The sequence below is a fragment of the Pinus tabuliformis genome, chromosome 2_2 (assembly GCF_031772625.1).
Source record: "Pinus tabuliformis cultivar Carrire ecotype Pingquan chromosome 2_2, CPIR1, whole genome shotgun sequence".
Taxonomy (NCBI): Eukaryota; Viridiplantae; Streptophyta; class Pinopsida; order Pinales; family Pinaceae; genus Pinus; species Pinus tabuliformis.
The window spans coordinates 78,271,038-78,343,126 of record NC_142300.1 but is presented as its reverse complement, the minus strand read 5'-3'; positions in this window follow the sequence as shown (position 1 = coordinate 78,343,126).

Sequence of the window (72,089 nt, the reverse complement as noted above, 5' to 3'; positions counted from 1 at the left end):
GAGGCTAAATTTTTGATAGTATGGAATGATTATTTGGAAGACGTCAGAGAGGGGCACATTAGATTATTGGATAAAGAAGATGAATTGGTATGGATCATTTCACCTTTTGAAACCTACTCTCCTAAGCTTGGATACATTCATCTTAATATGGTCAATGTAAATGAAGAGCTAAAATGGTGGTGACAAAAAGTTTAGCATTCCAAATGTCCAGCAAAAGCTTGTATTTTCATGTGGTGCATTTTAGAAAATAAATCCCCTACTTGGGATATGATGCAAAGATGGTACAATATTGGTCCAGGGTGGTGTGTGCTCTGTAAAATGAATGGAGAATCGGTTACACACCTTTTCATAAGTTGTCACTCACCTTACTAGTGTGGAATTGTCTCCACTTGGTTCTGAGACAGTCTTGTATTTCAAATGGTGCTTTGGTGGAGGAACCATGGAGGAGTTGGAATTCCTCTCAAACAACAATACCTTTTAAGGCTTTACCCTTAATAATATGTTGGGGTATTTGGTTGGCTCGGAACAAGCCCATCTCTAAAGACACATCTTCCTTCCTTGATTGTGTTTCTACTAAAGGAATAGTTATTTTAGTGAACTATCTTCAATCAAAATAAATTGCTCCTCCTCATTGTATTATTGTATAAGATCCTAATGTGACAAATGTGTGGGCTTATTTCGACAAGGAGTCTCAAGAGGAAACCTGAGCAATGGGGGTGGATTTATCCTTAACCTCTCTGAGAATCACTCTTTTCACATAAAAATGGGCTTTGGCAAGGACACAAACAATCAAGTTCAATTATTGGCTAGTAAATATATGTTTATTTTTGCTAAGAAAATGGATGTGAGAAACTTCAAGTTTATGGTGATTCTTTGTTAGTGATTAATTGAATCAATAGAATGAAACAATGTAGAAATATTTTATTTCAATTTTGGATGAGATTTTGTAGTTAAAACTTTCATTTTACAGTATTTCATGCTCACACATTTACAGGGAGAGGAACTCGCTAGCAAATGGACTCTCCAAAGAAGGTGTAAATCTTGAGCGAGACCTATGGCAGATCTCAGAGAAGCGAGATAACATCTTTTTTAATATTACTACAAGCCTTTTGTTAAAGGAATCAAGCGAGTCAACACTTAATCACAACAATCTACTCTATATTTACATCACTACATAATTATAGTTGGATATATGGTAGTGGAGCACTACATTATTTGAAGAAATTTTTTTGAAGTGAAGCTTTTTCACAAATTTTATAAGTTGTGTAACTTGATATATGTAAGGGCATGCGGGCATAACATAATTTCTTTTTTGGATATTCACTGATGATATTTGAATCAATGGGATCCAATTGAATACACGTAGAGGTGTGTATATGTAGAAATTAATTTTGTATCATTTGCTAATGAAATAAAATTATGTTTTTTTTCGAGGAAAAAATAAATAAATAAATAAAACAAAATAGAAACTAATAAAACATTTTAAAAAGAATAGAATAAATAAGTTTTACAAATTAAAAACAAAAATTAAACTGATTTTAAAAGTCATTGTTATATTTTGAAAAATTACATAAAAATATAGATTATAAAAAAATTATAAAAATTAAATAAATAAATAAATGTCATCATCACTCCCCCTTTACGACCAACAGCCATACATGAACCATGGGAAAAGGACCCAACACAGAAAGAACACATTTTCTTTTCATATTTGTTTTAATACACTTTTTCTATTTTTTCAATTAAATTTTATTTTTATTTTTAAATTTTTGTTTTAATGTTTTTTTTTTTTTAATTAAATATGCTTTATTTTTCAAGGGTGGAAGGAGCAGGGGGACAGGGTAAATTTTTTCCTTCAGAATCAAGAACATAAGTATTCTTAGGGTTTAGGTCGCACTTCCAACAACGTTGATAAAGCATATGCCTTATATCAAGGTTTGAGACAAATCATGAATCAGGGAATTTAGGAGGTGATTGTTTTTTGTGATTCCTTGAATATAATTCATGATTCACATTCAAGATCTCTCCCCCTCAAATACAAATTTAAGTCATATTTTCAAGCAGAGTTAGTAGTTATATCAATCTATCCCTAAGAAGAAATGTCTCCATATACTCATATCAAACAAATCCAAGTCTAATCACATGGCTAATTTGGAGTCAAGGCTCAATCAACGTGAATTTTGGTGGCAAGGCAAAAAGGGGCATGTCCCCCTTCCTTAATGGTTAATCAGGAAACTCATAAATCAAAGCGAAGGAACAATTCCTCATTATTTAATGTAACATTTTGATGCTTTGTAAATTGTGGTTTTTGTTAGGTCAATGTTAGCGAATGTACAAATGGAATATCGTAGCATTTTGTTCAAAATCTTCAAGGTTAAAATTATGCGATTACTCGTTGAAACATACTCCACTCTGACCATGTCAATTGATTTCAACTTGCATATGTGAAACATGTATCTAAATTGAACTTTAGGTGTGTGTCTTTTAATATAATAATGATTCTCGATTCTTGTTAAAATATATATTTTTATTCTTTTTAAAATTTTAATATATTTCTTGAAATTAAAAAACAATTATTTGGAGAACTTAGATAAGTACTCTTGAAAAAATTAAAGTTTGCAGTGAAAAAGCCCTATGTTTGAGCTCTGCCATGGAAATGAACTCGATTTTAACCTTTGCAAGACACTGAATTTGTTTCATCCCGCAACTCAATTACATGGTCTAAGGAGCATAAATACAACATTTTCCCAAACATCAATAGTTCCTCATCTGTTTAGAGTGAACATCGATCAAGAAAAAATAGTAGGGTATTGGTGACTATGTCAGCCGCTAAAGGTCGACAGTTCCTTGTCCATTTAGAGTGAAATATCGAGCAAGAAGTAATAGTAGGGTCTTGGTGACTACGCCAATAAAGGATGTATAATTCGATCAGGATTCATGTGCATCGATGCAAAGAAGCATTGATAAATTGGCAGATGTCATGGAGGAGACGACTAAGGTTCAAGTAGGGGATAACCTAGACGATCTCATCAATGAGTACAATTTGCTTACAAAGGAACATTTGAAGGAACTCAACCTGCCACAAGATCTCATAGATTAGAGGAAATGTCTTTTGCTACAGGGTTCTTCCTACATCCAAACTAAGGTTCTTCCTCTGAACTTTACAGTCTTTGTGAGTCCAATCTCACATTAGATAACCTTTCAGGTCTAAAATAGGCCTCATAAGAAAAATGTACAACCAAAATAAACTTTATAAGAACCAATAAGATTTAAGATGATGATGTCAAATGTGGAGGATGATTCACCATTTTTGGGGTAAAAAGGTAAAACGATTAAAAAATAATAAAACTAGTTATTCAAATTGTTTTTTCAACTTATCTCCCTAAGGTTTTACTCAAATTTTGAGCGGGAGTACTCGTTGGATGCAAAATTTGATTCCTCATCCAAGAAGTACCCATGTTGCATACTTTCAGTGGACCCTACTACATGAAAAATGAGAAATACATGAAAAAAATGTGATTGTAATCACATTTTTTCATGTAGCAAGGGTCACTTGAAAGTATGCAACATGGGTACTTCTTGGATGAGAAATCAAATTTTGCATCCAACGAATGTTCCCGCTTGAAATTTGAGTAAACCAATAGGGAGATAAGTTGAAAATACAAGTTGAAAAAATAGTTTTTTATTTTTTCCCTCCAAAATTTGATGATGTAATCTAATTTTATTTTATTATTTCCAGTATTAGTTTATGATTTCCTTAGGAGACCCATTGTAGACCTCAAATTCCCCTAATGGGGGGTTCCTTCTATATGTAGTTCAAAGCCAAAAATATGGTCTCCTCACTCGCAACGAGAATTTGAGATCATATGGAAATCCCCTCTAACAGTATCCGACTCCTTTATAAAGATAGGCAGCTTCAAGATTTGAAATCCCTCAGCGAGTATGACATAGCCAAGGATGCCTCTATTTATCTAGTCTAAAGATTAAGAGGTGGATCAAAAGGTTGGGGTGCATCTTCCTCCTCTCAAAACAAATCCTTAAGGATGTCATAAAGCTAGGACCTCCACCTGTGAATCCCAAAGATCTCTCAGGGCCATCATTTGTCGTGGATCAGGCAGTAAACTTTCCATCTCTTGAAGTGGATAATCTTGTAACCAACTTTGTTTGCATAGATTATAAACAACCTGTGATTATTTGTCATTTAAATGGATTTTGGCCATCGGTATCTTCTCTTCAAGAATGGGCACATTAGAAATGGTCCTTGAAGACATATATATTTTTGTTCAAAAGGATTTTTTATAGTACTCTACAAAAAATTTAGAGGACTGGTAGAAGGTTTTTTATCAGGAACCCTAGTTTTAGGGTCTTTTTGGCCTCTCATTTCAACCATGGTTTCCTGATTTTAATGCTCTTTCCATCGTGGCTCTAGCCACTCCAGTCTCAGTAACGCTTCCTAGCATGCCCGTACATTTGATATACCATACATCTTAGCCAATGTGGGAAACTGACTATGTTGGTTCCTTGAAATAGACACTAAAAGGCTTGTGAAAGGAATTGTCACATTTGTTCACATATGTGTTGAAGTAGATCTTAGCAATGATTTTTCTGCTAAAATCCTTCTCAAGTGGAGGGGAAGGGTTTATTCGCGGCCAATAGACTATGAAAACACATTTTTCCGCTACAAGAGTTGTCAACATCCCAATCATCTTCAGATATCTTCCCTTTTTCTCAAGGGCCCTATCCCCACCCAAATTCTAAGAAAAAGAGTTGTGGATGGAAAGATCCAAACGATGCAAAAGGATCTAAGAATATTTTAGCTCACAATCAAGACAACATATAGCAACAAAAATGTTAAAATTGGCAACTAGGGTCAAACTCCATGTGGGTTACCTTATTTATGGCAACTGATATTTTTCTTAGATTACTCTCACCGAGAGGTGTAGGATTGATCTAACAATCATCCAATTCCGACATGTATTCATGGAGATATGAATTTATTTGTATTCTTGATAATTTGTCAAGGTTGGCCAGCGAGCAAAACAATGTTTTACACCCCCAGCTTATCCGCAACGTGGCATATAAAAGGAGGAGACCTTGTCACATAAACTCACTGATCTCATCATCTCATTCTTCTCTCTCCTAGCTTGATTGGGTATGCCTAGGAGGAGCAAGTCTCTCACACATGGGAAGAAGGAGGATACAGATCTAGTTAAGGCAATGTTGACTTAGGTTGACCGAGGTGAAGGTGGAAAGTTTTGGCAGCGTTGACCAGCGTGGAGCATCCTTTGACTGTGATTTGGGTTGGGCAGCCTCCCCTAAGCTAGATGCATTTCTGAACAGCAATTTAGACCTCTATTTGACCACACTTTGACTAGTGTTGACTGTCAAAGGTTGACTGCAGACCTATCCTAGCATTGACTATAGTTTGACCAATATTTCAGATTGTTTTGGGCTGCCTATTCTTGATGTTGAAGGCCGAGATGACTAAATTTTACTTGAGATTCTGACCTCTTTGACCATACTTGACTTTGTTGATTAGGGTTTTTTTATAGTTGTCATAAAATTACAGATTTGTGTAATTGTACTATTTCTCTCTCTCTCTCTGCTGAATTATTGAAGAATATAAGAAGAATTGATCAAGTGTTTCCCTGCATTGGGGTTCATCCATAAATGGTGCCACATATTGTGTCCTCTTGTCTTGGCTTGTCTTCTATTGTTTATATTTATGTTTTATCTGCATTTTACTATCATGCTGATGTGATTGAAATTCTAGAAATTGATTTTGGGCTAATAAGAAAATTTGAATTAAATTTCTCTTAAGCATAGAACATACCATAATTTAACATGGTATCAGAGCTGAGGTGAAGAAAAAGCCCAAGCAATAGTGAAAGAGAAATCACCGAAGATAGTTGGAAAAGACAAAAGGCTTCATGGGTTCCTCATCCCACTTCCTAGCCAAAGACAAGCTCCGTGAGAAGTCTGACTATCACGGATTGAAGATGTCCCTTGATCTGACATTGGAAGAACAAGAGGTGTTGGACTATGTGAGGGGTAAAATCCTGAAGCCTCCATCAAATGCATTGGCTGCTACAAAGAAAAAGTACACTAAGGGTGAAATCAAAGCGAAGAAGATTATCTGAGATTTAATTGACAAGCATCTGGTGGCCTACATTTCTGAGTTGAACACCTCCAAGGAGATCTACGATAAATTGGTAAGCTTGTTTAAAGTTAGTGATGCAAATCAAGTTTCGTTCCTAAAAATAAGTTGAAGGATATTAAGAAGGGAAAGGACGAGGATATCCAATCCTACTTCTTAAGGATCACTCATATCAAGAATGATCTTCTATCAATGATCTGATAATGAGATATAAGACAATTAATAACATATTACAGACTCATGTGCATGGATTTGCCTATGTTATTTTATGCAATGGATCGATAAGATTGAGAAATACACAGACAATGAAGCAGTAAAGAATCATAACAGACAACACACATAAACACAACAAATTTCATAAGGAGTTCACCCAATACTCCTGGGCTACATCTCTTGGTCCAGCCTTCAGTGGTGACCTCTCTATTATGTCTTCAGAACAAAGTTTTACAATAGTGTGAGCTCAACTTGAGTCTCAACACACAACAAATACAACAGCAAGAGTTTGCTTGAACCTCTCAAGCTTCTCTGAGTACACAGACTCTCTCAATCACTCTCTGTCTCTGTCTTGCTCTTTGTCTTGGCACTTGCCTGCAATACTACTCCCTCTGTTTGCTCTTTGTCTGTGGCTTTAAAGCCAATCTGGGCTGCCTGTTCGTTTCTCCTTCTCCGCTTTCTATCTCCTAGCCTCTGTCCACTCGAATCCCTCTTCTAGCATTACACAATCATTGCATAACGCATAAAGGGGAGGTGGCCACCTATTCTGCAACGTAAGAGTGCATCAAGCCTTTGGAACCCCTGAACCAGCTGCTTCCTGTTAACATAGAGAAATGCTTTCAAACTGTGAAAATTCGCGAAAATCATTGTTCATCCGGACTTCAAAAGTCCTTAAATCTGGTCTATTCTCCCATCGAGTCGTCCTCAATCATTGTCGCAAGTAGCTTCGGCCTTGTTCTAAGGCTTCCCTTTGTATTTTTGAAATACGTTTAAAACATTGAAAATAACGTAAAAATGGCTTCCTCTGAACTTGAAACAATATACATTTTCATTCTCAAACCTCTTCGGGTCCGGGTTTTATCGCATCAGTGTTTTCCCTTTGTATTTTGTTAAATAACGAAATATATGAAAATATATATAAAAAAAATGCTATTTGGCAGATCTCAAATCCTTTACAATAGTGTTTATATTCCCATCAGGTCTGGTTAATCGCATCGCATATATGTATATATATGTATATATATATATATATATATATATATATATATATATATATATATATATATATATATATATATCCCACTCCTCTGTGAAGCTCCGATGTGATATCGCGATGCGATTGATCGCAATCGCATATCACGATAACCCCGAGCCGTTTGGTGAGCGCTCTGTTGTGTTGGCTGATTACGATTCTGTGATGCAATGAGGGATGTCGATCTGCACACTTGATCGACGGTCCTCGTTCACTCCACCTATCGCCATCGTAACTCATATATGATATGTGTCGATATCCTCCATTTACCTATGCCGATTGCGATTTGTCGATCAGATCTGTAACGCTGATCGACCAGATCTGATGGCTGCTGCGCATTCATTGTTCAAGCCTCTGATGCTCTGTTTTTCACTATTTTCTTTATGTTTTCATTTCCCGATAGTGTTTTTCCATCTTTTGGAGGGTTTTCTCTTGCGATTATTTTGATCTTTTAAATGATTTTTAAAGACTTAGAGAGTTCTTGGATCCATTTTGGATCACGCCTTCCCACTGAAAAAGGATTTTGGACCACCAAAAGTTGATTTTCAAGCATCGATCAAGTGAGGATATAGCTCCCTCACTTGCCTAATTTCCATCCATTTTTCACTACTGGGTTTTGAACCTTTGAGTCCAATTCTTAGGTACTCAACATCCCCTCTGCATGTAGTCCTCACCTTCTTGTCCAGAACTGTATCTTCCTGCAACTCATTGAGATATTCGGGCAACAGATCATCAATAGAAGGAAATTGACTTTGCTCTTCAGAATCATCAAATAATGAAGGTTCAAACAGTCTTAAATTTTCTGCATTTACCACTGAATAGATATGCATGTAAGCTGGAAAATCGAGGCAGAAAGCATTCTCACCAATTTTCTCAAGTATCTTGAAAGGCCCATACCTTATTGGCTTCAGTTTCTTTCCTTCACCTTTCATTCTGTCTTTGCTGATATACAGCCAGACTTGACCACCAACTTGGAAGCTATGCTCCATCTGATGCTTATCATGCCTTGCCTTATACTTGGCTTGGCTCTTTTCCAGCTGTTCCTACACTGCCTAGTGAACTTGGATCTGTTCAATGAACCTGGTTGCTTTGTCCACATCGCTGTGTCCATTAACCTCTATGTCTTTTTCAAAGACAAAATCCAAGGGAGACCTTGGTATAAAACCAAAACAGGTCTCAAAAGGAGATCTTTGTGTAGAATAATGTTTAGCATGATCATAAGCATGTTGCACATAACATAAATGTTTATCCCAAATCTTGGGATGCTTGCTGCAATAACCCCTGAGCAACTGGATCATTGTCCTGTTGACTACCTTTGTTTGGCCATCTATTTGTGGATGAAAGGTTGTGCTCTTCTTCAGCCTGGTGTCCATCAATTCCCATAGACTTGACCAAAACTTCCCAACGAATGGGGAATCCCGATCAGATACTATGGAAGTGGGTAACCCAAAATGCACCCAGACATGCTGAAAGAACAATTTTGTTGTTTGTTCAGCTGTAATCTATTTGTTACAAGGTATTAAAATACACATTTTGTTGAACCTATCCACAATAACATACAAATATTCATGACCTTTTCTAGATTTTGGCAAACCCCCAACAAAATCCATGGAAATACTTTCCCAAGGATGAGAAGGAACTGGAAGTGGAGTGTACAAGCCTAGTTTTCTATTATTGGGCTTGCTTTTAGCACACATGGTACACCCTTTAATATATCTAGAAACTGTTTCATGCATTTTTTGCCAATAGCAAAATCATTGCAGTTGTGCAACTGTTTTACTTACACCAAAATTACCTGATATCAGAGAAGTATGTGCTTCCCTAATTATGTTAACTCTTTCAGTTTTTGGAATGTATAGCTTTCCCAAATGATACAAGAGTTGGTCCTTAACATAATAGTCCAATTCTTCTATTTTTTTGCCATGACATAAAGTTGCATATACATCTTTAAAATCTATATCTTGAGCATATGGTTCAATGTAGCTTTCATGCATTACCGAGTTATGCTTAAGTATAGTAGATGCATTTATAATTGGTCTAGACAACATAACCACAACTTTATTGTGTATGCCTTTCTTATATCTAATGACTAGATGAAACTGTTGTAGAAAACCCATCCACCTATAGTGTCTTTATTGCTGCAATTTAGTTTGTGAGTGCAAATACTGAAGTGGCTGATGATCAGTATGTATAACTGTTTCTTTTCCCATTAAGTAATGTTTCCACTTCTTTACACTTTGTACTAATGCATACAATTCTTTATCATAGGTGGGATAATTAACTACTGCAGAATTAAATGTCTCAGAATGGTAGCATATGGGTTTACCATGTTGCATCAACACTACTCCCATGGCATAGTCACTGGCATCTGTTTCGATCTCAAATGGTCTTTGAAGATCTGGCAATGCTAGTACTGGTGTTGTACTAATTTTTTCTTTCAAGGTGTCGAAGGCTTTTTGCTGTTTGCCTCCCCACTAAAACACCTTGTTCAATCCTGTTAAAGCATGTAAAGGCGCTGAAATGAAGGAAAAGTTAGAAATAAAGTTTCTCTAATACTGTGTTGCTCCTAGGAAGCTTCTGACTTCTATAGCAGATTTGGGTTTAGGCCAGTTTACAATGACTTCAACCTTAGAGGGATCTATCTTCAATTCACCACCCCCTACTATATGACCCAAATAATTCAAAGATGTTTTTCCAAATTCACACTTAATAATTTAACATAGAGATTTTCTTTTTTCAAAACATCTTGAGTCTTCTTTACATGCTTCAAATGTTCTTCCCACGTTTTACTGAAAACAAGAATGTCATCCACATATACAATTACAAAATTTTCAATAAAAGGCCTAAGTACATCATTCATAACTCTCATGAAAGTGGTAGGAGCATTAGTTAAGCCAAAAGGCATAACTAGCCATTCATACAGCCCTTTCTTTGTTTTGAAAGTAGTCTTCCATGCATCTTTTTCTGCTACTCTGACCTGATGGTAACCACTACGCAAGTCCAACTTGGAAAAGTAAACAACTTCTTTCAACTGATCCAATAGATCATCAATGCGAGGAAGGGGATAACGATTCTTGATCGTTATTTTATTCAGTGCTCGGTAATCAATGAACATCCTCCACGAACCATCTTTCTTCCTCACCAACACGATTGGATATCCACATGGTGATGTGCTTGGACTTATGAACCCTTTCTCGAGCAACTCTTGTACCTGCTTCTTGATCTCTGCATTCTCTAAAGTGGAAAACCTGTACATTCTGAAGTTAGGCAATGGAGCATCTTGCTGCAAATTAACATCATGTACAATTTCCCTTTTGGGTGGCAGAGCTTTAGGTTCTTGAAATAGGATATCATATTCTGAAACAACTTTTTCTAAATCATCTTGTTGTTTAGCATCACAACCTTCAAATACATTGGTTTTATCAGAGATATTTTCCTTTACATCCGTTAGTAAAAATTGCATGCATGAATTTACAATTCTTTTCATCTGCCCTGAGTTTATGAGAGTATAATTATTCTTGATTTTATGAGCTCTTACAATATATTCTATTCCATCTTTAACGAGTTGATACTTATTTTCAGCTATATGGAAAATGGCTTTTTTATCATACAAGTAAGGAATTCCTAAAACAATTCCACATATATCCAAGGGAATGATATCTAACTCTAACCTCATCTAAAAATGCTAACCCAAAAGAAAACCTAAGTTTACATTGTCTAGTCACTTGTATATTTTCTTTATCACATACCCAACCTAATGGATATGGCTTCTTGTGAGGTGTGGTTAGTAGTCCCAATTTCCTTACAATTGCTTTAGAAATCAAGTTTACTTGTGAGCCACTATCAAATAAAGTATCAATCTTTTGATGCTTGGAAATAACTCTAATATGAAAAAGCTCATGTCTTTTCCTCTCATTTTCTTCACTATCAATAGTTTGTGCAGAATTACTAGTAGATGCTTCAGAATTTTTACCTTTTATACCTGTAGTTGTGATTGTTGTTTCATCACCTGAGTTTGACCCCAAATATTTTTGTATAGCTGCAGTAGTCTTCTTCATCTTGCCATCGAACTTCTTGGGTTTCAGCTCTGGATGCAAAGACCCGCAATGTTCATCATCATGTCCATCCTTCTTGCAGTGAGTGCATGAAGGTTTGACCTTCTGTATAGCATTGGCCTTCCTCTCTTTCCATTTCTGCTTCCTCTTTTCCTTATTCTTGCTTGCAGTGGGTTTTGATGATCCCCCAATCTCTGGGTTCAAATTCTTGCCTCTAGCCTCTAGATGTGTAGCTTGAACAGATACCTCATCTATGCTAGTAGGGTTAAACATGAGAATGGTGCCTCAAATAACTATGACAACCACCTATATACTTCAGCAAAGTTTCAAGTGAGTCTAAAGAAATGCCTAGAATCAAAGCTCTTTTTCTAAATTCTTGGGTATAGCTTTGTACACTTTTCCCTTTTAATTGGCAAAGAGTTTTCCAACTCATCATAGCTTGCTGCATATAAGCTAGTGGATAGAACTATTTTTTAATGGCAGAAACAAATTCACTCCAGACAGAAAGAATTTTACCATGCTTCTTCAAGTCAGCTTGTGTCCTGCCTTCCCACCATACCAAGGCAGTTCCTCCAAGGCGTAGGCTAGCCAGCTGAATTTTACTCCTGTCTGAATCAATATTTTGCACCCTGCAATACACATCAATCTGTCTAATCCAGTTATCTAGCTTCTTTGCATTTAATTCTCCATCATATATTGGCAAATCAAATTTAACATCTAATTTAATCAAAGATGTTTTCTTCTTTTTATTTTCAGGGCTATCAGGAGGTGTGGATAGAGGAGCCTCTTTTCCTTTCCCTTTGCCTTCAGAATGGCCATCTAGAAGAGATTCCTTTGTTCCTTTGTCTTGTCTAGAGGTTGAATAATCTTCACCTCTACCCTTCTTAAATTCTCGATACATCTCTTCTACCATGGCTCTCATGGTCATGAAACTATCCATGAACTGAGAGTCTGATTCCAAGGGATTTTCTTCTGCCATTTTCCTCATAGGATAGACTATTCCTATTTTTGGGTTAGCTTCAACCAGTTCTTCTTCTCCTAATTTGATCTTTGACCTAGTTATCATTCATCAATCCAGCACAAGCTTGTCTAACCTCAGCAACCTAAAGCTCTAATACCACTTGATCTGATAATGAGATCTAAGACAATTAATAAGGTATTACAGACTCATGTGCATGGATTTTTCTATGTTATTTTATGCAATGGATCAATAAGATTGTGAAATACACAAACAATGAAGCAGTAAAGAAGCATAATAGAAAACACACATAAACACAACAAATTTAGTAAGGAGTTTACCCTATACTCCTGGGCTACATCTCCTGGTCCAGCCTTCAGTGGTGACCTCTCTATTATGTCTTCATAATAGGGTTTTACAATAGTGTGAGCTCAACTTGAGTCTCAACACACAATAGATACAACAATAACAGTTTGGTTGAACCTCTCAAGCTTCTCTGAGTACACAAACTCTCTCAATCACTCTCTGTCTTGGCACTTGCCTGCAATACTGCTCCCTCTGTTTGCTCTATGTCTATGGCTTTAAAGCCAATCTGGGCTCCTTGTTCGTTTCTCCTTCTCGACTTTCTGTCTCTTGGCCTCTGCCCACTCGAATCCCTCTTCTAGCGTTACACAATCATTGCATAACGCATAAAGGGGAGGTTGCCACCTATTCTGCAACGTAAGAGTGCCTCGGGCCTTTGGAACCCATGAACCAGCCGCTTCCTATTAACACAGAGAAATGCTTTCAAATTGTGAAAATCTGCCAAAATCACTGTTCATCTGAACTTCAAAAGTCCTTAAATTTGGTCTATTCTCCTATCGGGTCCATCCTCAATCGCTGTCGCAAGTTGCTTTGGCCTTGTTCCAAGGCTTCCCTTTGTATTTTGGAAATACATTTAAAACATTGAAAATAACATAAAAATGGCTTCCTCCGGACTTGAAACAATATACATTTTCATTCCCAAACCTCTTCGGGTCCGAGTTTTATTGCATCGACGTTTTCCCTTTGTATTTCGTTAAATAATGAAATATATGAAAATATATAAAAAATGTTATTTGGCAGATCTCAAATCCTTTACAATAGTGTTTATATTCCCATCGGGTCTGGTTAATCGCATCGCATATATATATATATATATATATATATATATATATATATATATATATATATATATATATATATATATATATATATCCTGCTCCTCTGTGAAGCTCCAATGCGATTGATCGCAATCGCATATCGCGATAGCCCCAAGCCATTTGGTGAGCGCTCTGTTGTGTTGGCCGATTATGATTTTGCGATGCAACGTGGGCCGTCGATCTATGCACTTGATCGATGGTCCTCGTTGACTCTTTCGATCGCCATTGCAACTCATATATGATATGCGTTGATATCCTCTGTCTGCCTGTGTTGATTGCGATTTGCCGATCAGATCTAGACCGTTGATCAGCCAGATCTAACGGCTGTTGTGCATTCATTGTTCAAGCCTCCACTGCTCTGTTTTTCACTATTTTCTCTATGTTTTCGTTTCCCGATAATGTTTTTCCGTCTTTTGGAGGGTTTTCTCTTGCGATTATTTTGATATTTTAAATGATTTTTGAAGACTTAGAGAGTTCTTGGATCCATTTTGGATCAATCAATTGGAGAATTCATTCCTGACAGGGAACTAACTATCACTACCCTTAGAAGGCTCCCATCTGAATGTCATATATTTAGAACCACTCTTATCAATAATGTTCAAATTCTAGGGTTTGAAGAATTGATGTCAAGATGCATTCAAGAAGAGACGAGGATGGTGGAGCAAGAAATGCCTTCAAATAGAGGCAACCCCACTGCTTTCTCCTCTCATGCCAAAAGGAGAAATAATTCTGGGTCTAAAGGTCATTCCAAAGGAAATCCAAAATCAAAGGGTGGAAGGAAAGGAGGATGCTTTTTTTGCAACAAATTTGGCCACTATGAGAGGGAGTGTCCAAATAGAAAGGACACATCACATGATGATGATCAAATCACTCTAAGGGAAAATTCAATAACAATCAAAGGAATGGCATGTTCAATGGAAAAGGAAATAGGAATGTGAGAAATCAAAGGAAATGGTCAACCCTCCAATAAAGAAAGGAACTCTAGGTATGAGTCAAATGTTGTTAACAATATGCAAGATGAGTATTATCTTATATCGGCCCTCTCCACTACCTCTCCTCCAAACTCGTTGGGAAATGGGCTTATTGATAGTGGTGCCTCAAGGCATTTTACTGGTTACAAGGAAGCTCTCTCTAATTTGATAGAGAAGGAGACAAGCTTGGAGATTATTCGCGGAGACAATGCCACCTATCTCGTAAAGGATGTAGGGAATGTTACCATTCAATTGAATTAGGGTAACATGATCCATTTGCAAGAAATCTTATATGTATTTGATCTCAAGAAGAAACTAGTTTCCATTTTGGAAATGGAAGACAAAGGCTACAAGGTGGAATTCATCAATGGAAAGGCACATGTTTGGAAAAATAATTTTAAAGATGCTTTTACTCTTGGGTTCTGAGTTGACTCTTTTTATCAAGTTGGAGGAAGTCCATTAGGGGCCATGTCTTGCGACACATCTCTTCAATCTAAACTATGGCACTAGAGATTTTCCCACCTTCATTACAAGGCTCTACCCGATGTGAGACAGATGGTGACAGGGATGCCCGAGTTCAAAGTAGAGCATGAAGGTGTATGTCTGGGATGTGGCGAGGGAAAGCTTAAAAGGGGACCATTCCCCTTAAGAAATAGCAAGACCTTTGATATTTTGCAGTTGGTTCACTCCGACATATCAAGTATGATGCTCGTAAACTCTTTAGGAGGATATCTATATTATCTCACTTTTACATATGATTATTCTCATAGGACTGGGATCTACTTCTTGAAAAATAAGGATGAAGTGTTCACCTAGTTCCGTCACTTCAAATCCTTGATTGAAAATCAAACCGAGAAGAGAATCAAGATATTAAGGACTGATAATGGGACTGAGTATGAATCCAATGAGTTCCGTGACTTTTGCAAAGAAGCTGGCATTAAGAGGGAGACCACAACACCATACACTCCTGAGCAGAATGGTGTGGTTGAAAGGAAGAATCGTACGATTGTGGAAGTTATTCATGCCATGCTCCATGATCAAAGGTTTCCGAAATTTCTCTGGGCCAAAGCCGCGAATATTGTCGTATATGTTCAAAACTGATGCCCTCATCAAGCATTGGATTCCAAGACTCCCGAAGAAATGCTCACTGGTAAAAAACCTGATGTCTCTCATTTTAGAATTTTTGGAAGTCTCGTATACTTTCATGTGACGAAAGAGAAGAGAAGCAAATTGGGTGCATCTGGAAAGAAATGAATCTTTGTGTGCTATATCGAAAATACTAAGGGTTATAGAATTTATGTGGTTGGTCAAAGGAAAGTTGAGATAAGTCATGTTGTTACCTTTGACAAAGATATGGATCTTAGTAAGGTTGACAATCTTCCTATTCCAAGGAAGGATAAAGAAGTTGACACCAGGAAACAAGATGAAAAAGAAGATGAAATGAAGTTGGATGTTGAAGAACCTATGGATCCTATTGATCCTCCTCCTCAAGAGCCCTCCTCCCCTAGGAAGAGACCCTGATGGCTTACAGAGACTCTTGAAGATTCCAAGAGACATATTGCACCGAGAGGGACTTTCCGTGAAAGCAAGAAGCTGACCAGGTATCAGGGATACTTGACCATTATGAGCACCATCATTCAAAATGAGTTGTTCAAAGAAGTCGTGAAGCATCAAGTATGGAAGGATGCAATGAATGAAGAATAAAAGTCCATCATAAAGAATGATTTCTAGGATGCGCTCCCTAGACCCTAGGACAAATCATTTGTCACCTTGAAATGGCTTTACAAAATCAAGCATGGAGCTTATGGGAGTGCTGAAAAGTACAAGGCTCGCTTTGTTGCTCAAGGTTTCTCTCAAAAGGAAGGTGTGGATTATGATGATATATTTGCACCTATTTCCCAATGCACCACCATCCGCTCGATCATAGCCCTTGCTACTTCGCAAGGATGGAACCTACATCAGATGGATGTCAAGACTGCATTCTTGCATGTTTCGATTAAAGAGGAAGTCTATGTGGAACAATCCGAGGGGTTTGAGATTCATAATCGGGAATCTCATGTATGTAGGTTAAAGAAAGCTCTCTATGGGCTAATGCAGACACCTCGAGCTTGGTATGAGAGGATCGATAGCTATTTGATGAAGCTGGAATTCACTAGCAGTGAAGCCGATCCAAACCTATACTTTAAGGTTGAAGATGATAAGCCTCTCATACTAGTGTTGTATGTTGATGACCTTTTTCTGATAGGTGTAGACCCTATCATTCACAAATGTAAGAGGTAGTTGGCTTCCAAATTTGAGATGAAGGACCTAGACTAATGCACTACTTCCTAGGGTTGGAGGTCTAGAAAAATCTAGGTGAAATTTTCCTATCTTAAGGAAAATATGTGGTGAAGATATTGGAAAGATTTGGTATGGTGGATTGCAAGCCCGTGACTACCCGATGGAGCTTAACTTCAAGAATTTATGTGGTAGTGTGGCCAGACCTGTATTGGGAAATTCTTCTGAGTATTGTCAACTCATAGGAACATTGATGTTCTTGGTGAACTCCCATCCGGATATATGTTTTGCAGTCAACACGTTGAGCCAATTTATGGTTGAGCCTCATCATTCACATTGGATTGGTGCAAAGAATCTTCTGAGATATCTTCGGGGCACAATCACTCATGCATTGAGATACATTGTCGTAGATGTGAGGCTGCATGGTTATTTTGATGTAGATTGGGCAGGCAGTGTGGTGGATTGCAAGAGCACTTTTGGGTGTTGTTTCTCTTTGGGTTCTGCCTTGATATCCCGGATGATCAGGAAGTAGAAGTCAGTGGCTTTAATCACCACTGTTTCCGAATACATTTCTGCAAGTATGGCCTCCTGTGAAGTTGTCTGGTTGAGAAAGCTCTTTGGTAAGTTGTTTGGACATATGTTGGATATTACCGTGATCCTCTGCGACAACCAGAGTGGGATTCGTTTATCAGAGAATCATGTATTTCATGATCGCTCTAAGCACATTGATATCAAGTACCACTTTATCGAGGATATGGTACAATGAGGAGAAATAAGGCTCCATCATATTGGGACTGATGAGCAGTTCGTCGACATTCTGACGAAGACCCCGAGAAAGGTCAAATTCTTGACTTTCCGAGAACGACTAGGAGTAGTGGAGAGCCCCTCTTATGAGGGTCCTATATGATATATACTTTGAGCTATAGGAGCTCCGAGAGGCTTGGGGTACTTCTTGGAGCGATAAGCAACCATAGGGTGAGTGATTCAACGTTCCCCTAGAGGTTTGTTTTGTACAAGGTGAGTGGTTCATCCTTCCCTATGATACCCCATGGCAACATGTAGGCAGGATGAGTGGTTCATCCTCCTCCTACTGAGACATCGCACCCATGCAATATGGGACTCATGGGAAGTACCTCTCATCTGGCCAATGAGTATGGAAATGACGATAAGGGCCATAGTAGTACTGATGGATGCATCGTGTAAGTACTGTACTCCCTATGCTAGGATGATATTGATCTGGGATCAATTGGAACTGACTTCGGGTCAGCAAGAGTGGTATGAGACACTCTCTTTATTTGGAACTGATTTTGGATCAATAAGAGTGGTATGACACACTCTCTTTATCTGGAACTGACTTCGGGTCAGTAAGAGTGCTATGAGACACTCTCTTTTATCTGAGACTGACTTCGGTTCAATAGAGAATGGTATGATACATTCTCGATCACTTCTTCTTCTTCATAGTTCAACAAAGTAGAGAAGTGCATTGATGGCAGAGATAGTACCGACAGACAAATGGATTAGCAGATGGAGTTCTCCCTAGTTGAGAGGGAGTGTTAAAATTGGAAACTAGGGCCAAACTCCATGTGGGTCACCTTATTTATGGCAGCTGATATTTTTCTTAGGTTCCTCTCACTAAGAGGTGTAGGATTGATCTAATGATCATCCGATTCCGACATGTATTCATGGAGATATGAATTTATTTATATTCTTGACAATTTTTCAAGGTCGTCCAGCAAAAAAAACAGTGTTTTACACCCCCAGCTTATCCTCAACGTGTCATATAAAAGGAGGAGACCTTGTAGCATAAACTCACTCATCTCATCATCTCATTCTTCTCTCTCCTAACTTGATTGTGTATGCGTAGGAGGAGTAGGTCTCTCACACATGGGAAGAAGGAGGACGCAGATCTGGTTAGGGCAACGTTGACTTGGGTTGACCAAGGTTCAGGTGGACAGTTGTGCAGCGTTGACTAACGTGGAGCATCCTTTGACTGCGGTTTGGGTTTCGTAGCCTCTCCTAGGCTAGCCGCATTTCTAAGCAGCAATTCAGAGCTTTGTTTGACCACACTTTGACTAGCGTTGAATATCAAAGGTTGACCGCAGACCTGTCCGAGTGTTGACTACAGTTTGACCAATATTTCGGACTGTTTTGGGCTACCTATTCTTGTTGTTGAAGGCCAAGTTGACTGAGGTTAACTTGAGGCAATTCTGACCTGTTTGACTAGCCTTGACTTTGTTGGTTAGGGTTTTGTTGTAACTGTCACAAAATTACATATTTGTGTAATTGTACTATCTCTCTCTTTGTTGAATTATTGAAGAATATAAGAAGAATTGATCAAGGGTTTCCCCACATTGGGCTTTGTCCCTGGCTGGTGCCACATATTGTGTCCTCTTGTCTTGGCCAGTCTTCTACTGTTTATATTTATGTTCTATCTGCATTTTACTATCACACTGATGTGATTGCTATTCTGGAAATTGATACTGAGCTAATAAGAAAATTTGAAGTAAATTGCTCTTAATAATAGAACATACCATAATTTAATAAGAAAACACCTACCACCAAATCAACGCCTTCAAACTCATCTCAGCCACATGGAGGGTCATCTCATCCCTCAACTGAGGAGGCCCATCCTTCAGCTGAAAATGAATGAGACTCAACCATGATTTTGGCTTTGTCAATGAGTGGGCACAAAAGTATCCACGAATCAAATCACTTGGATAGTAATAAGGAAACAACAAATATTACAGGAACCTCTAGCAATGGAATTGTTTCAAATAAATGTCGTCATTGTCTCCCCTACATTTGTTCCTAATAACTCTTCAAAATTTATTGAAGTGTGCAAGAGAAAAGGGAAAAAAATAAAAAACCATGATCAATCTAGGAATCAAAGACGGGGACTATATTAAATGTATTATCTTGTATTGTGTTGATCTGTGATGGATTGAATGATGTAATTTGCTATATTGAGGTAATACAAATCAAATCACCAAAAAATAATAATTAATATATTTCTAAAAAAAATATTTTTTAACTTTTTTTTATTATATATATTTTTAACTTTTTAACTTATTCGTTTCTTCTCCCTTAAATTTTTATTTTTTATTTTTTATTATATTTATTTTTTTATTTTTATCTTTTTGTTTTTATGTTTTTATAAATTTATTTATATTTTCAAAAAAAATTAAGTTTATCTATATATATATATATATAACTTTTTTTAATTATTTTGATTTTTTTTCTTTTTTCTTTTTTTTTGTGTGTGTGTGTGTGTATGGTTTTTTAAATAATTTTTTAAAATTCAAGTTTTTTAACCATTTCTATAATTTCTTTGTTTTACTCATTTTTATTAATTTAAAACAAATGGCTAAGAAAACACAATTTTTAACTATTTAATTTGTTTATAAAAAAATATAATTTTTTTTAAAATAAAAAATAAATAAATAAATAAAATAAAATTAACTTCTCATTATTTTTGTAGATATCTCTTATAGATTCAAACTGCTAATTGTAATGAACTTAAACAATAAACTTGAATCTACTCTACTCATCAGCGGAAACAATTAAACGATTATGAAATCACAAAGCATACAAGAGAAAGAATTCAATCAACACATTACACAATGATTTCCTTGAGAAAGCCACAACTAAAAAACCCCGCTATTTGTATATTGCATTAGTAAAAAAATGTGAGAAGATTACAATGTTTTCTTAGGTCCGAGCAACCTCTTCACTATCTCTATCTGTCTCACAACTTCTTAGACAAGCCCAGGCCAATACTTAACCAAATTTTGGCTTTCCCAAGTCCCTATTTCGTTGTGTTGTGTCCTTGGGAATTAGCCCCCTATTAATTAGGGAAATTCCTTAATATGAATTGTGCAATCTTCATAGGCCTTCCTCTGATTGCATGCACCACCAGTATAATTCAGATGATTATACCACTGATAGTACATTGTCCCTGAACTCCAATCTCAACTGGGTAACCCTCAAATCTGACATGCATGAGTTATTTATGAGTGAATCATCAATTAACTGGTTGAACACATGAAGAAACACCCGACTGTCTGACCTCCTACTAGTTCCTCCATCAGTTGGAACTAGTTTAACTGACTTTAATTCAGTTAAACTGAATTAATTAATTACAAATCAAAATAAACTCAACAAGGGCTCCTATAATGTAGGAGACACTCTATATGACTCTAATTAGACCCTAAACTCGAATTAACTAAGCCAACTAAGTCAAATTAACTTAGTTAACTCGTACAAGTTGTCTTGTGATGTGGAATTACAATTTTATTCCTAATTTAATTCAAAGAAAAAATTAAATTAGGATTTTCTTGTTGCATTTTCAACACTCCCTCTCAACAAGAAAGGGATTATTGGATACCCCATTCCTGCCTCTATGGAACTCGAATTTTCCTCTTGACGGTGCCTTAGTCAAGATGTTTGCATCATGTTCCTCTGTAGGAATGTACTCCAGTAACATGATTCTCCTCTGCACACAATCTCGTAGATGGTGATACCAGATGTTGATATGCTTGGACCGATCATGAAAAACTAGATTCTCGGAGAGTTTGATACAACTCTGATTATCACAGTAAATCATTGTAGGCTCCATCTGCTGAAAAAATAACCCAACAAGGATATTCCTCGTCCATATAGCCTCACAAGTTACTTGACTAGCAGCCATGTACTATGCTTCCGTCGAATTGAGTGCAACTTATCTCTGCGTAATGTTGTACCAAGAAACTATTGTTGACCCAATACTAAAGATTCCCCCTGATGTGCTCTTCCTGTTAGATGGACTCCCTACCCAATCTGCATCTGTGAATCCTTGCAGCTTCACTGTCTTTGTCCATTTGTACGAAAGACCAAACTAAGTGGTGCCTATGAGGTATCTCAACATATGTTTAACTTCCTTCCAATGGATTTTGATATGCTTAACCATTGCTTGACTAAGTCAGTTAACTGCAAAACATATGTTCGGTAGTGTGTTCACCAAATACACAAGTGAACCCACAAGCTGCCTGTAAATAGTAGCCTCCACTACTTCACCTGGAGTAGCATCTTCCTTCCTCCAATTGCCTACTAGAGGAGTCTCCATGGGTTTTTTTCTCTCCATCTGGAAATTATTCAGTATCTTGTTGGCATACTTGCCCTTAGAGACAAACAGTTCCTCATCTCCTTGTCATAATTCCATACCAAGGAAATAATGCATAAGCCCCATGTCCTTCATCTCGAATTCTCTTGCAATATCACCTTTACAATATTTTACCAATTTCTCATCACCTATTAGAATTAAATCATTGACATATAATAATATAATCAACAATTTACCTTCAACCACAATATGGTAAAGGTTTGCACCTCCTTCACTTTTGGTGAAGCCCAACCTAGTGAAATAGTTGTCAATCCTGGTGTATCAAGCACGGGGTTCTTGTTTCAATCCATGCAGGGCTTGATTGAGTTTGTACACATGTGACTCTCTATTAAAGGTCTCAAATCCTTTTGGTTTCTCAATGTACACCTCTTCCTCAATCACTCCATTGAGGAATGTTGTCTTCACATCCATCTAATGTATCTTCCATCCGATTTATGTTGAAAGTGCTAGAATAGATCTGATAGAAGAGTACCTTGCTACTGGAGAAACTATCTCCTCGTAATCAATTATCTCCACCGGAGAGAACCCTCTGGCCACAAATTTGGCCTTGTGTTTCTCCACACCCCCATATGTTACTTTCTTTACCTTGTAAAGCCATATGGAACTCACCACTAACTTGTCTACTAGTCTTGGGACCACTTCCTAAACATTTTTTTTTAATAATGGATTCATACTCCTCTAAAATGGCATCAACTCATACTGGTTGTTTCACTGCTTCCTCGAATGAGGATGGCTCAATCTCTACACTCTCGCTCATTAGAACTTCGACTTGGTAGCTTCACACTAGAATTCTAGCCTTGTAGCTTCACTTTAGAAACTTGACCCTGCAACTTCGGCCCCCCTACAACTAGCAACTTCATAGAAACCCTAGGTAGCTTCTTTCGAGTGGATAGAAAATATGTATTCCCAAGAGATTTTTCTTCACCTTTTACTTATTCTTCTTTTCTTCACCCTCCCAACTCTTCTTTATTCTCTGATATTGTAGATCAAACTTGTGATGACGTGATACTCAAAATGAGTTGAATTCCTCTTATTTATAGCCTTCTTGAGGCCAACTTCATCTTGACTGGGTTGAATTTGTCTTGGAGGAAAAAATGGTTTTTCTTGACTCAAAATAAATATTTCATTTTTTTACAATGAGTCCAAATGGGAGTATAATAAATGAAAAAAATCCTAGAAGACCCTAGAAGCATGAAGAACATGCTTTGGTCTAGACTTGAGCATGGAACCCATGCTTTGATAAATAAATAAAAATTCTTTTTCTTTTTCTTTTTATACAAAATATGCAGTGTCATGTTTTATAAATGTCATTATGAAGAGTGAATCTAGTTACATTCTCCAACACTCCCTCTTAACTAGGGAGGTATTCATAATCCCAACATATGGTACAAGGAATCTCAAACTTGAAATATTCTCATAAGAAGAGGCAGATTGATAAGCCATATTTAAAGCATCTTTACTACAACTAGCATTGTCAGCAAGGCCTTAACTTGACAAGCTCAACTTATATGAGAGAATCATGCTGGGAGGATTTACGTGAGATACCACAGTACCTCTAAAGGACAAAGCCCATTCATATGTTTGCTAGTTATGTCCTTTTAGGACTATTCTTATATTGGATTGTCAATCCTCAAAGAATATCAGTCCTCTTCGACTACTCTTGTCTCGGATGTCCTACCTCATCCTCAAATAGCATCGGTCTATAGGCTCACTTCTATCGTGGATTTTATAATCCTCAAGAAGCTTCAATCTCAAATGCTTATCCAATCCTTCATACCCCATTATTTCTTTATGGCCTTCACTAATACTTATGGTTGTTAGTCTTGGTCTAGTGCATGACACATAAAGAGAAGAATATATTGTCCATCATCACTCCCTCTCAATTAAGGAAGAGATGCGTACCAAACCAAGCTTGCTTCTCAAGTACTAAAGCATATTTTTTGGCTATGCTTTTGTTATAATATCATCCACCTATTCATCTGTAGGAATATAGCATAGCTTCACGACCCTATCTTGTACCAGACTTTTGATATAGTGGTACTTATTATTTATATGCTTTTTCCTAGCATGAAACACTAGGTCCTCTTTCAACTTTATGCAAATTTTATTGTCACCACGTATTCGTGTAGGGTGAAGTCATCCTTCAAATAAATTTGATAGCATCTTTCTGAGCCAAACAACTTCCCTACAAACTTCACTTTCATCCACATACTCATCTTTAGCAGTACTCAACGCAATAGTATCCTGATTCTTTCTTGTCCACGAGATCATGGAGGATCCCAAACTAAAGCATCCACCTGTAGTGCTTCTTCCATCTATCTCACTACCACCTCAAGCATAATTTGCATATCCTATGAGTTGGATTTCATTACCAGCAAATCGAATGCAGTGATGTATGGTCCCACACAGATATCTAAATATGTGGTTGGCTATTATCTAATGGTCATGCCTTGGCTCCATCTAAAATTGAATGAGGACATTTACTACAAAACAAATGTCAGGTCTAGTATTCACCAGATACATCAAGGAGCCAATCAATTGTCTATAGAAAGAAGGATGCACCAAACTAAAATCTGAACTCCTCAACTTCTTTAGATTAGTAATTATGGGAGTTTCCATTGGCTTGCTATCCATCATTCCAAATTTCTATAGAATCTTGATCGCATATTTTCCTTGACCAAGATATATTTCACCAGGTTTCTGCCAAACTTATAGTCCCAAAGAGTAATTCATAATCCCAAGATCCTTCATGTCAAATTTGGTTGTTAACTAATTATTGCATTCATGAATTTGATGTTCCACACCTATAACAAGTAGATTATCCACATATAATAGAATTATTACTAGTTCATCCTTGACCAATTTCATATAGAGGTTAGTGTATGCAATACTCTTAGAAAATACCATGTCTCATTAGGTATGCATCCATCATAGCATACCATGCTCTAGGTGCTTGTTTTAAGCCATATAGAGCCTTCTTTAATCTACAGACATGTGTCTCCTTCTGATTAACTTCAAATCCTTGAGGTTGGTCTATTTAAACACCTTCATCAATTGTCACATTCATAATAGTTGTTTTAACATCCATTTGATGTTCCATCCCATAGTAGCAGCCAAAGAAACATGTGATATAATCATTGTATATCTAGTCGTAGGAGCAAAGGTTTCTTCGTAATCGATGCCTTCTTTCTGTGAGAAACCCTCCAAATAAAAATCTAGTTTTGTACTTACCATTGCTCCCATCCACAACATGCTTTATCTTATATATCCATTTTGAAGTGACTATAGATTTGTCACTTGGTTTAGGAACAATTCCCTTAACATAATTCTTCATAATTAATTGGTATTATTCTTGCATTGCATTCCTCCACTCTTGATGTTTAGTTGCATCTTCATAGGAGGAGGGTTCAACTTCAATGAGTTTAGTCATATAGGTTGCATAACCAGAATACCTCTTTGGTCTTTTACTTTCTCTAAAGGTTCCTTTTGTTGTGTGTCCTTCTGCTTCTTGTAGAGTTGTCCTCAACCAAGCAGGCCTCTTATGAATTTCAGAAGCAATTACCTGTTGCACAGGTTCACTAGGACCTTCAACATATTCTTGAGTTGATGTAAGATCTTGACCATTGTTGTCCCTTGAGATATCCTCAAAAATGGGTATCTCTTCTTCATCAGAATCAACTAGAATATCCTTGGATCTCTTGTAAGCCACATTTTCATCAAAGATGACATCCCGACTTACTTCAATATGATGATCCTCTTTAATGTAGATTTTGTATGCCTTAGATGAAGCACTAGAGCCAACAAAGATGCCCTTCATATTGGTTAGATCCAACTTCTTCTTCTTTTGCTTTGGAATGTGTATATAAACAAGACACCCGAATATTCAAAGATGGTCCACACTAGGCATATTTCCTATAAATGCTTCTTCCAGAGTCATTTTGTTGAGAATATTATGAGGACTTCGAATATGAAAGTATACAATTGTTACACATGCTTCTCCCCATGATAATTGAGGGATATCTTGATCATGTAGCATGTTCGTGACATATTCTTCAATTGTTATGTTCTTTCTTTCAGCCACACCATTATGGTCAATATTATAAGGAACAATTAGCTCCCTATTAATTCTTGCTTTCTTGCAAAATTTTATGAGCTCCTTGGAGGTATATTCTCCACCATTTTCAGATCGTAGGGTCTTTATCTTCCTTTCTACTATATTTTCTACTTCATTCTTGAATTCTTGAAACTTCTTGAATACCTCATATCTGTTCCTGAGGAGGTAAAGCCATGTTTTCCTTGATAAATAATTGATGAATGTTACATAATAAATATGATCTCCAAGAGACTTTACTGCCATAGGACCACACACATTAGAGTGTATGAGATCCAAGATTTCCTTTGATCTGGTGTCACTTCTTCCAAAGGGCTCCTTTACATTCTTGCCTAGAAAGAAATCCCTTATAGATTCCTTCATGTTCTTCATTTAATTCAGGGATGCTATAGACGATTTGATTTAGAGATGGAAAAACTTTGTAGTGAAGGTTTCCATGCCATCTATGCCATACTTCAGAAGGGCTCACATCTAAGTGAACTAGGGCTTGAGGGAGAGGAGTAAGTAACCTATACAAAGTTCCCTCATGAATCTGAATTATCCTTGCATGATCAATACTAGAGTCCTTTCCCCAAACCAAAACATTTCCATCAACAAAACCGCTATCACCTTTATCTTCTAGACAAGATATAGAAAGTAATTTTTTCTACAAACCTGGAACATATAGAATATTGTTGAGATGAATGCTCCCACCGATATCTAGCACCAATGAGGTATATCCAATTCCCTTCACTAGATAGAAATTCTTGTCTCCAAGTTCGATTGAATGAGAAGATATTCCTTTTGATAGAGTCTGGATTTGACTGCATTTACTTGTTGTATTTCTGGAAGCTCCACTGTCTATAGCCCATACATTATCATCCTTAAAAGTGCCAGAGAGAGCAGAGAAGAAAATTCCATCCATCACTTCTTCTGTTAGCTTGGAGATGACCTTCAAGATGCTTTATTTGATAGTCACAATGAGGTTCCCAAGAAACTTGAAACCCTTCTTCATAATCATTGCCATTGAGAGAGTGTCAACTAAGATGTGATCTTTAGTCTTTGTCTTGCACCATAGCTCTGAAACCATGTTGTAAAATCAAGAATATTGTATGTTATGATTGACTTTCCTTTCTTGATAATTACTTGTGAAGTTAGTTGGCCTTTTATTACTTATTTTAGTTATTATTCATCAAGCAATTACCAAAACAATGAAGATCAAAAAGAGACAAAGTACACAAGATATAAGCTCCAAGCTCGGGAAAAACCCCTCCAAGGGGAAACCCAGAAAGAATACTTCTCTTCTTATAGAATATGTTAAAAATGAGACTTCCAAACCCTAAAGAGCAAAACCCAGAATCCTCTCAAGCACCAAGTCATCCCACCAGGAAGATCTCTTCAAAGTAGCTTCAGAATTTTGACTTAGTAGCTTCAAACTAGAATTTCGGCCCTAAAACTCTGGCCCCCCTGCAATTGGTAGCTTCTTTCGTGTGGATAGAAAATAAATATTCACAAGAGATATTTCTTCACCTTCGACTCATTCTTCTTTTCTTCATCCTCCTAGCTCTTCTTTCTTCTTTGCGATTGCAGATTGAATTTGTGATGATGTGATACTCTAAATGAGTCGAAATCCTCTTGTTTATAGCGTTCTTAACGGGTTGAATAACCATCCTAAGGCCAACTTCATATTGATTGGGCCAACTTGGTCTTGGAGGAAAAAATGGTTTTTCTGAACTCAAAACTTCTTTTGTTACAATGAGTTTAAATGGGACTATAATACATGACAAAAATCCTAGAAGATCCTAAGCATGAAGAACAAGCTTTGATCTAAACTTGAGCATGAATCCCATGCTTTGATAAATAAATAAAAAATCTTTTTATTTTTCTTTTTATACAAAATATGTAATATCATGTTTTATAAAGGTCATTATCAAGACTTAATCTAGTTAGATTCTCCAACACTCCCACTTAACTAGGGAGGTATTCATAATCCCATCATATGGTACAAGGAATCTAAAACTTGAAGTATTTTCATAAGAAGAGTCGGATTGATAAGCCATCTTTCAAGCATCTTTATTACAACCAATATTTTCAACAAGGCATTAATTTGACAATCTCAAGTTATATGAGATCAGGTTGGGAGGTTTTATGTGAGCTACCATACTACCTCTAAAGGCACACACCCCATCTGGATGTTCACCACATATGTTGTTTTAGGACTATTATTATCTTGAATTTCCAATCCTCAAAGAATATCAATCCTCTTCGACTACTCTTGTCTTGTATGCCCTACGTCATCCTCAAAGAGCATCAATATATAGGCTCACTTATATCTTGGATTTTATAATCCTCAAGAAGTTTCAATCTCGGATGCTTATCCAATCCTACAGACCCCATTCTTTCTTTATGGCCTTCACAAAGACTTACAGTTGTTAGTCTTGGTCTAATGCATGACACATAAAGAGAAGAATATAATGTCCAACATCACTCCCTCTTAATCAAAGAAGAGATATCTACCAAATTAGGCTTGCTTCTCATGTACTCAAGCTTCTTGTTTGGTAATGCTTTTGTCAAAATATCAACTAGTTGTTCATCTATAGGAATATATTGTAGCTTCATGACCCCACCTCATACCAGACTTCTAATGTAGTGGTACTTATTATTTATATGCTTTTTCCTAGCATGAAACATTGGGTCTTATGTCAACTTTACGTATCTTTCGTTATCACAACGTATACATGTAGGGCTAAGTGGTCCTTCAAATAAATTTGATAGCAACTTTATGAAGCAAACATCTTCCCTACAAAGTTCACTTGCAGCCATGTACTTAGCTTCAACACTACTCAAAGCAACAGTGTCTTGCTTCTTGCTAATCCATGAGATCATGGAGGATCCCAAACTAAAGCGTCCGCCTATGGTTCTTCTTCCATTTGTCTCAATGCCACCCCAATAAGAATATGTATATCTTATGCCCTATATTTCATTACCATCATATCGAAGGCAGTGGTGTATGGTCCCATGTAGAAATATCAAGATGTGTTTGGATACTATCCAATGGTAATGCCTTGGCTCCATCTGAAATTGACTGAGGACATTTATTGTAAAAAAATGTCAGGTCTATTATTTACCAAATACATCAAGGAGCCAATCAATTTTCTATAGCAAGAACGATCTACGGGACTAGAATCTGAACTCATCAAATTATTTAGATTAGTAATCATGGGAGTTTTCAATGGATTTCTATCCATCATGGCAAATTTCTATAGAATCTTGATCATATATTTTCCTTGACCAATATATATTTCACCTGGTTTCTACCAAACTTCTAGTCCCAAGTAGTAATGCATAATCCCAATATCCTTCATGTCAAATTTGGTTGTTAACTGCTTCTTGCATTCCTGAATTCGATTTTCCACACCTATGACAAGTAGATCATCCACATATAATAAAATTGTGATTGGTTCAAGTCCTTGACCACTTTGTTATAAAGGTTAGGGTCTGCAGTACTCTTGGCAAATCCAAGTTTCAATAGGTGTGCATCCATCTTAGCATATCATGCTCTAGGCGTTTGTTTTAAGTCATATAAATCCTTCTTTAATATTCAGACATGTGTCTCCTTCTGATTGACTTCAAATCCTTGATTTTGTTCGACGTAAACCTCTTCATCAATGGTCCCATTCAGAAAAGTTGTTTTAACATCCATTTTATGGATGTTATATCCCATAGTAGCAGCCAAAGAAACAAGTGATCTAATTGTTGCATATCTAGTTGTAGAAGCAAAGGATAGTTGATGCCTTCTTTTTGAGAGAAGCCTCTAGCTACAAATCTATCTTTATACTTATCAATGCTCACATCCACAACATGCTTTATCTTGTTAATTTTCCATTTCTTTATGATATTTCAATTAATTTAGCCCAATTCACTTCTTCAATAAGAAATTAACAATTAATATTTCCAATTCAATTAGGTAGCTGAAGTTATAACATTAAATGCAATGACAATAGGAGACAATCAACACATCAACAAGAGATGTTGATTTGGTCAAACATCAAGGGGAAACCCCTAAAGGGGGGAACCCTTTGAAATTATTCTTCTATTAGATTTTCATAAAATGTTCAGCGGAGAGTGCAATGAGCCCAAATCCATAAATAATAATAAAATTCAAAGTTTTGACTTGTCAATAATTCAACCAACCAATATCCAAAATATGAGCCAATAGTCAAATCTGGCCAACTATCATAAAGTCTGTAAATTTGAAAGTCAACAGCATTCAACATGCCCTAACCAATCCCAACTCAATGGTCAAATATTTCCATCAAGAACTCGGTCAACAATCCTCCAACTCGGCCTAAAATGTTTGTCAAAGTCATCCCAAAACAGTCAAAGAAAGTCCATCCAAACTCAGTCAAATCAGAGATAATCTTTGCGATCAAAGTCCGCAATTTATCCTTACGTTCATCACAAGTCAAAGTATCTAGAGATTCTTAGTTTTTGTGCCAACAAACTCGACATGCTAAAAGATATTCCAAGAGTTTGAACTCAAAACCAGCTCCAAAAAAGGTGGTCGACATTGGTCAAAGTGAAAATGAACTTCAGAATTTTGGCCTCCTGAAAATGTCCTTCCTTCTACTCGCACATGTGAAGAGAAACCCCTGCAATTTCAAATGTATCTAACCACATAGAGAATATAATATATGTGATGATTGATGTCCAAATGAGCTTGAGGCAACCTTAATATATAAGAATTGGATGAGGGCTAATTATCCTGCTAATTATCCTCTACGCCAACTTGATCAAATATATCATTGTGGAATTTAATCCAACGATTGGAATTTGTCACTGAGCTGCCAAATTAACACTCCTTCGCAGCTAGGGAGAAAATCCAACTACATCATTTGATCATCACAAGTATCATGCCTCATCTCTACTCAACTCTATCTGTTAAATCCTTCTCAAGTGAAGAAGGTCCTTTGGGACACTCTCACCTCATTTCTATGACAATGGGAAAGGTCCTACGGAACACTCTCACCCCAATTCATCTCATAGGGGAGCATTCGGCTTCCACCCTATATCAAGCAATAGGTGAGACACAACTTACCAAGAAAGGATCACAACCATCCCATTATGTAATCAATGGGTAAGATACTATTTTCTATATAAGAGGTGAGGATCACATCCATCCTATTGCCTACCTATATTCCTAGCAATGGCCCTCAAGTGTCATTTTGTAGAACACCTGCATCATAATCCAAGCTTGGGTGATATACCTAGCTTACCAAAGGTAAGGATCGCACACCTCTAAGACTCCTCAACCCGTTGGCCAGAGAGGGAGGGACAATCCTAACAAGCTCGTCTTGTGGATATAATGCCAACTAGGGTATACTCTGCTAGACCAAGATAGGGGGAGATAACTGACTTGTGAAAACAAACAAGGATCACACACACCCCATGGGTGAAAATCTGGGAGATACCCGACATACTGCGAGAGCAGGGATCACGCACACCTATTTTCTAGATTTTTCTCAACCCCAGGAGCCCTCAACGCTCCATTCCCACCTTGGGAGCTCAACCAAGGAGGAAGAGAAATTCTTAGTGTTCTTGATCAGTGAAGCTCCTTATCTGTAGGGGTCACATCCATCAGTCTAAGCTACTCTCTAATGACCAAGAACTTCCATTTCAGAAAAGCCTTGGTGAGAATATCAGTTACCTGCTCATTTGTTGATATGTGATATAATCTAACGGCTCCTCTCTACACCGTGTCTTGAATGTAATGATATATTATCTCTATGTTCTTGGATTTGTCATGAAATATGGGATTATTTCCAATCGGATCCCACTCTTATTGTTGCAATATATCATTATAGTGTCTAGGACCTTCTCAAAAAGCTCTCCAAAGATCTTTCTCAACCAAACTACCTCAGAACTAGCCATGTTAGTGGTAATATACTTTTCCTCAACGTTACTCAAAGATACGGACTTTTGTTTCTTGCTCGTCCAAGATATCATGGTGGATCCAAGTCCGAAACACTATCTTGAAGTCCTCTTCTATCAACAACATTTCTTGCTCAATCAACATCAGTATATCCATGAAGTCGAACATCTCCGAAAGAATATATCAAATCAAGGGTAATCGTCCCATGCAAGTATCTCAAAATGTGTTTGGCAACAATCCAATGTGCATGGAGAGGCTCAGTCATAAATTGACTCAACGAGATCACTGCATATCATATGTCCGGATGGGTGTTCACAAATAACAACAAAGCCCCAATCAACTATTTATTCTCGGATGGATTCACCAAATCGGGTCCTACAACTTCCATACATAGTTTCTTGAAATTCATTTCCATTAATGTGGGCAAGGACTTTAATTTTGTCATTCCAAACATCTTCAAAAACTTCACAATATATTTTCCCTAAGAAAGGAAAATATTACCAGGCCTTTGCCACACCTCAAGTCCTAGGAAGTAGTGCATGAGTCCAAGGTCCTTCATCTTGAATTCAAAGGAAAACTCCCTCTTACACTTGAATATCAAGGGCTCACTACCTGTCAAAAATAGATCGTCAACATATAAAATTAAATTCAAGGGCATACATTGGATCACCTTGAAGCATAGGTTGGGATCGGTGCTACTTCTTTTCAATCCAAGATTCACCAGGTAAATATCTATACAGGTGTACCATGCTCTAGGGGCTTGCTTCAAGCCATACAATGCCTTCTTCAACCTTTGAACATGTTTCTTTTGGTCCTCCACTTCAAATACCTATGGCTTCTCAATGTAAACTTCTTCCTATAACATGCCATGAACAAATAACGTCTTCACATCCATCTGATGAAGGGTCCATGCTTGACTTGCAGTAAGGGAAACTATCGAATGAATGGTGATGTATCGGGCCACAGGAGAAAATATATCATCATAATCTTCTCCCTCTTTCTGGGAGAATCCTCTTGCCACGAACCTTGCCTTATATTTCTCAATACTTCCATTGACTCCATGCTTGCTATTGAATAGCCATTTTTAAGTCACAATTTGCTTCCCCTTAGGTCTCGGCACAACATCCCATACATCATTCTTCTTAATTGATTCGTATTATTTGGCCATAGCATCCTTCCAGACTTGTTCTTTCACGGCTTCTTCAAAGATGTGAGGCTCAACTTGAATCATATTGCTCATCACTACAACATATCCTTGGTACCCATATGACTTCTTACTTTCTCTAAAAATCCCTCTAGCGAGAATTTGTCTCTCAACTTCATGTCATGTATCACGAAGCCAAAGTGGCCTTTTCCTAGTAGGGGGGTCACACATAGGAGGATCCAAGGGGTCCATGGGCTCCATGGGATCATCAACAATGTCTCTCTTAGATTCAAGCACAAAAGGACCTTCTAAAATATCCATATCATCACTTTCCTTCTCATGAGGAGGAGGCAAGGAAGATCCCTTGATTTCCCAAGAGCAACATCTTCATCGAAGGTTACATCCCTACTAATTTCACCCTCGCTTTCACAAGGAATATATATTCTAAATGCTTTGGAATCTTCACAAAATTCAACAAACGTAAATTTTCTTGTAGTGGCTTCCAGCTTGTTTCTTTTGTCTTTCAACACATGGAAATAAATGGGGCATCCAAATATCTATAGATGACCAATGTTGGGCTTGATACATGTGAATAATTATTCAGGAGTCTTGTTGTCCAATGCTTGATGATGTACCCTCTTTTGAACATATACCATTGTATTTTTTGCTTCACCCTAAAGGAACTTCGACAAATTTTGATCATGGAGCATGGCTCAGACAAACTCTATAATAGACCTGTTCTTTCTCTCAACCACTCCATTTTTTTCGAGATTATAGGGAAAAATCGTCTCCTTCTTGATGCCTTCCTTATTTCAAAAATATATGAATTCATTTGAAATGTACTCTCCACCATTTCCAGACCTGAAGGTCTTAATTTTCTTCCATGTTTTATTTTTGACCAAAGCTTTGAAGTCCATGAAAAAATCAAAGGCCTCATCCTTATGCTTCAAATAATATATCTGTATCTTCCTTGATAAATCATCAATGAAGGTAATGTAGTAGAGATGGTCACCAAGAGAATGTACGGGCATCGGTCCACATATGTCAGAATGAATGAGTTGGAGGATGTCATTAGTCTTGTTCTTGCTAGAGGGGAATGGTCCCCTTGTCTTCTTTCCACTGGCACATCCTAGACATACTCCATCATGTTGGGATTGAACATCAAGAATCCCAGAGACCAACTTCTTCAACTTTGGAAGAGATTCATAGTGGATATGAGCCAATCTTCGGTGCCACAACTCACTTTGATGATTAGTATCATGGACCATTGCTAGAAGGGGTCTTCCAGTGACTCTATAGAGTCCTTCAAATCTAGATCCCAATGTGAAAGCATCTCTCATAGGGGATCCCACAGGCCAAGTAAGTACTTTTCCCTTGATGAAGGTGACTCTCATTCCTTTTTCCTCCAAAGCAAATATAAATGCCAAATTCTTCTTCAATCTTGGCACGTACATCATATATGAAGCAAAACATATTCCCGAGAGTCCAAATGAAATTTAACATTACCAAAGCCCTTAACGGGATGAGTGGAGTTATCTCCAAGAATAATATTCAAATTGGACTCCCTCTCTACCAAATTAGAGAGAACCTCCTTATAACCATATAAATGATGAGAGGCCCCACTATCAACCAAACTATCCCAAGTATCCGAGGGAGAGGAACTAGAAAGTGCAGAAATAAGTATATTTTCAGATTTCTTAGTAGTAGCATTACTTTCAAACCTCGTACTTTTTTACTTCTTTTGAGGACGGTGGTCATCATTGTGATCATTCAAAGCATCGCTTCTTCTTCTTTCATCTCTTCCATTATGATCGTTCCTTCAATCATCTCCTCTTATTCGATTGTTATGGCGGACAAATCATTCTTGTAGACATGAACGATCTCCATATATTCAAAGAAAAATACAAAAAAAAACAAACAAGTAACTGTAAACTTTCCTTAGTCTATAACTTAAATATGATATACAAAATTCTCAAGAACCTCTTACATTTCTACGAAATGCCTGTAGATGTCCCCTGATGCTTTCAAAATCCCTTCCTTCTTGTTTCAAAAGGAGATATGCATAGACAAAACCAAACAAGGAATAAAACCATAACATAGATAAAGGTTGAAACACAATATATAGGGAATTTGCAACATAGCATATATCATAGCATGAATTCAATACTCGATTACAAACAATTCAAAATATCAAGGAGTTTTGTAATGAGCATCATAACAAGCGCAAATAGGAAAGAAATAGTTGCTTATATTAATCTTGAATAAAAAGGAGAGATTCAACCTTAGCCTTGATGTTTCAAACCTCCTTATAATACTCTCCAAACCTCCCTTAAGTGACAAGCTTCCAGTATCAATTTGACAACATAAGTTTACATTCCAAAGTCCTCCTTTACGCTTTGGTCTATGTTGAATTTATAAGCCAAAAGGAGAAGGTTTGAGATCCTCTTCTCAATGGATGAGATCCATAAATAGATGGATTAGGGTTCCACAAAGAGAGGAAGTTTGATCCATGAACTAAGGGATGATGCCGAAGTAGGTAAGGGCTCGAGGCCTTTTAGTTGAGAAATATTCCCCCAAAACAACTTCTACAAATTGCTTTTTATTTTTACCTATGTTAGAGGCTTTCACAAATTTTGGTGGAGAACAAATTACAGGATTGCATAGGCCACAATGATCATAAGTATGTTTGTGCAAGTATTGACTAGGAAAAGTGCGCAAGTGCTTGAAAATAGGTTTTTAAGCAATGTAAACCAAGATTCTTGTTGTCTTTGGGATTGTTTTGCTTCCAACATTGTAGAGAGATGCTTTGGAACACTTCATCGTATAGCGATATATCTGGATTGGTAATTATTTGGCTAATGGTGAAAAAATGAAGTGTAATAGATTTTCCCCCTAAAGTGCAAAGTCAAAAAAGGTGTTTAAGGACCAAAGTGCTTTATCATGCAAAAGTTTGAATTATAGACCAATTGGTTGGAGACCTGAAACAAACAATCAAGGATTAAAATACAATATCTTCATATAATCTTCACTGAGATAGGCATTCCCATACTCATAATACAAGTATCTCAAAGGACAAGTATGGAAATGTACGAAGATCCATGTCAATACTAGACACATTATGGACGCAGCCATCAAATATGGACCTATATTTACAATCATGAATATTTAAAACTCCATGCACCTAAATGGATGAAACTAGATCCAAGGTCTTGGTCTCCATCTTTATCGATCCTTAGTAGGAACCTGACCATGCAAGCGAATGTCTCAAAGTCGAACATGGTAGAAACCAAAGTCGAACATGATTACTAGTCAATGATGTGAACCGTTAATAGGTGCGAGAGAAACCACCAACAATGATAATGGTTCTCAAGGTACCCCAGTACAATATATGGAGTGTGAATAGATGTCTTGAAGTCTAACACTCATAGAATCATTCAATCAAAGGTTAATGATGAGAACCTTTCATCAATGGCAAGAAACCTACCATTAAGGCATGCAGGCTCCAAGGTACTAAATAAGGTTTCTAGACCAACCTCCTAGATAATGAGATGAAGTCGATAGGAAGTGATCCGTCACAGGAGGGCCTACGACATGAAACTCATGTTAAGTTTTGAAGAACAAATTTTCGTGGTAATTTAGTATTGACTCAGGGATGACCAACGTGATTGAAGGCTATGATTTGCAAGGTAATTTTGGCTAAGGTTGGACTTCTCTTGAACATATTAGCGACACAACATTTTGACTTAGCAGCATTTGTCTCAGAATAAGACCAAAAATTAGGTTGAAGACTTTCAATGAGGTACGATCAATTGAGAAGAGACAAATGGATTTCCCAACCTAGACACGAAGGTGACAAAGTTTCATGTTCAAGAGTGACATACTTCCTTTTCACAACATAAGAATAAATGATTCTTTCTTATTTTCCCCCACCATTACTGGGAAGTACCTCTTTATTTTTATGCAAGCTTGAGGAGGATAACATATGCTTGTCTTGTAAGTTCATCCTTCAGATGAATCCTTCGGAGTATTTTTAACGAACCCTAGGAAGGAGTGGTTCAGTCTCATTATTATTGACGAGTCTTGCACTAGTTACATTTTATAGGTCCATCGAAGGGGTAACTCGATGTCATTTTCCTATTTAAAGAGTTTAAAAAGACACAAAAAGGAAACTCATACATTTTTTCCAATGTAAAGTTTTAGCAAGTCCAGAGAAAGTAAAACTCGAAGTTTTTCATATTTAGGGAGTCAGGAGAAAAACATATGTAAACTCCAAAATGTCATTTTTCATAAATTTAGTCTCTCAAGCCCGGAAAAGGGTAAAATAATGCAACGGAGAACTCTTTTGACAATGATTAGTCAAAGTATACATTTTTCATAAATAATCTATGTGGTTTGTAAGAGGGGTAAACTTATACTAGGTAGACTTTTTTCATTTACTTTAACGATTTCGAAATAAACAAGTATACTCGACAATATTTTCATATTTTGAGAATGAGAAAAGAGCTTACAGATAACTCTAGGATTCTTTTTTGTAAGTTTAAGGAGCTTGAAAAAAGTGATAAACGCATACTCGTCACCAAAATGATTTGTTTTCACAAATAAACCTGTAAATTACACATTTAATCTCAAAATTATCATAACTTGCTCGAAAAATAATAAAAACATTAAAATATTTTGAAATTTAAAAGCTATAGGAAAAAAATATTATTTTAATAGGCCTATTTTGCTCATAAAAAGTCAAAAAGTAAAAAATTCTTTACCATTTTGTTTTTTACCATTTTAGAGCTCTTGAGAGTGCATTTTTACCCAAATCTTCAGCAGTAGATTGTGATCAAACTGGTGGACCATTTTGAGTGTCGTCTTCTCTAGGTAAGAGATCATTTCTTTTTCTCATCATTCACAGTTTTTATTTTGCATTTTAATGGTGATTTTTTAATTTTTTAGTGTAGTCACCAAATTGTTAAGGTTGACAAATCATTCTTGCAGACAAGAATGATCTCCCTAGATTCAAAGACAAATCTAAAAACAAACAAACAAGTAACTGTAAATTTTCCTTAGTATATAACTAAAATATGATATATAAAATGGCAAGAACCCCTTACCTTTCGACAAAATGTTTGCAGATGTCCCTTGATGCTTTCAAAAACTCTTCCTTGTTGTTTCAAGAGAATATCTGCATAGACAGAACTAAATAAGGAATAAAAGCATAACATAGATAAAGATTGAAACAAAATATATATGGAATTTGAAACATATCATATATCATAGAATGAATCCAATATTCGATTACAAACTATGCAAAAGATTAAGGAGATTTGCAATGAGCATCATAACAAGTGAAAATAGAAAAGAAACAATTGCTTGTATTAATCTTGAATAAAAAGGAGAGATTCAACCCTAGCCTTGATGTTTCAAACCTCCTTCCAATACTCTTCAATCCTCCCTTAAGTGACAAGCTTCCAACCTCAATTCGACAACATAAGTTTACGTTCCAAATTTCTCATTTACCCTCTAGTCTATGTTGAATTTATAGGCTAAAAGGAGGAGGTTTGAGATCCTCTTCTCAAGGGATAAGATCCATAAAGATAATGATTAGGGTTCCATAAAGAGAGGGAGTTTGATCCATGAACCAAGGGATGAGGCCCAAGTAGGTAGGGGCTCGAGGCATTTAATTGAGAAATATTCCCCCAACAAAGCTTCTAGAAATTGATTTTTATTTTTACCTATGTTAAGAGGCATTCACACATTTTGGTGGAGAACAGAGTGCAAGCCACAATGATCATAACTGTGTTTACTCAAGTATTGACTAGGTAAAGTGTGCAAATGCTTGAAAATAGGTTTTTAATCAATGTAACCCAAGATTCATGTTGTCTTTGGGATTGTTTTTCTTTCAAAATTATAGGGGGGTGCTTTGGAAAACTTCATCATATAGTGATAGATCCGGATTGGTGGTCATTTGTCTAATGGTGAAAAAATGACGTGTAACAAGCACAACATGAAGCAAAATAGATTCCCTAGAGTCCAAATGAAATTTAATAGAACCAAAGCCCTAAATGTGATGAATGGAGTTGTCTCCAAGAATAATCTTCAAATTGGGCTCCCTCTCTACCAAATTAGAGAGAACCTCCTTATAACCAGAGAAATGATGAGAGTCCCCACTATCAACTAACCAACTATTCCAAGTATCTAAGGGGGCGGAACTAGAAAGTGCGTAAATAAGGATATGTTCATATTGACTAGTAGCAGCATTACTTTCATACTTGGTATTTCTTAACTTCTTTTGAGGACGGTGGTCATCATTGTGATCATTCAAAGCATCTCCTCTTCTTCTTTCATCTCTTCCATTATGATCATTGATCATCTCCTCTTCTTTGATTATTAAATATGTTATGGTTGCTTCTAGTGTTGAATCATGGAGCATTGTTCTTCTCAAAGCAATCTCGAACATAGTGACCTTTCTTGCGATAATTGTAGCATTCAATACGCAATGATTCCTTTTCTCTTCCATTCCTCCTATTAGAATTTCGAGGAGCATGCTTCTTTGAACTTGATGAACCTCATTTTCCATTATTTTTCTTGTTATGAGCAATGAAAGCAGTGGGTTGTCCTTCTTCATGTTTATGTGTCCTACCTGTTGAGATCATCCTTGATTCTTCTTGAGTGATTTTTCCAACAAACTCATCAAGTGACGGGAAATTATTGTTATTCCTTATAGTGGTAATGAAGGTTTCCCAAATAGGAGGGATACCTCCAAGAGTTACCAACACCAAATCCCTATCAGACATTGTTTACCCAACTCTTTGCAATTGATCGTCAAGATGAGATATCCTCATGTTATATGATTGCACAGATTCTCCTTTATTCATTTTCATATATTTGAATTGAGATGATTTTATTCAAATTGTTGACTTCATACATGTCAGCCAACTTATCATAAATATCCTTAGACTTCTTCAAATTTCCAACATGGGCAAGTAAATGATATTGTAAACCATCAACTATAATTTTATTTGCTTTTAAATCACCTTTCTTATACTTGTACTTGGTAGCAGCGGAAGCATTTTCTGGAAGCTCGGGAACTTTTACTTGTATGTACTCCAAGACATCATTGTCATCTGATATGATTTCCAAACTAATCTTCCAAGAAGCAAATTTTGATGAGTCACTTAGCTTCTCATTTTCCTTGAACTAAGAGGTAGACATCCTGACTTGATTAAATAGGCTCCTTCAACAATTTCAAATATGATTTCTTCAACTCTTGTCTCCTTTGAGCTTGTCCTTCACCTTAGCTCCGGTACCATGTTAATTTTATATTTCTCTATGTTATTTCAATTACTTTAGCCAAATTCACTTCTTCAATAAGCAATTAACAATTAATATTTCCAATTCGATTCAGTAACTAAAAACAGAACAATAAATGCAATGACAATAGGAGATAATCAACACATCAACAAGAGACAGTGATTTTTTCAAAGACCAAGGGAAAACCCCATGTTATAGACATATTTGGACACTTCAACCCCAATCATATATGTCGATAAACCAAGGGCTCGTCAACCCGTAAAAGTGTTGTTTTATACCCTAAAGGATCATGGTCAATTGATTACATCATTTCCCAGAAGTTCCACCTGAAAAACCACTCAGAACTAGCCAAAACTGGACCATACTGACTGCTCCACTGTCAAGGTGTAATGCATACTGGCTCCTACACTAGCCAGGTGTGATGCATACTAAAGAGGCCTTCTGTAGGGTGTTATGAGTGAGAATGGACAAATGGCTGAGACAGTTTGCTAAGTGGATGCTCATGGAATCTTCTAGAAACTTCTCTTATTACACTTTCCACTCTGAATTCGCCCAAGGATGAGTAAGAGATCAATGAAATCTCCAAGTGGAACTAAGAAATATGAGTGGAATGACACTAATAAAAAACCCAGAGTTGACTCACACCCTTGCAAGACATCTATAAATGGATCCCTCATCTGAGAGATCTAGAGGCTGGAATTTGGTAATTTGTAAGGAAGTGCTGATGGTATGTCTTTGAGAAGAGGCATTGTATTGTTGGGTGATCTTGCTTTTCATGAGTTGAAGAGGGCTTTGATGCTGGATCAGACAGCTGGGTTGTATATATCCCTTCTATTTTAATAAATTTCTTTGAGTTTTCCACCATACAATCGTGTACTCGTGAATCTTGTTATTTGTGAATGCAATTGTATGTTCAATGTATTTCTGATTCTGAATTTTTTATGATATTATAGATCGAGATGCTTTGATGGTGTTTTTTTACTTTGTCTCTACAGGTATTCTCTAAGCGGGACTGGTAGGAGAGGATTTGCAAGCTCTATCAAAGGGGGAGAGAAATCAAGCAAGGATTGAAGCGGAAGATCCAGGTTGGTCCCTTTACTTCTCTCTTATCTATCATACATAAACGAAATCGCAAATTGCTTTGATTGTTTGTTTCTAAGATAGCTACCAATCTTAGTGGGACTAACAGATCGAAAAGACACTAGTTTTCATGGAAACAAAATGGCAACTCCACTGGGGAGCGAATAGTTTGCTTGTTTGTTATTTTTGTTTTCTTTATAAACTATAGACGGAGCCTGAAGTTAGCTAGATAGCCTTCAAACTGCTCTTTCTATGTAATTGCAAAGTAGATGAATGCTTCTTCAGTCAATCTCCGGGTTAGTTTATGAACTGAACATCTGAATTACAAGCATCCTAAACGCCCTTGTGGTAGCTCAATAACATCCCAAGATCATACTCTTGTACTTTTCTTTTTACTGTCCATCATAGCTTAGCTTAAATCACTGAACTAAGCTGCAAATTTGAGCAAAAACCCACCTCAATTTTGCTCCCTGGCCCATCACACTATCTATCACTAGAAGCTAGTATGCATCGCACCTCCTGTGTGTAGCAAGTGACATGCATCCCTGTTTCTGTGAAGCACAAGTGCAATGACTGAGTAGTCCTATTTCTCTCCTTTAAATTTGGGGTTTTTTTGTCTTTGTTTTCAGCTATATTCAGTTGTTTTGCTACTTACGATTAGTATCTCATTGTTGAAGCCTCCTTCCTTTAAATTGCTTAGCCTCCATTGATTAGGATTAGTAGATGTTTTTATGTATTTTTCTATCATTTACGATCCTTAGTCAAAAAGTTGCTTAAATCGAACTGTTGTTTTGGTGCGAAAGCGTCGTAGCTGTCGTTTTGTGTCAAAAAAAATAGAAGTGTCGCAAAGTCTTCCTTCTCTAGATAGTCGATTGAACTTTTTGTCATGTATTTGATTTGAATTGTTAATATTTGAAGTGTCGAAAGCATCTTTCTATTCGAAATCGAAAAGTGTCGTTAAGTCTTCCTTTCATTTTGAAAAGAAATTGTCAAAATTTCGCTTTGAAGAAAATATTTCATATCTATACTCAGTTTTCCTTTTTTGGCATTCCTCACATTAAAGGGAATGGAAAACAAATACATGCATTTGCATTTGCATTTAGACTATGTGCGAAAATTGATTTAGGAAAAGTGCATTTAGTGTGTGCTCTTTGCTCTCTGTTTGAAAGAATCGTAATCTTCTTTCCTTAGTAGCTAGGATTTTCATTGTTAAAAATAAACAACGATTGTTTATCATTTTAGATTGCATATTTAGGAATTTTACATCTAAATCACGCGGTGAACCTTGAAAGAAAAACTTCTAAACAAGATCAACTCTAAAATAAATCTCAATGAACTTAACAATGCTTTGAAACCTAACGCAACATATCTAGAGGTCTAGGCTAGAGACGTGTTCCGGCGTCGTAAAATCTAGTAACTATAATTTTCATTGAAGGTTGGGTGATTCCTCCTCTTTGATACAACAAGTGCTAGCATGGACTTGAACTCCCCATACCGTCGATTATATATTGGGAGACCACAATAGGCTTACATCCTTTATCCATAAGAAGCCATGTTTGCCGCCCTATCGATTGCAATGCACTGAACACAACATTCGAGAAGATTGACTGCTGTACATAAGTCCTTGGTAATTTCTCCTTAATTTACCACCAAGGTGTATATTGCAGTTTTTCAATTGGTTTGGTAATCCCTCTGTCTATATTTCCAAAGTAGTCACTTTCGTTCCTTTTTGACTCCTTAAAAGAAAAGGTCCATCTGAGCACTTGTCACTTCAGGCTCATTAAAAATCGAAGGCGACTAGAGTCATCTTTACCTTTTTCTCGACTCTTAAAAATTGAAAAGGCAAAGTTGTGTCAAAGCATCATTAAAATTTATTTAATTCGGAATAACATCCCTGTTCCTCTGTTGATCTTAGGTTGAGATAATGGAGTCCACCAATCAAAGAATCCCTCTTGAGGGGAATCCTAGTCCATTCTCTTCTTGGGGAGATATTGGTGCTCCGTATATGGCTACATTTTCCCTTCCATGAATCACAATTGGCCTGCCAGTATGGCTATTCTCAACCTCTGTCGTTCAAAATACCGTGATTCCTCAGCAATAGAATTAGCAACCAGTTGATACTGAAGTTGACCCTTCACCTTCTACTTCGTTTGTTTCTCCCTCCCTTTCTTCCTCTTCGCTTGGTGAAAATAACGATGCTAGTAACCAAGTAGCTGAGAAGAAGAAGAAAGGGAAGGAGAAGAAGAAGAATTCAGTTAAGCAAGGGGGCAACCATGCAGCATCTGGAGAAAATCCGCACACCGCACTTTCCAAACCCAGATCTCCATGCATAATTTGCAAAGGAAACCATTTTCATCAATATTGTCCTTGAATTCTATGGATCTTGAGAGAATGGTCTCCCCGTTCACACCGTTCGGTGTGATCAACCTTTGTCGATCATGTTGACAGCACACCAACAACTAGTGAAAATGAAGTCAACAAACAGAAAGGAAAGGTCAGATTTCCATATAGTTATGTGAAGGTAATCATGCCCTTCACCGTTGTCCCTTTTTGGACGAAGCCAAAAGAGTCTTGGATAACCATCTTGCTTCGCCGCAGTGACTTCCACCTGGATACAAGAAACTCTCACCAAGTCCTTTACTAGTTGAAAATCTGACTGACATAACTCAATCATTGGTCGAAATGCCTATCACTGAGAGGGAACCTTCTGAGTCCATACCGGACCAAAGTCAACAGGTCGAGATGGCAGTCGACCTAGTCTTGCCATCAGAAGTTCCACCTTCAGATGATACAATTTCCAAAGAGAATGAGAACGACATCGTTCAAATTCTTTTTGTTAATACAGAGTCTGATGAACTTGGGAGCAATCTACTCGTTCTTTTGTAACAGGAGTAAAACTCCCCAGTTCAACGGGTTCATTCAACCATTTATCCGAAACCCCCTCCAATCAGTCTAGTCGTTTCCTTTGATTGGAATCAACTAGCAAGACCCCGCCTTCCATCTATTACCATTCTGGATCATAGTAAAAGTTTACAAAATGATCGTGTCTGGCACTATCATAAATGAAGGGGCTTCAGTGAGTATCCTTTCCTCAACTGCTTGGAAAGCGCTTGGTTAACCATCGCTTACGCCTATTACACAGAATTTTTCAGGCTTTAACAAAGGAACCAGTCGACCGTTAGGGATCCTTCCGAAGTTGCCGATAACTTTGAAAAGGAAAACCATTCACTTGAACGTGATGATAGTCCAAGGGCCATTAGATTACAATCTACTCCTTGGACGTGACTATATATATAGCATGGAAGCTATTGTTTCCACACTTTTTCGAGTGATGTGTTTCCCACATAAAGGCCAAATGGTATAGCTTATCAACCAACTTTGATTTCCTAGTTCAAACACAGCTCAAAGTCAAACATCATCCCTAAATGGTCTCTTTGCATCGAGAATGTGTCTTCAACCTTCATTCCATCCACTTGATTGTGGCGAGTATTCCAGTAACGAAGTTTAGGGGGCATGCACCCTGGTCTGCTTTGGCAGAAAAACCGAGCTGAAAAAATAGGTTTCCTTGTAGGTTATGTGATTGGTCCGAAACACCATTTCCTTGTAGGTAATGTGATTGGTCTTTAACACCATTTGCTTGTAGGTTATGTGATTGGTCTGAAACACCATTTCCTTGTAGGTTATGTGATTGGTCCAAAACACCATTTCCTTGTAGGTTATGTGATTGGAAGTGCCGACCCACACCATTCACTTTTGTCCACTTCGTGGACGAAGCCAGCAAGTGTTTTTTCTAACCGCTGACGAAACCATCCTACCATATGAATTTCCCTGTAAGTTAAGTGATCGATCTGACACACCAATCACCTTTGTCTAGTTGGCAAAGCTAAGGAGTAAGTGTTTTGTCTAAACATTGACTAAAACCATCCTACTTAACCACAGTGATTTCCATATGGTTACTGGAAACTCTCCTTTTCTCGATGCCTGGGGGCATGCAAACCTTTTTATGCAAGAAAAAAATGACCAATTTCATTTCTTAGCTTTTTAGCTTTTTAGTGTCAACTTCTTAGGTTAGGTGATTGGTCTGATCCACCATTCACCTTTGTCTGCAGTGCGCGGACGAAGCAAAGGAAGTGTTTTGTCTAGATGGAAGACAAAACCATCCTACCTAACCTCAGTAGTTCCTTAGCTTTTTAGTGTTTTAGCTTTGTAGTTTGGTCGTTTCTAGCCTACATAAAAAGAAAATGTGCATATGTTATTGTAGAGTTCAAGCTCACTAAAAAATGAACCTACCAATGAGAGAAATCTTTAGTTACTGGAATGAGCAATGTTTCCACAAGGTTCAAGGTCGTTAAAAAATAAACCTGCCACCGAGCATATGTTCCCCCAGAGTTCAAGCTCATTAAAAAATGAACCCACCTTTGGTAAATAACCTTTGTGATTGCCATTCTATCTGCCTTTCGAACCTTGGTTGTGTTATTTCCATCACCTCCATCTGTTTGGCCGATCATACGCTTCCACTTGATTGTTTACCATTTTGAGGAACAACTGCGATGAGTGGTCCTGTTAGCCGACCTCTTCACACCACCATGTTTTGATAAGTTCCAAGATTACCCAGATTTAGTTCCAAGATTACCCGGAACCCTTTTGCTACCCTAAATGCCACTCGTTCCTCAAAAAATGAGTCTACTTTAAACTCTTTTCGGACTTGCTAAATATGAAAATATTGTCAAGCAATTGGCCTCTCCAGCTCGTTAAAGTGATTGGAAGTGCCATCCCTCCTGTATTTTAATATTTTTGGACCTGAGGGATTATCCCACCAAAAAGATCGAGTGCTTGTCTTTTTCGGCTCCCTAAAGTGATCGGAAAAGTCATCCCTTTGTATTATTTTAATCTTTTTTGGACTTAAGGGATTATGATACGAAAAGGAACTATTGGAGTTTCCTTTTCATCCCTTTTTCCAAGTCTCTAAATATGAAAAGGACTGAGTTATCCTTGTCGTTAAACTCATTAAAACAATAGCGACAAACTTATCCATCTGGACAAGAACAAGTTTCATTGTCACTAGGCTCGCTAAAACATAGCGACGGGTTTGCTCAAAGGGAAAATTATAGAACAAGCACATGTTATCCTCCTCAAGCTTGACAAAAATAAAGAGGTACTTGTCAGCAATGACTGGGGAAAAAGGGAAGAAAACTTTAAGAATTTTATTGGTAGCAGGTCGCTCTTGAACATGACACTTTCACTCCATCGCCATGATTGAGTCGGGTTGGGTTATTCCATTCACCGATCATATCACCATTGGTCCTTTGTACCATCCATATTTTGGGGTTAATGCTACTAATCCATCTCAATGTCGTTGATATGCTCAAGAGAAGTCATTCAGAGAATTCGCCATCCAGTTAATACCTCATCCATTGCAATACCTTAACCCTCCATTTTTCATGACAGCCATTCCTGAACCTTGTATCATCAGATCGTTTTCACCTCCAGAAAATAATTTGCTTCGTTTCGTGTGGTAGATGTGGGATACATCAAGGCCCTCCTACGACGAATCACTTCTTGTCGACATCAGCTCATTATCCAAGAAGTTGACTTAGAAACAACCCTTTCAGTACTTTGAAGCTTGCATGCCTCAATGGCAAGTTTCTCACTTCCAGCGACAGGTTTGCATCAATGGCCTTCGACCGAAAGATTTTGCGTGGTGTTCAACATCGGATCATATATTCACACCACGTGAATTGTACTGTAGTTCCTTGAGGGTCATTATCATTATCAGTGATTCCTCTCACGCCTGTTAATAGCTTGCATCATTGGTTGGTAATTAGGCGATGTCTTTCCATGTTCGACTTCAGAACATCTTTTCACATGGATCAACTTGTACATCAAGCGAAGATTGAATGAGTTTGAAGACCCTGGATCTAGTTTCATCCATCCAGGCTGTGATATATACAAGAATATAAAGACATCAAATGTACATGAAAATGAATTTATAAAATTGAGTATGGGAATGCCCGTCTCAGCTAGATCATGAAAATAATATGATGATGATGTATTTTATTGTATCTTATACAGGTCACCTTCCAATTCGAATACCTCGGATCCTCATGATAAAGCATTTCGCTCGACATCAAAAGATTTACAACCTCATGCTTTAGGGGGAAACTGTTATAGACATATTTGGGCACTTCAACCCCAATCATATATGTCGATAAACAAAGGGCTCTTCAACCCCTAAAAGTTTTGTTTTATACCCTAAAGTATCATGGTCAACTGATTACATCACTTCCTAGAAGTTCCACCTGAAAAACCACTCATAACTGGCCAAAACTGGACCATACTAACTACTTCACTGTCAAGGTGCAATGCATATTGAAGAGGCCCTCTATAGGGTGTGATGAGCGAAAATGGACAAATGGCTGAGACAGTTTGCTAAGTGGATGCTCATAGAATCTTCTAGAAACTTCTCTTATGACACTTGCCTCTCTAAATTCGCCTAGGGATGAGTAAGAGATCAATGAAATCTCCAAGTGGAACCAAGAACTATGAGTGGAATGACACTAATCAAAAACCCAGAGCTGACTCACACCCTTACAAGACATCTATAAGTGGATCCCTCATCTGAGAGATCTAGAGGCTGGAATTTGGTAATTTGTAAGGAAGTGCTGATAGTATGTCTTTGAGAAGAGGCATTGTATTGTTGGGTGATCTTGCTTTTCATGAGGTGAAGAGGGCTTTGATGCTGGGAGGATGATACTAGATCAGACAGCTGGGTTGTAATTCTCCCTTTATTTTAATAAAGTTATTTGAGTTTTCCTCCATACAATCGTGTATTTGTGAATATTGTTATTTGTGAATGCAATTGTATGTTTAATGTATTTCTGATTCTGCATTATTTATGATATTATAAATCGAGATGCTTTGATGGTGTTTTGTTACTTTGTCTCTACAGGTATTCTCTAAGCGGGACTAATAGGAGAGGAGTTGCAAGCTCTATCAAAGGGGGAGAGAAATCAAGCAAGGAGTCAAGTGAAAGATCCAGGTTGGTCCCTTTGCTTCTCTCTTATCTATCATACATAAAGGAAATCACAAATTGCTTTGATTGTTTGTTTATAAGATAGCTACCAATCTTAGTGGGACTAACAGATCGAAAAGACACTAGTTTTCCCGGAAACAAAATGGCGACTCCACTGGGGAGTGAATAGTTTGTTTGCTTGTTATTGTTGTTTGCTTTATAAACTATAGATGAAGCCTAAAGTTAGCCAGATAGCCTTCAAACTGCTCTTGCTATGCAATTGCAAAGTAGATGAATGCTGCTTCAATCAATCTCCGGGTTAGTTTATGAACTGAACATCTGACTTACAAGCATTCTAAATGCCCTTGTCATAGCTAAATAACCTCCCAAGATCATACCCATGTACTTTGCTTTTTACTATCCATCATAGCTCAGCTTAAATCACTGAACTCAGCTACAAATTTGAGAAAAAACCCACCTCAGTTTCGCTCCCTAGCCCATCGCACTATCTATCACTAGAAGCCAGTATGCATCACACCTCCCGTGTGTACTAGGTGAGATGCATCCCTGTTTCTATGATGCACAGGTGCGATGACTGAGTAATCCTATTTCTTTCCTTGAAATTTGGGTTTTTTGTCTTTGTTTTCAGCTCTATTCAGTTGTTTTGCTGCTTATGATAAGTATCTCATTGCTGAAGCTTCCTTCCTTTAAATTGTTCAGCCTCCATTGATTAGGATTAGTAAATGCTTTTATGTATTTTTCTATCATTTACGATCCTTAGTCAAAAATTTCTTAAATCGAACGGTTGTTTTGGTGCGAAAGTGTCGTAGCTGTCGTTTTGTGTCAAAAAAAAAGAGAAGTGTTGTAAAGTCTTCCTTCTCTAGATAATCGATTGAAATTTTTGTTGTGTATTTGACTTGAATTGTTAATATTTGAAGTGTCGAAAGCATCTTTCTATTCGAAATCGAAAATTGTCATTAAGTCTTCCTTTCATTTTGAAAAGAAATTGTCAAAAATGTCGCTTTGAAGAAAATATTTCAAATCTATACTCAGTTTTCCTTTTTTGACATTCCTCACATTAAAGGGAACGAAAAACAATACATGCATTTGTAGTTGCATTTAGACTGTGTGCGAAAAATGATTTAGGAAAATTGCATTTAGTGTGTGCTCTTTGCTCTCTGTTTGAAAGAATCATAATCTTCTTTCCTTAGTAGCTAGGATTTTCATTGCTAAAAATAAACAACGATTGTTTATCATTTTAGATTGCATATTTAGGAATTTTACATCTACATCACGTGGTGAACCTTGAAAGACAAACTTCTAAACAAGATCAACTCTAAAATAAATCTCAATGAACTTAACAATGCTTTAGAACCTAACGCAACATATCTAGAGGTCTAGGCTAGAGACGTGTTATGGCATCGTAAAATCTAGTAACTATTGTTTTTATCGAAGGTTGGGTGATTCCTTCTCTTTGATACAAAAAGTGCTAGCATGGACTTGAGCTCCCCGTACCGTCAAGTATATATTGGGAGACCACAATAGGCTTACATCCTTTATCCATAGGAAGCCGTGTCTGCCGCCCTATCGATCGCAATGCACTGAACACAACATTCAGGAAGATTGATTGTTGTACATAAGTCCTTGGTAATTTCTCCTTAATTTACCACCAAGGTGTATATTGCAGTTTTGCGATTGGTTTGGTAATCCCTCTGTCTAGATTTCCAAAGTAGTCACTTTCGTTCCTTTTCGACTCCTTAAAATAAAAGGTCCATCTGAGCACTTATCACTTCAGGCTCATTAAAAATCGAAGGTGACTAGAGTCATCTTTACCTTTTTCTTGACTCTTAAAAATTGAAAAAGAAAAGTTGTGTCAAAGCATCATTAAAATTTATTTAATTCGGAATAACATCCATGTTCCTCCGTTGATCTTAGGTTGAGATAATGGAGTCCACCAATCAAAGAATCCCTCTTGAGGGGAATCCTAGTCCATTCTCTTCTTGGGGAGATATTGGTGCTCCGTATATGGCTACATTGTCCCTTCCAAGAATCACAATTAGCCTGCCAGTATGGCTATTCTCAACCTCTGTCGTTCAAAATACCGTGATTCCTCAGCAATCAAATCAGCAACCAGTTGATACTGAAGTTGACCCTTCACCTTCTACTTCGTTTGTTTCTCCCTCCCTTTCTTCCTCTTCGCTTGGTGAAAATAGCAATGCTAGTAACCAAGTAGTTGAGAAGAAGAAGAAAGGGAAGGAGAAGAAGAAGAAGTCAGTTAAGCAAGGGGGCAACCACACAGCATCTGGAGAAAATCCACACACCGCACTTCCCAAACCCAGATCTCCATGCATAATTTGCAAAGGAAACCATTTTCATCGAGATTGTCCTTGCATTCCATGGACCTTGAGAGAATGGTCTCCCCGTTCACACCATTCGATGTCATCAACCTCTGTCGATCATGTTGACAGCACACCATCAACTAGTGAAAATGAAGTCAACAGACAGAAAGGAAAGGTCATATTTCCATGTAGGTTATGTGAAGGTAATCATGCCCTTCACCATTGTCCCTTTTTGGATGAAGCCAAAAGAGTCTTGGATAACTGTCCTGCTTCGCCGCAGCGACTTCCACCTAGATACAAGAAACTCTCACCAAGTCCTTTACTAGTTGAAAATCTGACTGACATAACTCAATCATCGGTCGAAATGCCTATCGTTGAGAGTGAACCTTCTGAGTCCATACCGGACCAAAGTCAACAGGTCGAGATGGCAGTCGACCCAGTCTTTCCATCAGAAGGTCCACCTTCAGATGATACAATTTCTAAAGAGAATGAGAACGACATCATTCAAATTAATTTTGTTAATACAGAGTCTGATGAACTTTGGAGCAATCCACCCGTTCTTTTACAGCAGGAGGAAAACTCCCTAGTTCAACGAGTTCATTCAACCATTTATCCGGTACCCCCTCCAAGTAGTCTAGTCATTTCCTTCGATTGGAATCAACTAGAAAGACCCCACCTTCCATCTAATGTACCATTCTGGATCATAGTACAAGTTTAAAAAATGATCATGTCTGGCACTATCATAAATGAAGGGGCTTCAGTGAGTATCCTTTCCTCAATTGCTTGGAAAGCACTTGGTTCACCATCGCTTATGCCTGTTACACAGAATTTGTCAGGCTTTAACAAAGGAACCAGTCGACCATTAGGGATCCTTCCGAAGTTGCCGATAACTTTGAAAAGGAAAACCGTTCACTTGAACGTGATGGTAGTCCAAGGGCCATTAGATTACAATCTACTCCTTGTACGTGACTATATATATAGCATAGAAGCTATTGTTTCCACACTCTTTCGAGTGATGTGTTTCCCACATGAAGGCCAAATGGTACAACTTATCGACAAACTTTCATTTCCCAGTTCAAACACAACTCAAAGTCAAACATCATCCCTAAATGGTCTATTTGCATCGAGAATGTCTCTTCAACCTTCATTCCATCCACTTGATTGTGGCAAGTAGTCCGGTGAATGTAACGAAGTTTAGGGGGCATGCACCCTGGTCTGCTTTGGCAGACAAACCGAGCTGAAAAAATAGATTTCCTTGTAGGTTATGTGATTGGTCCGAAACACCATTTCCTTGTAGGTAATGTGATTGGTTTGAAACACCATTTCCTTGTAGGTTATGTGATTGGTCTGAAACACCATTTCCTTGTAGGTTATGTGATTGGTCCGAAACACCATTTCCTTGTAGGTTATGTGATTGGAAGTGCCGACCCACACCATTCACTTTTGTCCACTCTGTGGATGAAGCCAGGAAGTGTTTTGTCTAACCGCTGATGAAACCATCCTACCATATGAATTTCCCTGTAAGTTAAGTGATCGATCTGACACACCAATCACCTTTGTCTAGTTGGCAAAGCCAAGGAGTAAGTGTTTTGTCTAAACACTGACTAAAACCATCCTGCTTAACCACAGTGATTTCCATATGGTTACTGGAAACTCTCCTTTTCTCGATGCTTGGGGGCATGCAAACCTTTTTATGCAAGCGAAAAAAGACCAATTTCATTTCTTAGCTTTTTATATTTTTTAGCTTTTTAGCTTTTTAGTGTCAACTTCTTAGGTTAGGTGATTGGTCTGATCCACCATTCACCTTTGTCTGCAGCGCGCGGATGAAGCAAACGAAGTGTTTTTTCTAGACAGAAGACAAAACCATCCTACCTAACCTTAGTAGTTCCTTAGCTTTTTAGTGTTTTAGCTTTGTAGTTTGGTCGTTTCTAGCCTACATAAAAAAAATGATCATATGTTATTGTAGAGTTCAAGCTCACTAAAAAATGAACCTACCAATGAGAGACATCTTTAGCTACTGGAATGAGCAATTTTTTCGCAAGGTTCAAGCTCGTTAAAAAATAAACCCGCCACCGAGCATATGTTCCCCCATAGTTCAAGCTCATTAAAAAATGAACCCACCTTCGGTAAATAACCATTGTGATTGCCATTCTATCTACCTTCCGAACCTTGGTTGTGTTCTTTCCATCACCTCCATCTGTTTGGCCGATCATACGCTTCCACTTGATTGTTTACCATTTTGAGGAAAAACTGCGATGAGTGGTATTGTTAGTTGACCTCTTCACACCACCATGTTTTGAGAAGTTCCAAGATTACCTGGAACTAGTTGCAAGATTATCCGGAACTCGTTTGCTACCCTAAATGCCACTCGTACCTCAAAAAAAGGGTCTACTTTAAACTCTTTTCGGACTCACTAAATACGAAAATATTGTCGATCAATTGGCCTCTCCAACTCATTAAAGTGATTGGAAGTGCCATCCCTCCTGTATTTTAATCTTTTTGGACCTGAGGGATTATCCCACAAAAAAGATTGAGCGCTTGTCTTTTTCGGCTCGCTAAAGTGATCGGAAAATTCATCCCTTTTGTATTATTTTAATCTTTTTTGGACTTAAGGGATTACGATACAAAAAGGAACTGCTGGAGTTTCCTTTTCATCCCTTTTTCAAACTCTCTAAATATGAAAAGGACCAAGTTATCCTTTTCGTTAAACTCATTAAAACAATAGCAACAAACTTATCCATCTAGACAAGAAGAAGTTTCACTATCGCTAGGCTCGCTAAAACATAGCGATAGGTTTGCTCGAAGGGCAAATTATAGAACAAGCACATGTTATCCTCCTCAAGCTTGACAAAATTAAAGAGGTACTAGTCAGCAATGACTGGGGAAAAAGGGAAGAAAAATTTAAGAATTTTATTGGTAGCAGGTCGCTCTTGAACATGACACTTTCACTCCATCGCCATGATTAAGTTATTCCATTCACCGGTCATATCACCATTGGTCCTCCGTACCATCCATATTTTGGGGTTAACACTACCAATCCATCTCAATGTCGCTGATATGTTCAAGAGAAGTCATTCAAAGAATTTGTCGTCTAGTTAATACCTCATCCACTGCAATACCTTCACCCTCCATTTTTCATGACAGCCATTCCTGAACCTTGTATCATCAGATCGTTTTCACCTCCAGAAAATCATTTGCTTCGTTTCATGTGGTAGATGTGGGATACATCAAGGCCCTCCTACGACGAGTCACTTCTTGTCGACATCAGATCATTATCCAAGAATTTGACTTAGAAACAACCCTTTTAGTACTTTGAAGCTTGCATGCCTCAATGGCAAGCTTCTCACTTCCAACGATAGGTTTACATCAATGGCCTTCGATCAAAATATTTTGCGTGGTGTTCGACATCAGATCATATATTCACACCACATGAATTGTATTGTAGTACCTTTAGGGCCATTATCATTATCGGTGATTCCTCTCGTGCCTGTTAATAGCTTGCATCATTGGCTGGTAATCAGGCGATGTCTTTCCATGTTCGACTTCAGAACATCTTTTCACATGGATCAACTTGTACATCGGGCGAAGATTGAACGAGTTTGAAGACCCCAGATCTAGTTTCATCCATCCGGGCTGCGATATATACAGGAATATGAAGACATCAAATGTACACAGAAGCTGCACAGATGATCATCCAAGCTAAGGGATGATGACTCTACATACAAATAATCACCAGTCTGCAACAACAAACGATTATCTATCCTATGTACATGAAAATGAATTTATAAAACTGAGCATGGGAATGCCCGTCTCAGCTAGATCATGAAAATAATATGATGATGATGTATTGTATTGTATCTTATATAGGTCACCTTCCAGTTCAAATACCTCGGATCCTGATGATAAAGCATTTCGCCCAACATCAAAAGATTTACGACCTCATGCTTTAGGGGGGAAATGTTATAGACATATTTGGGCACTTCAACCCCAATCATATATGTCGATAAACCAAGGTCTCTTCAACCCCTAAAAGTGTTGTTTTATACCCTAAAGGATCATGGTCAACTGATTACATCATTTCCCAGAAGTTCCACCTGAAAAACCACTCAGAACTGGCCAAAAATGGACCATACTGATTGCTCCACTGTCAAGGTGCGATGCATACTGAAGAGGCCTTTTGTAGGGTACGATGAGCGAGAATGGACAAATGGCTGAGAAAGTTTGCTAAGTGGATGCTTATGGAATCTTCTAGAAACTTCTCTTATGACACTTACCTCTTTAAATTCGCCAAGGGATGAGTAAGAGATTAATGAAATCTCCGAGTGGAACCAAGAACTATGAGTGGAATGACACTACTCAAAAACCCAGAGCTGACTCACACCCTTGCAAGACATCTATAAATGGATCCCTCATCTAAGAGATCTAGAGGCTGGAATTTGGTAATTTGTAAGGAAGTGCTAATAGTTTGTCTTTGAGAAGAGGCATTGTATTGTTGGGTGATCTTGCTTTTCATGAGGAGAAGAGGGCTTTGATGCTGGGAGGATGATGTTGGATCAGACAGCGGGGTTGTAATTATCCCTTCTATTTTAATAAAGTTCTTTGAGTTTTCCTCCATACAATCGTGTATTTGTGAATCTTGTTATTTGTGAATGCAATTGTATGTTCAATGTATTTCTGATTCTGCATTGTTTATGATATTATAGATCGAGATGATTTGATGGTGTTTTGTTACTTTGTCTCTACAGGTATTCTCTAAGCAGGATTGGTAGGAGAGGAGTTGCAAGCTCTATCAAAGGGGGAGAGAAATCAAGCAAGGAGTCAAGCAGAAGATCCAGGTTGGTCCCTTTGCCTCTCTCTTACCTACATACATAAAGTAAATTGCAAATTTCTCTGATTGTTTGTTTCTAAGATAGCTACCAATCTTAGTGGGACTAGCAGATCGAAAAGACACTAGTTTTCCCGGAAACACCTGACAAGGGGGGAAACCCTTTGAAATTCTTCTTCTATTAGATTGTCATAAAATGTTTAGCGGAGAGTACAATGAGCCCAAATTCATAGACAATAATCAAAGTCAAAGATCTAACTTGTCAATAATTCAACCAACCAATATCCCAAATATGAGCCAATAGTCAAATCTGGTCAATTGTCATAAAGTCTGCAATTCTGAAAATTCAACAGTAGTCAACGTGCCCTAAACAGTCCTAAGTCAATAGTTAAGTTTGTCCATCAAGAGCTCAGTCAAATTCTCGTCAAAGTCATCATAAAATAATCAAAGAAAGTCCACTCAAACTCGATCAAATGAGAGAATCTTTGCGGTCAAAGTCTGCAATTTATCCCTACGGTCAACCCAAGTCAAAGTGCCCAAAACTTCTCAGTTTTTGTGCCAAAAAACTCGGCCTACCAAAATATAAATATTCACAAGATATCAAGCTCAAAATTAGCTCCAAAACAATGTGTCAACGCTAGTCAAAGTGCAAATGAACTTTAGAATTTCGGCCTACTAAAAATTTCCTTCCTCCTACTTGCACATGTGAGAAACCCCTGCAATTTTAGATGTATCGAACCAAAAAGAGGAGAAGATGTGTGATGATTAATGGACAAATGAGCTTGAGGTTACCTTAATTTATAGGCATTGGAGGAGGGCTAATTAGCCTCTAGGTCGACTTGATCAAATGTGTCATTGTGGGCTTCACTTCAAAAATACACTTTCCCTTATCTGAATTCAGTGCTTCAAAGGTCAATTTTGGTCCTCTCGGAAAGAGGAATCTAGTCCAATGATTGGAATTTGTCACTAAGCTTATAAATTAAGATATCTTATATATCACCCACAGAGGTTTGGTCTCGTGGCCAGCGGATGATTTGTTAAGTCGTTCGTGCCACTGTGCAAGTCATGAGTTCGAGTCTCATCTTACCCAAGGGTCGTTCTTCCGGGCTGGGCTGTTCCTCCTAGAGGTTATAGTGACAGCCGGTGGGATTCGACCCCATGTAACGCAAGTATGCTACCACCGCCATTACCGATTCCACTAGTCAACAAAAAAAAAGATATCTTATATATCCATTTTGAAGTGACTATAGATTTGTCACCTGGTCTAGGAACAATTTCGTAGACATCATTCTTCATAATTGACTGGTATTCTTCCTGCATTACATTCCTCCACTCTTCATGTTTAGTTGTATATTCATAAGAGGAGGGTTCATCTTCAATGATTTTAGTCATATAGGTTGCATAACTAGAATACCTCTTCGGCCTTTTACTTTCTCTAATGGTCCCTTTTGTTGTGTGTCTTTATGCTTCTTGTAGCGTTGTCCTCAACCAAGCAGGCCTCTTACCAATTTCAAGAACACTTGTTGCACAAGCTCACTAGGACCTTCAACATCTTCTTGAGTTGATGTAGGATCTTAACCATTGTTGTAACTTGAGTATCCTCAAAAATGGGTATCTCTTCTTCATCAAAATCGACTAAAATATCTTTGGATCTTTTGTAAGCCACATTTTCATCAAAGATGACATCCTGACTTACTTCAATACGATGATCCTCTTTAATGTAGATTTTGTATTCCTTAGATGAATCACTGTAGCCAACAAAGATGCCTTTCATACTAGTAGGATCCAACTTCTTCCTCTTGTCCTTCAGAATGTGTATATAAACAGGACATCCAAATATTCAAATATGATCCACACCAGGATTCTTTCCTATAAATGTTTCTTCATGAGTCATGTTGTTGAGAACCTTATGAGGACTTTGATTCTACAAGTTGACAGTTGCTACACATGTTTCTCGCCATAAGAATTGAGGGAGATCTTGATCATATAGCATGGCCCTGACACAATCTTCAATTCTTCTTTTCTTTCTTTCAGCCACACCATTTTGTTCAGGATTATAAGGAAAAATTAGCTCCCTCTTAATCCTTGCTTCCTTGCAAAATGTTATGAGCTCTTTGAAGGTATATTCTCCACCATTGTCAAACCTTAGGGTCTTGATCTTCCTTTCTGTCATATTTTCTACTTCATTCTTGAATTCTTGAAACTTCTTGAATACCTCATCTTTGTTCTTGAGGAGGTATAACCATGTTTTCCTTGAGAAATCATCGATGAATGTTACATAATATTTATTACCTCCAAGAGATTTTACTACCATAGGACCACACACATCAGAGTGTATGATATCCCAAATATCCTTTGATATGGTATCACTTCTTGCAAAGTGATTCTTCACATTCTCTAGAGCACATCCCTTACATATCCTTCATCTTCTTTCTTTCATTTGGGGATTCCATTGACCATTTGATTTAGAAATGGTAAAACTTTGTAGTGAAGGTGTTTGTGCCTTCTATGCCATAGTTCATTAAGGATCACATCTAAGTGAACTAAGGCTTGAGTGAGAGGAGTAAGTAACCTATACAGAGTTCCCTCAAAAATCCCAATTATACTTGATGATCATTACTAGAGTCCTTTCCCCAAACCAAAACTTTGTCATCAACAAAAGTAATTATATCACCTTTAACTTCTAGACAAGAAATAGAAAGTAGATTTTTCTTCAAACCTCGAACATATAGAATATTATTGAGATGAATTCTCCCACCAGTCTCTAGCTCTAACAAGGTAGATCCAAGTACCTTCACTGGATAGCTCTTCTTATCTCCAAGTTTGACTGAATGATAAGATGTTCATTTTGATAGAGTCTGAAGTTGACTACATTCACTTGTCATATGTCTAGAAGCTCCACTGTCTATAACCCATCAATTATCATCCTAAAAAGTTCCAGAGAGTGGAGAAGAAACTTTCAATTATCACTTCTTTTTCTAGCTTGGAGATGACCCTCAAGATGCTTTCTTTGATAGTCACAACGAGGTTCCAAAGAAACTTGAAACCCTTCTTCATAATCCTTTTCATTGAGAGAGTGTCAACTAAGATGTGATCTTTAGTCTCCTTCTTGCACCTTAGCTCTAAAACCATGTTGGAAAATCAAGAATCTTGTATACTATGATTGACTTTCCTTTCTTGATAACTACTTGTGAAGTTAGTTTCCTTTTATCACTTATTTTAGTTCATATTCATCATGCAATTACCAAAACAATGAAGATCACAAAGAGACAAATTACATAAGATATAGGCTCCAAGCCAAGGAAAAACCCCTCCAAGGGTAAAACACAGAAAGAATACTTCTCTTCTTATAAAATTTGTTCAAAATGAGACTTCCAAGCCCCAAAGACCAAAGCTCAGAATCCTCCCAAGCACCAAGTTAGCCCACCAACAGTATCTCTTCAAAGCAACTTCAAAACTTCGACTTGGTAGCTTCACACTAGGATTTTGGCCTTGCAGCTTCACTTCAGAAACTCGGTCCTACAACTTCGTCCCCCCTGCAACTATCAACTTCACAAAACCCCTAGGCAACTTCTTTCGTGTGGATAGAAAAGATGTATATTCCTAAGAGGCCTTTCTTCACCTTTGACTTCTTTTTTTCTTCATCCTCCCATATCTTCTTTCTTCTTCGCTATCACAAATCGAATTTGTGATGATGTGATACTCCAGATGAGTCAAACTCCTCTCATTTATAGCCTTCTTGAGGGGTCAAATAGTCCTCTTAAGGCTGACTTCATCTTGATTGGGATGACTTGGTCTTGGAGGAAGAAATGGCTTTTCTTGACTTTTGTTATAATGAGCCCAAAAGGGATTATAATACATGACAAAAATCCTAGAAGACCCTAGAAGCATGAAAAGCATGCTTTGACCTAGACTTGAGCATGAAACCCATGCTTTGATAAATAAATCAATAAACTTTTTCTTTTTCTTTTTATACAAAATATACAATGTCATGTTTTACAAAGATCATTATGAAGACCAAATCTAGTTACATTCTCTAACACCATGGTTGAAAATGTGTAATTTTTAAAGTTTTTCATGATTATGATTTTGGTTTTTAATGACATGGATAAAAAATGTTAGAATATTAACCCTAAAAAAAAGTGATGCAGCAGCACCACTTTTCGATTTCAAAGTGTTTTTTCATATTTTTTTCACAAAAATAAGAGTTTTTTGGCTAAAATTCTTGTTTTGATTATTGTTCTCGTTAAATTGGTAACATTGTTCTTTACTTTGTCAGTTTTAATCTTCTTGTGAACTAAACATTTAAAGAAATATTTCCAAAATTACTACCTATATTATCACAACTAGACCAATCATTAAACCAATCAACCCCAAAACCAATTCAAATATAAAATATTCAATAAATAAATAAATATATATATATATATATAAATAATACACCCGTGCAAATTTTCTCAGATAACCGTGCTTATAATCAAAATAACACTGAGTGCTATCCATCTCACCACTCATAAAGTATCGTTTTTCTAATAAAAATTGAGTCTTGTGGGTCCTTAATCATGTCATACGATGTCGTATGGAACCGGCCAGTTCGGGGCAACCGATTAGACTGGTTTTGCCTCCAAACTGGTCGAACTCGCCAATTCCATTAGTTCCAATCCAGTTCTGATAACACTAGTTATTAATACTTTGTTGCAGGCAAAGCAACTAACGCATATTATTCATCAATATAACATATCCTCACAGAAATACATGGCTTTGATGGACCCTGAAGTATTCTTTTATAACTTATTTTTCAGTGCTATTTAGTGATTTGAGCATTTGTTATTCAAGTGATGGTACAGCACAGCTCTATATGAGTGTTGTATTTGGGTTTTGCATAAGAAGAGGTTTTGAACTATAGAAACAAGCCAGTATTCCTTTAAGTGCTATCTTTGATATGGGATGGATTTTTGTGATGTAGTGCTAAAAGGAAATTTATTTACAGCTTGCTTCTTTCTTGATGACTTATGCAAATATTTACACTTCAACAGATCTGAGGTGAAAACAAACCCAAATCAAGGGGAATCTCTAATATTTCTAATTCAGTATGTTCTCTGAGTTTCAATCAAGAAAAATGATTGTTTTCTACTACAAGCACCAATAAGGGAGTAAGTCTTAGACTGTGATACCATTCTAAATGAAAATACAAATATCCAGTATCATATCATTGAGATGGCCAATGAAATCAAAGTTTAGCAATGTCTGTTGGAATAGTCGTATCAAAAACTATATTACATCAAGCGACTTTGAACGCATTGCCCCTGGCTTTCTAGTTTACGAGTCTGAAGGATTTCCCTTGGCTTTCAAGTTTTCAGTTTTCAAACTTGGTTGACAACCATGCATTCGAAATAGTCAGTCATATATATTTGGTTTTCTTTTTATTTTCTGAATTAGAATTTACATCTTCCCATCCCTGCGATTAGCCTTTAATTTGTGAATTTAAAGATCGAGCCTTATCAGTTTCTTCTTTCCCTTGGAATGATTCTACGGATATGGGATACTATAAGAAGCCAGCCAATCATGGATTATAAGATCATAGTAAATGTGTTTGCTAATGGATTTTTTGCAATCTGATCAAATGAAATTGTCAAGTGGAAATGATGTTTGAACTGTTGTGATGACCAACAAAAGATCAGTGTGGACATGATAATTTCTTTCCATAGTTGTTGATGGTTGAACAATGAAGCCTTTGGGGTAAGTTTGAACTTCCTGAAAGAATTAATGCATCAATGTTGACCTACTGACTCTGATTTCTCGCTCTGAATAAGCATTGCATAACAGCAATCCAACTTCATATCTATGATACAACCTTCAATCTGAGAAAATAAAAGCCTAGACTGAACCTTTGCATGCAGATTTAGAGAAGCATCAACAACAATTTGACATTATTTTTGGGTTTTTACTGAAGTTGTCTAACTCTATGCATCTTTAACCATTGTTTCTAGAGGAAGTTGGCTTCTTCCAACTATGTCATTAATTTACATGGATATTATGTATGTTATGCAATACGGGCAATTCAAAAGTTGTGAATTTTATATGGAAAAAAAGGCCTGCATGGAAAGAATACTAAATTCTCAATTTGGTCTTCCGATAGTTTTTGGACTTAAAATAGAACTCATCTACAAAGATGCAATAACATGATTGCTACTTTATTTGGTCATTTTGTAAGGAATATGGAAGCTTTCCATCATGTGCTTGTGTTTTTATGCATAAAATAAATTCTGGTTCCAAAAGCTCTTGTGGTGAAGTGCTGCTACCTATAAGCAGAATGTGCCCAAAATATGCACATCACATCAGCTATATGATAAGCTATAGTTACAAAGATGCACATCACATCAGCCACAACTTTTAGAATCAATTAATTCTGAAAATCTCAGAATTCATTTGGTGCAAGGTTATGGAGTTCTCTCATCGATAGAAATCATGCTTTATAAGCTAACTTCTTTTGGATGTAATGGCAGTTGTGAAAGTAGGATTTAGCTATGACTCCACCCCTCACTACCTTTTTCTTCTTATCATCGGAGGATTTGTTCTGCATGTGACATCTTTGAACACATGCATTCAATTCACTCTACACATTTTCATTTATAATTGAATTACTTGAAGTATGTTGGCGATTGCTTGATATGATTGGGTGCGGGAAAATTGAACAGTCCTAGTTGTGAATTTCAGATGTAACAAATATTGGACTTTCAATTCTAGCTTATTTAGCAGTCTAGTTGATTCGTTGTCTTTCCTACAATCTATTGCTAGTCATCGTGCCTATAGGCTATGTCATAGGGTTCGCGGAATTTGAACTTTGAAGTTCAAAATTCCGCAAATCTCTGGGAAAAAGTCAAATTCGTTGAGCTTACCATACAATCTGGTTTTTTAATAATAACGAAAGCCCTTTTTAAATTCTTGGTTACTGAAAAATCACGAAAGCCCTTTTTAAATTCTTGGTTACTGAAAAATCTTAAAGAAAATACCACAATTTGGTTGACATACGATTTAGTTTGAATAAGGCAGGGTGGCAGCCGTCACTTCCGAGGCAGGACGATAGCCTCCGCTCTGGGTGTATTAAATCTTCCTCTGGTCGAAGTTCCCATTATGGAATCCGCTGATCCACAGCCCCTTAGAGCAAGCTTGGCTGGACAGTCATCCAAATGACCTTTCTGGTCTCTTTCAACATCAGGGGCCTGGGTGCAGCCCCTAAGTTTCAGGCACTCAAAGATTCTCTTGTCTCAGCTCGGCCCCACATCATCTTCATCCAGGAGACTATGCATTCCAGCACGGTCTCTCTGCTCTATTTCCGGAAAATGTTCCCCAAATGGCACATGGTCGCCACTAATGCAGATGGCTTGTCGGGTGGTCTTGCGGCCATGTGGGATCCGCTTTTGGTAAATGCAAGGGCATTCAAGTGTTGTGCTGGAATCCTCCTCTCTGCCCATATAAGAGGCAGATCACAGATTCTCAATCTCTTGAACATTTACGCTCCATGCAGGAACAGACTTCCTTTTTGGAATTCCTTGTTTAATTCTGATATCCTAGATATAAAATTTTTGTTAATTGCAGGCGATCTCAATATGACCCTCAACACAGACGAATGCTGGGGTCATGGCAGAGCTGTGGATGGTCTGGCTCATAAAATGAGAAGGGAATTTCTACGGAGGGATTTAGTTGACATTATTCCTGGCAGAATGGCCCCGACATGGAACAACGGCAGAATGGGTTCCGCCTACATTGCAAAGAGAATCGACCGATTTCTCTTAAAATCCAACATTATTGAATTATGGGGCATGCCAAATGCTGGAACTGGATCTGGCCCCACTTCCGATCATGTTCCCATCTTTCTATCATGGCTGTCTCCGTCCCGCCGGATGGGATATTCTTTCAAATTCAATAGAATTCACCTTCAAGATCAAGCCTTCAACGTCTTCATCAGATCAAGCTGGTCCGACATTCTCCACTCCAAGGATGCCTTCCTTCTCACTTTTAGAGACAAAATTCATATGCTGAAGGAACATGCGAAATCGTGGCAGATCTCTCAAAAAAAGAAGGATCAGCGGGATCTCCTCGACACAAAACAGGAGATAGACCGCCTTTACTCCTCGTTTCCCTCCTGTGGTATGTCGCTAGACTCAAAAATCCTTCTCAAATCTTTGGAAAGGTAAAAAAATGACCTCCTGCTAAAAGAGGAAGTAACCTGGAAGTTAAAAAGCCGCGCCACCTGGCTCAAGGAGGGCGACCACAACACTCGCTTTTTCCACAATTTCGCAAATGCTCGAAGAACAAAAAACTCTATATGGCAAATCGTAAATGGCGACGGTACCATCCTATCATCCCACCAGGACATCTCGGCCGAAGCTACAAGGTTTTTCAAAGAGCAGTTTAGAAGAAGGAACAGTGATCTAAATGACTGTTTTTGGGCGGTAGAATTTCTCCCTCTGATGTTTGATGATGCTGCAAACGAAGTCTTCATGAGGCCAATTACAGAAGGCGAACTTTCAGAGACGATCAAGAGCTTTAAAAAGGACAAAAGCCCTGGTCCTGACGGATGGCCGATCGAATTTTTTATTCATTTCTACGATCTCTTCAAAAAGGATCTGTTGGACATGGTCGACGCTACCCGTGTATCGGGGAATATTAATAGTGCCCTATCGGCTTCCTTCATAGCGCTAATTCCCAAGAAATTCAAGTCTTTATCCATGGGGGACTTCAGGCCAATCGCTCTTTGCAACTCACTCTACAAAATTATTTCTAAAATAATTGCTAACAGATTGAAAAAAGTTCTCGGCTCCTATGTTACTAAAGACCAACATGCCTTTCCTTAAGGACAGGCTCATTCTGGATGCTGTCGCCGTGTTGAAATCTAATTTCAACGCAGACCACCAGAAACCGTGAACCAAGCCAGAAACCGTTCACCGGATTTTCTCGGAGCGATTTGCCGACGAAGGAATAATCCGGGAAGGAGCTCCGATACAATTTGGAGCTGACACGTGGTTCAGCCATGACGTAACGCAACGTCATTTTCTCGGGCGTTAAAGTTGGGCAGCAAACAGGTTTCCGATATTGTTGACCTCCGTCGGATTTACTCCATCGCTCTCCACCGTTGATGAACTAAAGCTGCATACGAGGTGCATTAAAGGCTTGCGTGGATTAAACTTTTGGTTGACCGCCGTAGGTGAAAGAGTTAATGTTGGTACAAGATTTTGGTGGCCCGTTTTAATATGAGTATGGGCACATTACAATATATTTTCTTATATAGCACGTAAGTTTCTTTTTTATGAAAAGGTATGGTGCATTTAAAACATAGGTATGGGCATGTTTTAATAGAAGCCTATGACTTTTACGGCAGGTATTAAAAATAAAAAATCGTATGTAATATGTTTGTTTACTGTTGACTTTTATGTATTGCACACGGGAGGTAAAAATGGATGCGTATTCACAGCAGTGAAAAATGTTGATGGTGCGGTAAAAAGAAGAAGAAGAACCAGAGGATGTATGCACAGCAGTGCACGAATACATTTAGTAATGTTTTGTGAAGTTTTTTTTAAGTAGCGAAAACCATGTGTGGTTTTGCACGAAGTAAGTTTTTGTAAGTTTGTGTAAGTTCTGCTTTTACAGCAGTATGTAAAATTGTTTTACACCAGTGAATGAAAATGGAGACTTTACAGCAGTAAGTTATTTTTCACAGCAGTGAATATAAAAGGGATTTCACAGTGGTAAATCTTTGTATCAGTTTTTAATGAATAGAAAGTCTTATGGTGGTGAAATACTCTAGTTCTCTGTGTGAAATTTTTTTTAAGCTGTCTGTGCATAAAAAAATCCTGTGGAGGTAAAACAGAGCATTGCCTCTGTGTTTAGTTTGAATTTGGTTTTTGGTATTTTCCCATTAAAAATACCCAACAGTGGTATCAGAGCAGGCTTAGGCTCTTTGAAGGAGACAAAGAAGCTGAAGGGAGAAGGTTGTTGCTGCAGCAAAACTTCTCAGGCAGACAGAAAACTCAGACAACAAAGGATTCAGGTATTCTTCATAGCTATCTTGTTTGTTATTGAAGAGACAGTCAGTGTTTTAAATACACAGTCAAGGAATGGCCAGCACAAGCACTGGTATGGGTTTGTTTAACACCCAGCTCCCACAGTTTAATGGGAAGAACTATGACTACTGGTCAATAACTATGACAGCTCTGCTTGCTTCCCAAGATTTATGGGAAATAGTTGAAGAAGGCTTTGAAGAACCAGCAGATGAAACTGAGTTCAATGCATTAACTCAAGGAGAGAAGGATCTGCTGAAGAACAATAGGAAGAAAGATTCAAAAGCCCGTGTGTTGTTGTATCTAGCAGTAGACCAGAGTATGTTTCCAAGGTTAGCAGCAGCTAAGACAGCCAATGAAGCATGGCAAACCCTCAAGACAGCCTATCAAGGCATGGAGAGAGTGAAGACAACAAAACTACAATTGCTGAGAAAGGATTTTGAGAACTTGAACATGAAGGAGTCAGATAACATTGACTCATTCTTCACTCATGTGATTGGTGTAATCACACAAATGAGAACTCATGGAGAAACCATTGAAGACAGAAGAATTGTGGAGAAAATATTGAGGGTCTTACCCTCAAGGTTTGATGCCATAGTCACCACCATTGAAGAGACAAAGGATCTCTCAAGCTATTCAGTTGATGAGCTGCATGCATCACTGATAACACATGAGCAGAGGTTGAGTAGGAATGAAAACTCATCTCTTGAGCAAGCCTTCAAGACCCAGATGTCCTTTGGAAGAGGCAGAGGTCAAGGCAGAGGAAACAAAAGAGGAAGAGGCAGAAGCCAGAATAGAGGTGGAAGGAACAACTCATCAAATGCACAAGGAAGAGGCAACAATCCAAATCAGAACCAAGGCCAAGGCAGCAGCCAACAAGGAGGACAACATCATGCTCAAGGACAAAGGTATGATAAATCTAATGTTCAATGCTATTATTGCAAAAGGTATGGACATTATGCTAGTGATTGTAGAAAGAAACAACATGATATGAACAGCAGACAAAATGCAAATGTTACAAGAGAAAACAGCAGTCAAGAAAATGTCCTGTTAGCTTGTAACATGGCTGAAACACATAGTGAGGACATATGGTTTTTAGACTCAGGTTGCAGCAACCATATGACCGGAAACATAGCCTTCTTTTCTGCCCTAGATAAAAATGTGAAATCAGAAGTCACACTAGGAACTGATAGTAAAGTGTCTGTTATGGGAAAAGGAGAAATAAAAATACTTTCAAAGCAAGGAGAAAGGAAAACCATAGCAGATGTATACTATGTCCCCGGAATGAGATGTAATCTCTTGAGTGTTGGACAGCTTGTCCATAAGGGGTACAATGTTTTCTTTAAAAATGATGTATGCACCATCATGGATATACCACCCAGCAAAAGATGCATTGCTGAAGTGAAGATGACAAGGAACAGGATGTTCCCTTTGAGGATCAGGGCAGATTTGAAAAACAAAAATGAAATTGCAGCAGTTACCCAAGAGGCCTTCCAAAGCGTGCCAAAGGATGAAAATTGGTTGTGGCACTTGAGATTTGGGCATCTAAATTTTGGAGGTCTAAACTTATTGAGCAGAAAAGGAATGGTAAGAGGATTACCATTGATAGAGAAACCGGACAGCCTATGTGAAGGCTGCATTTTGGGAAAACAACATAGAGAGAGTTTTCCATCAGGGAAAAGCATAAGGGCAAAGACACCCTTAGAGATTATCCACTCAGATTTGTGTGGACCAATGCAAGCTCCATCATTAGCAGGCAGCCTATATTTCTTGACATTCATTGATGATTTTACAAGAAAGACTTGGATATATTTCCTTAAAAACAAAAGTGAAGTCTTTGAGAAATTCCAAAACTTCAAAGCATTTGTTGAAAACCAAAGCGGGCTGCACATTAAAGTTTTGAGAACTGATAGAGGAGGTGAATATATCTCCAAGGAATTCCTAAGATTTTGTAGAGAAAATGGAATACATAAACAGTTTACAGCAAGGTACACTCCACAGCAAAATGGAGTTGCTGAAAGGAAGAACAGAACCATCATGGAGATGGCAAGGAGCATGTTGAAGGCAAAGCATTTGCCAAATGAGTATTGGGCTGAAGCTGTACATTGTGCAGTTTATATATTGAACAGGTGTCCTACAAAAGCAGTCATGAACAAAGTGCCAGAAGAGGCATGGAGTGGGAGAAAGCAAGGAGTCACCCACATGAGAGTTTTTGGATGTGTGGCCTATGCACACATTCCAGATCAGCTAAGGAGGAAGTTGGACAGCAAAGGGGAGAAATGCATCTTCATTGGATACAGTGATGAATCCAAAGCCTACAGGCTGTACATTCCATCTACCAAGAAGTTCTTTGTCAGCAGGGATGTTCAATTCATAGAAGAGGAAGCTTGGGATGGAAGCATAGAGAAAAAAGTCAATGTCAAGAACTGTTTGTCTCATGATGAAGATGAAGAGGAGGTGGCTGAAATGAATCCCCAAACAACAGCGCCAACACAAGGACAGCAAGGTACACCATTGAGGATCAATGAGAGTGCTTCTCCAAGCACACCACAAGGAGGAAATTCAAGTGCATCTTCAAGCACTTGCACACCAAGTGAACGAGGTAAGAAGTTTAGAAATCTAAGTGAAATTTATGAAGAAGGAATGAATTCCTTATTTGCCTTGTATTGTCATGTTGATGATCCTATTCATTTTGAAGAAGCTATTAAAGATAAGAAATGGATAGAAGCTATGGATGAGGAGATGAATGCCATAGAGAGAAACAAAACATGGGATTTGGTTGAGTTACCAAAAGGCAAAGAAGTCATTGGTGTGAAATGGGTCTACAAGACCAAGAGCAATGCTGAAGGCAAGATTGAAAGGCACAAGGCAAGGCTGGTTGTCAAAGGCTACAAGCAGCAGTATGGGAGAGATTATGAGGAGACTTTCGCCCCGGTTGCAAGAATGGAAACCGTGAGAGCAGTGCTGTCCATAGCAGCTCAAAACAAATGGAAAGTCTACCAAATGGACGTGAAGTCAGCATTCCTAAATGGAGTGTTAATGGAAGAGGTCTATGTGGAACAGCCTCTTGGATATGAGAAGAAAGGTGAAGAGCACAAAGTGTGCAAATTGAAGAAAGCTCTTTATGGGCTGAAGCAAGCGCCAAGAGCATGGTACAGCAGGATAGATTCATATCTATTGGATAATGAATTTGACAAGTGTGAAGGAGAACCCACAGTCTACATCAAGGAAAAGGATGGTAAGATTTTAATTGTTGTTTTGTATGTTGATGATGTGATTTTCACAGGTAATGATGATCAGCTCATTAAAAATTTTAAATCAGTCATGAAGGATGAATTTGAAATGACTGACATGGGTTTCTTGAGATACTTCTTAGGCATAGAAGTAGATCAAAATGAAAAAGGAATTTTTATATCTCAAGCAAGATATGTAAATCAAGTTTTGGACAGATTTAACATGCAAGAATGCAAGGCAGCCATCACTCCCACAGTAATGGGATTAAAACTCAGCAGAGAGGACAGCAGCAAGGATTTTGATCCTAGCTTGTATAAAAGTATTGTGGGCAGCCTTATGTATTTAACAGCAACTAGGCCTGATTTAATGTATGCTGTTAGTTTAATTTCCAGGTTCATGGAGAGGCCGAAGGAGGCACATTGGCAGGCAGCAAAGAGAATTTTGAGGTATGTCAAAAGCACCAAAATGTTTGGAATTTTATATCATGCCTCAGAACATTCAGATTTGGTTGGATACACAGACAGTGATTGGGCTGGAAATGTAGATGATCGGAAGAGCACTTCCGGTTATGTTTTTAATATGGGTTCAGGAGCCATTTCATGGGCTTCTAAGAAGCAGTCCATTGTAGCATTGTCTACAGCAGAGGCTGAATATGTGGCAGCTACAGCAGCAGCATGTCAAGCAGTGTGGATGAGAAGAATGTTGAGAAGCTTAGGCCAAGAGCAGGCAAAAGCGACAGTGATTTTTTGTGACAATAGCTCAGCTATTGCATTGTCAAAGAATTCAGTGTTTCATAAGAGAACGAAACACATTGATACAAGATTTCACTACATCAGAGAATTGGTGAACAATGGAGAAATTGTCCTAGAACATTGCAGGACTCAGGAACAGGTTGCAGACATCTTGACAAAGCCATTGGATCAGAAAAGCTTTGAACTTTTGAGGAAGTGTCTCGGTATGACCGAATGCCCAGCTGTTGAAATTAAAGGGGAGTGTTGAAATCTAATTTCAACGCAGACCACCAGAAACCGTGAACCAAGCCAGAAACCGTTCACCGGATTTTCTCGGAGCGATTTGCCGACGAAGGAATAATCCGGGAAGGAGCTCCGATACAATTTGGAGCTGACATGTGGTTCAGCCATGACGTAACGCAACGTCATTTTCTCGGGCGTTAAAGTTGGGCAGCAAACAGGTTTCCGATATTGTTGACCTCCGTCGGATTTACTCCATCGCTCTCCACCGTTGATGAACTAAAGCTGCATACGAGGTGCATTAAAGGCTTGCGTGGATTAAACTTTTGGTTGACCGCCGTAGGTGAAAGAGTTAATGTTGGTACAAGATTTTGGTGGCCCGTTTTAATATGAGTATGGGCACATTACAATATATTTTCTTATATAGCACGTAAGTTTCTTTTTTATGAAAAGGTATGGTGCATTTAAAACATAGGTATGGGCATGTTTTAATAGAAGCCTATGACTTTTACGGCAGGTATTAAAAATAAAAAAATCGTATGTAATATGTTTGTTTACTGTTGACTTTTATGTATTGCACACGGGAGGTAAAAATGGATGCGTATTCACAGCAGTGAAAAATGTTGATGGTGCGGTAAAAAGAAGAAGAAGAACCAGAGGATGTATGCACAGCAGTGCACGAATACATTTAGTAATGTTTTGTGAAGTTTTTTTTAAGTAGCGAAAACCATGTGTGGTTTTGCACGAAGTAAGTTTTTGTAAGTTTGTGTAAGTTCTGCTTTTACAGCAGTATGTAAAATTGTTTTACACCAGTGAATGAAAATGGAGACTTTACAGCAGTAAGTTATTTTTCACAGCAGTGAATATAAAAGGGATTTCACAGTGGTAAATATTTGTATCAGTTTTTAATGAATAGAAAGTCTTATGGTGGTGAAATACTCTAGTTCTCTGTGTGAAATTTTTTTTAAGCTGTCTGTGCATAAAAAAATCCTGTGGAGGTAAAACAGAGCATTGCCTCTGTGTTTAGTTTGAATTTGGTTTTTGGTATTTTCCCATTAAAAATACCCAACAGCCATGGCCCAGGAATGCCTCTTCTCCATCTCCTCAAGAAATATGGATGCTGCTGCCCTCAAGATCGATCTTCAAAAGGCCTTCGACTGTGTTGACTGGAGCTTCCTAAGAATCCTCCTGGCAAAAATTGGTCTATGCCCCCGCGCTATCAGCTGGACCATGGCATGTGTCGAAAGTGCATCCTTCTCGGTCATCATCAATGGCATTCCGTCTTCTTTCTTCCGCGCCGAGAGGGGGCTCCGACAGGGCTGCCCACTCTCCCCCATCCTCTTTATACTGGTAATGAACACTCTTAGTACCCATATCAATCGTGCTGTTGCTGATGGCAGGTGTCGGCCGGTCAAGTTGTGTCGCGATATCTCTCTCTCACACAATCTTTTTGTAGACGACATCCTCTTTTTTGCAATGCTATGCAAGTCCACATGGATCTCTCTTTTTGTGATCCTTCAAAAATTCCATTCTGCCACAGGTCTCAATATAAACAAGGCTAAGTCAGTCCTTTATCATAATGATACCAATCCTGATTTGGCTCTATGGATAGCCGACCGCTTCGGTATTAATCTTGGCAAGATAAAAGATGGGTTCACATATCTGGGTTTTCGTTTGAAGGCAACAAGATACCGCAGTCATGATTGGCAATGGCTGCTGGACCGCTTCTACAACAAAATTGCAGGATGGGAAATGCGACTTTTATCACTTGCAGGCAGGTTCATTTTGGTTCAGTCTGTTCTCTCACAGCTCGCAGTGTACTGGGGTCATCTTTTTCTTCTTCCGGCATCAGTTTCCAGGAAAATGAAATCTATCGCTGCAAACTACCTGTGGGGAGGCCGCTCTTTCCAATCGAAATTTCACCTAGCAAACATGGACTCCATTTCCAGGCCAAAAAAGGCGGGAGGCTGGGGGCTTCTAAATATGAAATCTTTTGCTCTCGCTCTCATTTGCAAATCTCTGCACAGAGCCATCTTTGGATCCGGCCCATGGAGCTCTCTTGTCAATCAGAAGTATCTAAAAGGTAAATCCATCGA